Here is a 72,089-nt window from a genome sequence, read left to right as displayed (position 1 = left end):
GAGGAAGTTGCGGGCTAACCTTAGCCTGGTCCGCGCTTTCTTGGACCGATTCTGGGATACGACTTCCACGTTTCACCTGCCTTTCGGTGAGGTGAGAGTTACTCGGAGGATTATGGCAAGATTTCTCAGTGCCGTGTGGGACCGAGGAGATGGTGTGGCGGAGACTGCTATGAGGGGATTCGGCCGAGGCGAGGAGATTGATCGGTGGAATTTGTCGCCGAAGGCTGTTGCGATCTTGGGTTTGGTACCCCAGACCTACGTCCGAGACTACTTTGCGGGGAAGACCCGGCGGCAGTGACGATCGATGGGAGGGAGACTGCTCCTCCTCCTCCATGTGGCGGTGAGCGAGAGGGCTCGCCCGTGGCTTTGGTGGTTCCTGTCTTCGATTTACCTCGGAGACAAGGGCGAGAGGCTATCGACGAAGCTTCTTCCCTTTCTTTTTTCGACTGAGTTCCCTAGGACGCCGGACCGGGTCACTGCTGGTTTTTCGGTCCTCATCCGCTTCATGAGGGCCATGGTTCGTCCGGAGTTGATGGAGAAGGGGCTTCTCCTGGCGCCGTCGGACCGGACTACTCGTTGGAGGTATGAACCTTCCTTTAGACCAAGGTAAATTCCTTTCTTTATTAAATCGCGAAAGATCATCATTGATTATTCTGTTTCTACGGGCGTGAGTGTACTCTTACTTCCCGAGTCTCGCGCCCAGAGGACGGAGCCGCTGGAGAAGGCCTATCCGTGGTGAGGATTGGGTGATGTCTTGACGAAGAGCAAGCGCTCTTCGCACAATGTCTACCGGCGGGACGTGAACGCCCTTCACCGAGCGAACGTGAGTATCCCACTCGTATTCATTTATATTTCTTATCCTTTGCCTTCACTTGATCATAGGAATGATCTTTGCCTTATCTTGTCGCAGTGGGTGCCCGGACCTTGGGCGGAGTGACGCCGGAGCGCCTCCTTTTGTCGCCGAGGTCCTTCGACCTAGGAGCCCGAGCCTCATTCTTGTTGTGGACGTCGATGGGTCTTGTGTGTATCCGGGCGAGCGTTTGGCTCGTCAGTGCTCTCGGGACGCGTTGACGGTTCCCGTTTATCCTCCGAGGACGATGTTCGGGAGCCTCGAGGCCGAGAGGGAGGCGGACTGGGCTGGTGCCGATGGCGGCGACCTTCTTCTCCCGGCGAGGACTACTCGGCGTTCCTTTACGGGAGGTTGGCGTGCGGCCAGTAGTGGTGAGTATCTTTTACTTTTCCTTGATTTGATTTTGAGAATTACGACGAAAGATCGTCGATTAATGAGAATTATTTGTCCTTGCGGGAGGTCGAGGTGGCGGGCATCGAGCCCCCGCAGTACCCCGAGACTCTTGAGTACATCGACGCGACGGAGGACGACGATCTCCGAGCTGCGTGACTTTGACGTAGGCGTGACGGATCTTGGCCTAGACGATCGGCAAGATCGATTCGGAGGGTGAGCCTCCGGCTTATATACCTTTCGTGTAAGAACACATTTGATTGAACTTGTTCAATTTCATCGAGAATTTCTTTTGATAATGCAGGTCGCGCCATCCCGGTTCGTGGCACTATGGAGGGTGGCCAACCGGCTGCGAGCTCTTGCCATCGAGGCACTCGTCGGTGGTCGAGGTCGTCAGGTATGAACCTCATTTGATTTCTTTTGATTTTTTGATTTTCGATTTTGTTTGAATTGATTGACATGAGCCAATTTACTTGTTTATAGGTGGCCGTGAGTCGGAGCGAGAGTTGACCCGATCTCGGGAGGAGACAAAACTCGCTTGTTGAGGGAGCTCGAGTTTCGGATGCCGAGATTGCTCTCTTACGGCGAGGGTTCTTTGAGTTGGAGGGTGCCCAGATAGTTTTGTGTAGTTTTGTACATTTGGACATTGATTTTGAACATTTTTGGACTTTGTTTGGGGCGCAAGCCCCCGTTATGGACTTTGGACTTTGTTCGGGCGCAAGCCCCGATTGCTTGTACATTTGTATATACGATGGCCCGAGTGCCTTTCTTTCTTTGGGTTGTGTTGCTTGTATCTGCAGTTAGTTCTTGAACAGGTTTGGTAGATAACGTTTACGCATCATGTTGCCGAAATTTACATAGAAATCACGCAAAACATACATTTTATACATATGGCCTTTGACCAGCGCAAAATGAGACTCGAAAGAGCATGAAAAATGCAAAAATTTTGTCGGAAATGACCGGACGGTAGGGAGGGTTATCCCCTAAAAAAAAAGAAAAAAGAGAAATCTGTAAGTGTAGAAATGAAATGTTGAAATGAAAACAAAAGGAAATTGTTTCCCAAAAGAAAATGAAATTTACTTCCTAAAAAAATAAAAAAATGAAATTCATTTCCTAAGAATAAAAAGTTTGAGTGTCATGAAATGGCGAAGGTGTCGATGTTGCCTCGAAATGCGTGCCCGCGAAAATAGGAAACTTGAAACATGGTAAACTGCTCGTATTTACCAAAATAAAATCCCGTAAGAATAGGAAATTATTCGTTATAGAATTAGGAAAGATCCAAACGGAAATCACAGAAGTGAGCTTGGGAAGAGGCGCGGCATGAGTGCGTCCCTTTGAAGAGGCGCGACGACGCGCGCTGTTCCCAAGTTGGTCCGTTCTGGCGGATTTTTGGAAACAGCAATTAGTATAAATAGAAGCGTCGACGAGGCGTTAATTCACACAATTCTTCCGTCTCTTCCTCGTCTATTCACATAAAACCCTCGAAATAAATCTTCAAGAGAAAATTGTCATCATGAATACTTTGGAGATCCGTCTGAAGGAATGGACCAACGAGTTTTCGAATGTGGAGAAGCACGACATGGGTGCTTATAACCTTGGGTCTTTATTGAGTTTGAAACTCATTAAGATTGTAAAACCGTTCTTGGATGCTTGCCTTGACTATTGGGACCCGAATTATCATGTTTTCGCGTTCCCGGGAGGTGACATTTGCCCATTTCTGAAGAAATAGTGCTATTGGTGGATGGGATCCCGAACATTTACCCGCCATTCCTTCCACTTCACAAGGGTATAAGAGCAAATTCGAGACTTGCTTGGGTGACCGGACTTGAGGTGGATCGCCTAGTTACCCCGAAAGGCGTGAGAATGTTGGATTTTGTAGACCGATTCATTAACGGGCCGACCCTACTGTTTCCCATGTTGCCGGGGAGGAGGGCATTTGGCTTTTGTTTGTTGCACGTGTATGTCTTCCAAGGACACGTTGATGAAGATTTGAGAGGTGATCCCCGTCTTTTGGGTCTTATTGAGCAAATGGAGTGCGGCAGAGCCCGCTTGTTTATGCTTAGGGGAGATCATATTGGGTTTGGATAATAGGAAATCCAACCGCGATCTGCCGTTCTTGGGAGTCCGTCATTTTGCGGTAAGAGACATCATTCCTTTTTTTTTTTTTTTTTTTTTTTTTTTTTTTTTTTTCGTTTTTTTTTTTCGTTTTTTTGTTGTTTGGTGTCTAATACCTGCTTTTGGTAGGTTTGGCTTATGGAACGCTCCACGATTTCTCGAGCCCCCAGTTCATGCACTTTCCTATCATTCCCGTATGATTGCGATGAGGACGCGGTTGTACATGGTGGACTTCACCCGGGTCTGTGACTATTGGAAGAACAAGTTGAAGAATGATGATGGCCCGTTGATTAGGTGGGTTGTACCGTGGTGGCACCTCAAGTCCGTCACTGGAGTGTCTTCTTTGGATCCCACTAGGTCCGTGCGCATTCCGGACCGGAGTTCATGGTATGCATCTTTCCGGAAAGATTGATGAGGCAAGTTGGGCTGACGGGCAGACGATCCCGAGGCTTGACACCGTCCCCGCGATCGCTATGGCGCTTACTACGAGACCCCGAAGAGAGTGGGCTATCAAATGGGCCCAAAGAAACATGTGGTTCTTGAGTTTCTCCGCCAATGCTTTGTGGGTGTCGGATTCCTATCGGAGGTGGAGAAAGGCTGCGACTTCGGAAGAGCGCGAGAGACTAAGGAAACGCGAACTGTTGACTACAAGGTGCGCGAGGAGAAAAGAGAAGGAGAAGCATCGACGGTGAGGGAGAAGAAGAAGCCGGTTTTGGTCATTCACCCTTCAAGAAATCAAAGACTACTCCTGTTGCGGAAATGGTGGTTGGCAAGAACGGAAGAGTCAGGCCTCGGGAAAGACCGTTGGTGATTAGGTCTGAAGTGGTGCAAGAGCGCCCGACTCGAGGTCGTGACAAGAAATATGACAAGAGTGACAAGGGCAAGGGGAAGATGGAGGAATAGCCCGAGTCCTTATTTATTATTTGATTATTATTATTATTATTATTGTTGTCATAAAAAAGGAGGGATTTTTAGAATCCTAGCCTATTCTATTTTTATTATGTAACGTACTATTATTATTAGAAAGCGAATGGAATAAAAAAGGTTGAATGGTTATGAAACCGTTGTGATTTTCTTTTATTATTCTTGTCGAATTTCAAATGCAACGCAAATGTCCTTCTATTTACATTTTAGGTATAATGGGTTGAATCCTGTGAAGGATTGCCTACGTATTCACTTAAAAAAGCGAAATCAAACCCTTGCGCGTAGTTCGAGTAAATGTAAAAGAATAATTGTTCGAAGCAAGAGCTTGTAATGAACATAGAAACTAAGCATGAGCTTTTGCTTGTTCTCAAGGTGCGAATTTAGTTTATTTGATGATATGAGGATGACAAATTTGTCAAAATGCAAGAGCATAGTGACACTTAGCTTATTTCAATTTGGGCCAGGGGCCGTTTATTTAGTGCCACAAGAGCGACACATGGGTTTACGCGAGGCGCGTGTGTGGTCCTATTCTAGGCATAGTATCGTTTCAGTTGGTCAAGGTTTGTGGGGTTTGAAAACTCATTCCCATCTAGGTCTGTGATTCTAACCGCACCCCAGGAGTATGGATTTGACTAGATATGGTCCGCCCAATTAGGTTTGAGTTTTCCCCTTGGGTCGACAATTAAAAGAGCTATAACCGATTTGAGTACTAAGTCTCCTTCTTTGATGTTTCTTGGCCTAACCCTTTTGTTGAAAGCTCGTTTGATACGTGCTTGATATGTTTGGACATTATGTAAGGCGCGTAGCCTTCGTTCATCCAGGAGGATGAGTTCTTCATATCTATCCTTCTTCCAATCGGCCTCAGGGATTTGGCTTTCGAGTAGAATACGCAAGGATGGTATTTCTAGTTCGATCGGTTGTCGGCCTCCATGCCGTAGGTCAAATAGAAAGGAGTAGCCCCGTGGGCGTCCTAATCGATGTACGGTACCCCCATAGGGCAAAAGGTATCTTGCTTGGCCAATCTCTGTAGTTGTCAGTCATTTTCTTGAGAATTGTGACAACATTCTTGTTTGCCGCCTCTACCGCGCCGTTAGTCCGTGGTCTATAGGGCGAAGAGTGGTGATGCTTAATCTTATATTTGGCTAGCAATTGCTCGGTTTCAACTTGGAAGTGTGACCCATTATCACTAATGATCTCATGTGGGCAACCATATCGATAGATGATGTTGTTTTGTATGAATTTTGCCACATTTTTAGCCGTAAGACCGTGTAGGAAGTCAGCTTCTACCCATTTGGTGAAATAGTCAATCGCCACTAGAATGAAACAGTGACCTCCTGTTCCGGCTGGGGTTATCTTTCCGATTATGTCAATTCCCCATGCGGAAAATGGCCAAGGAGATGTCATCGTGTATAGCAATGAAGGAGGGACATGTTGTACATTCCCGAAGATTTGGCAATTGTGGCAATGTCTCACGTATTTGATGCAATCGGATTCCATTGTGGTCCAATAATACCCTAAACGTGTGATTTTCTTTGCCATCATAGGCCCACTCATGTGGGGACCGCATTCTCCGTCGTGGACTTCTTCCATCACCTTTCGTGGCTGTGAATGATCAAGGCAACGTAGGACTACACCAAGAGGTGTTCTTTTGTATAATTCTCCTTGCATCGGGATGTATTGGGAAGCTAATAGGCGTATAGCACGTTGTCCCCTTTTGTCCATATCCGGTGGATAGGTACCATTAAGCTTGAAATTCAGATTGCTTGGAACCGGGGTTCTGTGCGATTTCCTCTTCATTGGTGATTTGGTGGACATAAGCCGGTTCTGACCGTCGTTCGATACACAAGGGCATGTCTATCATGTGATCGGCATATTTATCAAGGATGCAAGTTTAAGAGCGTCGCAAATTGATTTTCCTCCCGAGGTAGGTGTAAGTAGGTTACGTGATCAAAGAATTGAGCCACTTGGTCTATCCTAGCCTGATAGGGTGCGAGGCTTTCACTTCGGATTTCCAAGATCCTGTAACTTGGTTGATGATTAGTGATGAGTCCCCATGTACTCGGAGGTTTTTGATGCCTAAGCTTACTGCCGCTTGTAGCCCAATGAGACAAGCTTCATACTCTGCAGCGTTGTTTGTCACCTCGAAGTCGAGTTTGACAGAAATCGGTGTATGCTCACCTTCAGGAGAAATGAGCAACACTCCTATTCCGAATCCTCTTAAATTTGATGCTCCATCAAAGTATAGATCCCAGGGGTCTACATCTGTTTGAATTATATCCTCGTCGGGAAATGACCAAGTATCTATGGTTTGTGCGTCATTGATGGGATTTTCTGCGAAGAATTCGGCGACGGCGCGACCTTTTATGACTTTTAGTGGCACATATTTGAGGTCGAATTCTGAGAGCATCAGAGTCCACCTTGCAAGACGTCCGTTGAGGACGGGTTTCTCGAAGAGGTATTTGACTGGATCCATTTTGGAATATATTTTGACGGAGTAGCTAAGCATGTAGTGACGTAGCTTCTTCGTTGCCCACACAAGAGCGAGGCATGTCTTTTCGAGTTGCGAGTATTTGCACTCATATTCCAGGAACTTCTTACTTAGATAGTAAATAGCTCTTTCTTCGCTTCCTACGTTTGAGCCAACATGGCACCCATGGCGGTTTCAAGTTCTCGTGAGATATAAACCAAGAGGTTGATCTTGTTGTGGCGGTATGAGCACTGGTGGTTTAGCCAATATCTCCTTGATTCGGTCAAACGCCTTTTGACAATCGTCATCCCACATGGTGTGGTCTGTTTTCTTGAGTTTCTTGAAGATAGGCTCGCAAATCATTGTAAGTTTCGATATGAATCGACTTATGTCTGTACTTTTCCCCCCAGGAATCCTCTGACTTCTTTTTCTGTTTGAGGTTGTGGCATTTCGATAGAGCTTTGATTTTGGAAGGATCTATTTCTATACCTCTTTGACTGACGACGTATCCCGGGAGTTTCCCGGATGTTACCCCAAATGTGCATTTACGGGGTTGAGTCTCATGTTGTACTTTCGTAGCCTTGCGAAGAATTTGCGAAGGTTTGCAATATGTCCCTCTCTTTCCTTGGACTTGACGATCATGTCATCTACATATACCTCAACTTCTTTGTGCATCATGTCATGTAGGAGTGTAGTTGCGGTGCGTTGGTATGTAGCTCCGGCGTTGATCAACCCGAATGGCATTCTTCAGATAGCAATATGTTCCCCATTGGGTGACGAATGCGGTCTTGTGCATATCTTCCATGGCCATCTTGATTTGGTTATAACCCGCATATCCATCCATGAAGGATAGTAATGCGTGGTCCGCAGATGTGTCCACCAATATGTCAATGTGAGGTAGAGGAAAGTCATCTTTTGGACTCGCTTTGTTTAAGTCCCTAAAGTCAACACAAACACGGATTCTCCCATCCTTTTTGGGCACGGGTACTATGTTAGCTACCCAGTCCGAATACTCGGAAACTTTGATGAACCCGGCTTTGAATTGTTTATCAACTTCTTCCTTAATCTTTAGAGCCCATTCTTTCTCATTCGTCGAAGCTTCTTTCACGAGTTTGAAACCCGGCTTAATCGGAATCCTATGTTCGGCGATATCCCTGTCGATCCCTGGCATGTCCTTGTAGGACCAAGCGAAAACGTCTTTGAATTCATTTAGGAGGTCTATGAAATCGGCCCTTTCGGTGGAGCTCAAGGTAGTCCCTATCCTAAGTTCTTTGGGTTCTAGTTCGGTTCCTACGTTGATGGGTTCGGTATCTTCTATTACTGGTCCCCCTTCCCCTTCTTGTAATATTTCTTTGGCTACGTAGGGAGGTATTTCGGTCAAGTCTGGGTCTTGGTCATCCTCAGTATCATCATAAACAGAATTGCACTCGAAAGAACACAGAGAGTAAGCAGAACCTGATTTATTCATATTAAGATTTGAGTAAAGTTGAAACAAAGAAGCCAACTGATCCATGGTCAGTGGTGGCAAAGGAACAGTAGTTGGGGCATTTCCCGAACTACCGTGACTACTCGAGGCTAAGCTAAGAGAAACGAAGGGAGTGGGGATGACAACAGGAGTAGACTCTCTAATGACTTCTCTGAGACTCCGACTCGACTCCGACTCCGACTCGACTCGAACTCATCGTCTTCTGGTTCTCCTTTGAACATCTCTCCTTCTCCAATAGTGAGCTTGAAGAGTCTTCCTTGGTTGTTGGTCCATTTGATAGATTTCCTCCATCCTTTCTCGCTTTGCTTTGTGTCGATTTACGTGATCAACACGGTGGGGTTGAAGCGATCGTCCTGAAGTATCATAGTAATGATCTCATCTGCGCGGCCCTAATGAATCGATCTTCTCCAAACAATAGGCTCACGACTTGTTCGTCGAAGCAAGGTGCTTGACGGGTTTTGACGGTAGGAACTGTTTCGGGAGGAATGAAGTAGCAATCGTGAAAGATCTCGATTCCGGCTAACTTCCTCTCAAGGTAATGCCAAGGTTCGGAAAATCCGTGAAAGAGTTCTGAACTTCCTTCTTGAACGAAGTACCCATTTAGAGTGGGGAGATATGGTCTCATTTGGACTCCCACGTGCTTGCGATTTTGGACTTGAGCGAGCATTTCGAGAACTTCCTCTTTTGTGGGTTTGTACCCTAGTCCAAGTGGTATCCTTGTCGAGTTGCCTTCCTTGTATGGTGCAAAGGTATTTTTCCGAGTTGGGTTCAAAGGCATTCCAGGGAAGTATCCCTGAGATTTGAGTATGTGGTTGACCACCAAGTTGGAGTAGGGATTATAGTATAAGGGTGCCAACTCACTTTCTATGACATTCACACTTTGGAAGCCCCCAAGTTCGTATATGGGATCCGCAAGGACTCGATTGTTTGATTGTTTCTCGATTATTGCCTTGATGGGTGACGAAGTGATCGTCACAACTTTGCCATTTAGTGGGATCTTGATCTTTTGATGAAGGGTGGATGTTACCGCTTTGGAAGCATGAATCCAAGGCCTTCCCAGAAGTATGTTGAATGAAGCTTTGATGTCCACTATTTGGAAGTTAACTTTTCGCTCGATTGGTCCCGTGGCTATGGTTAGGCTAGCAAGTCCAACCACTTTTCGTCGTGTACCGTCATATGCACGTACACCTTGATTGGTGGGAGTCCAATCCGACTCTTTCATGCCTAGCTTGTATTCCGTTTTGAGGGGTATGACGTTGACCGCGGAGCCATCATCTACCAAAGTCATTGGCACATTCTTCTTTAGACAAATGACAGTGATGTATAGAGCAAGGTTGTGACTAGCGCCAAAAGGTGGCAAGTCTTCATCTGAGAAAGTAATAGGATTACTTAGCTTCGGTGATTCTTGGAAGACCAAGTTGACTACATCTTGGAGTGAGTTATGTGCTACATTCAATTTGGCCAAAGCTTGCAGTAAAGCTTGGCGATGCGGAAATGAGCTTGCCACTAGTTGCCAGACTGAAAGATCAGCCTTGGTCTTCTGTAATTGCTTGAGCAAATGATCAGTGGGGTCATCTTCGTTGTCATTTGGTGTGATGACGTTGGTTGGACCGTTTTGAGTAGTGCTTTGATATGGGCGACCCGAACGAGTTGGGTGATCCACATCTTGGTCTTCACCATTTTGGACTATTTCCTTGACTAAGGAGTTTTCAATGAGGTATTCGTCTTCATCATCATCGGCCCAAACCCCATTGACTGCAGCTAGTTCCTTCATTCTCATGATGTCACTTTCTAGTCGTATGATTTGATCGACTAGTTTATCAACCACGGTGACTACTTCTTGCATAGTGGCATTTTGAGAGAAGATCAATGGTACGCGTTCTTTAGGTATTGCGTTGGGATTACGCAAGGTCGTTACCATGTTTTCTAGTTCCCACACTTGTCTATCTACATTCCTTGCCCATGTGATGAAGTCGGAAATGGTAGGGGAGATAGTGGAGTAGAGCCTTTCTTTCTCAATTGCATGAATTTCATTTTCGGTGGGAGAAATGAGGTGTGAGAAATCCAAGGTAGATTCATCACTTGTAATCACTAGAACTCCAAGAGGATTCTGAGTGTTGTTGGGCTTACCTCCTGGTGGAATTGGAAGTCGACCATCTTCAATCATGTCTTGAAGCACGTGTTTCAACTTGTAGCATTTTTCTGTGTCGTGCCCTTTGGCCCTATGGTATTCACAGTAGGAATTTTCATCCCAGAATTTGGACCTCCTTTCGGGTTCGGGAGTAGGTCCAATGGGTTGGAGTTTACCTTGTTTCATTAGCCTTTTTAGAGCGTTGGAGTACGTATCCCCAAGGTTTGTGAATTTCCTTGGTGGAGTAGTTTTATTGGATGGCTCGAGAAGGTTGACTTCGTCGGTCTTGCTAGTAGAGCCGTATGAACGACTTGTGGACCCTTGATATCCTCTACCTACCGTTTTGGACAAGAGTCCTTTACGGATGTCATCTTCAATTCGCGTCCCTAGTACAGTTAAGTCCTTGAAAGTCTTGATGTTTTGATATCTCAAATGGTTGGCATATATGGGCTTGAGATTATCCACGAACTTTTCCACAAGAGTAGCCTCATCCGGGCGTTCAACTAGTTGAGTACTAGTCTTCCTCCACCTACTTAGGAAGTCGGTGAATCCTTCTTTGTCATTTTGGGTAAGAACCTCTAGAGTACGCATGTTGACTTGGATCTCGGCATTATCCGCGTATTGTTTCGAGAACTCGATTGCGGCGTCTTCCCAAATAGCGACCTTTTTGTGATCTAAAGCGTAGAACCATTGCTTGAATGGTGTCAAGAGATGAAGGAAAGATCCTTAAGAACATCTCGGGTTTGATGCCTTTGATAGACATGTAATCCTTGAAGGCGCGGATGTGGTTCAAAGGGTTCTCATGTCCTTTAAACTTAGGGATATCCGTCATGCTAAAGTTAGTTGGCAATTTGGAATTGACGGCTTCATATTTGCGATTGTTTTCCCTATAAATGTCATCCCCCTTAAGGTACATCAATTGCTCCTCTAGGTATTGGAGTCTCTTCTCTACTGCGATTGTTCCTATGATAGGATTCTCATCTTTAGACTCGTCATCGGAAAAACGTAGTACTTCACCTTTAAGGGGAGGCAACCTTCCCTCTACATCAAAGATACGGCCTTCGATAAGTTCAAGGCGGTCATAGGTTTGTTCTTGAGTGATTTGCATTTGGGCTAGCGCGACTAGGATTCGATCATTACTCTCTTGAATTTGCTGGAGGTTTGTTTCATCGCTTGATCCGGGCATCTTGGAAACTGGATAAGAGATCGGCGACAAATCAAAACACGATCGACCATTCTATCACACTTGCTAAAAGAGGAAAAGTTTTGACTCGCGAAGTGGGTGTGTGCCACTTCATGAGTGGATTTTGAAGAAAGACAAGGTCTTTGAAAATGTGTGTCCTAGTCAACCGTAGTGTAGTTGTAGGAGTGGACTCGAAGTGAGGTTTGAAATGGGCTTGTGGCCCGAATTTTGACACGACAATCGGACGGAGTTTTGACCGGATTTTGCGCTAATTGAAGGCCCTATTTCGAAATTCTTGTTTGAAAATAAGGATTTTGATTTTTTTGAAAATTCGTCATGGTTTTGTTTAGAAGTGGTGATCACGTAGGGTTTACACATTTATACAGGCATTATAACGGGATGCTGAGTGCATTTAGAAGGGTTTTGGTTTAAAGGGTAGGTTGCCATACCGAACCATCAAACCCGAAGTCTGTGGAGAGGCTCGTGCCAAACAAGAGTAAGGCCGATTCCTAGTCCATTTCCTCAAGTAGTGAAGGCCCTTGATACAAACAAGAGTAAGCATCATGGTATGGATGACGTCAATCGCTATCCATCCTTAGGCCCAAATAAGAATTAGAACCGTTTAGACGGGACGATTGGTCGAATGGGTTGGGTTGGGCCTAGGAAGGCCGAATAAACGATCTAGGAAGACCGAGTCATGAAAACCGACAATTGTCTTGTACAAACTTATTCCCTAACCTTGTTCAAGTTTCACCCTTGCTACACGTAAGTGTATTATCCCAGAGTCGCCAAACCGTGGACAGCGGGCCGCCACGGGCGCGCTTGGTGAAGGTCGAAAAACAAGCGTTTGCATTTTGTATGGAGTCGCCACCAATTTTTATGGGAAATTGGAACCGTTCAATACCTCGTGTCATGTCAAGACACAAAGTAGTGACATGAACACTAAGCAATCGTTACCCTTAGCATTCTATGTCTAGAATGACTCTCGTGGATGCCAATGAACACGGGTGCTCACGGAGATCTGGAGTAAGGGGTGAGGGTACGTATTAGGAAGCTCTTTTGATCGAACACCTAATCCCGCCCGCCTCGATAGCGGCCTCTACTAATGATTAGGGAAGTTATTCGTACTTGATATATCGTCGGTTATATGCATGCAATGCAACATCCAAGTTTTAATCCTAGCATGTGAGAATTAACTAAGTCGGTTGACACGTAATTAGCATACAATTGGGTCGAAGTTGGAATTTAATGTTGATTTACATGTGGAAACATACAAGTAATAAAAGAAATACAATAATCATAAATTACAATAATGAAAATTACATTAATTACAACGGATAGGCGATTTATGTCGAAAATACCTTTAAAACGGATAGATTGAGAAAAAGAATAAAAGAATAAAAAGAAATAAATTACGAAACAGAATTAGCGTGATATTACGGATAATAGCTAGTTAATACGTGGACTAATTAAACTAGGTCAAGGCGAAAACGGAGTTCGGGACAAATCATCCTCGAACAGGCGCAAGCAGAGATCGCCCTCGGAAGAGGCGCAGCGATTCTTTGCGTCTTTCCAAGGGTGAGTTCTTTAATGGCTGGAAGCGAATCGCAAATCGTTAATTTTAATTGGTAATTTTATGGATCGATTAAATTATTTACTCGGATGAAAGTGATTAATACTTTTATTACATGTCAATGATGGTCATGAAAGCGATAAACATGGATGAGACGGATGCAAACGGATTATTTACATGAAATTATGATGGAAACATTAATGAGTTCTCTGTTGAAATAAGTCAATTAGGCTAAATACGACGGATATACAACGAATATGCGAATAAGCAGATGAAAATTATATCAATGACGAATTCCAGAAACTCAATATGAACAAATTGAATCTCTAAAACCCGGGTTTGAATTTAATGACGAAAACCCGCAAATATGAATTATAAGGGATTTAAGTCGGATTTATGATGAATTGAACATGCTAATGAATGATGAATTATATGATACGATATACATGTGAATATTAAACTATTGTGATGAAGAATTAAAGAAAATAAACGAAACAAATAACAAACACACGAATTACGAGGATTTAAGAAGAAGAAAAGAAGCGAGGAATCGCGGCCTCTCACGAAGAGGCGCAGCAGAAATCTGCGCTCCTTCGAAGAGGCGCGGCCCGATTCTTTGCGTCTTTTCTCGACGTCTGTCAACTGGAAATCCGCAAAAACAGAGTCTTAAAGCACGATTTTGGAAATCAGTTTTAATGGTGTTTTCGACATAAATCTTACAACGATGATACGATAAATAAAATACAATAAATAAAAGAGGATTATACACCCTCAGACGTACATGTTGACGAAACGAGATGAACTAAGATATCGACTAGCGAATGCTCGACGCGAATGCAAAGAGAATGCCCTCGTAAGAGGAAAACGATTGATTAATTTAAGTTGATTGAGTGTAGTTGGTCAAATTGGTCGGTCATGCAACGGAGAAGCTGGTACCCGGAAGGATCCGAGCTTACGTGGTCGGAAGTCCAAGCACGTAGGCGCCAATTAGTAAGAACAAAGTCTAGAATGCAAAGAGAGAAGAGAAGGGCGGACACTCGCGTGAGAAATATGAGGAACGAAGGCTCCTATTTATACTAATCACACGGAGGAATAGGGTTTCGGAGACTCTTTGGAAGTGAATCTCGGAAAGATATGAAAAAGATACGTAAGACATGCAAAGAAGGGCACGGGAAGAGGCGCAGTAGCCCATGTGCTCTTGGAAGAGGCGCAGACTGCTTTATTCTATTCCCGTGAGGTTTCCTCTGTCAAGAAAGATTTCCGCGTTTGAGTTATGGTAGGACGGAAATAATTCGATTATCTTATGAATATTACGGGATATTATTTGCCAAAAGATAGAATTTATGAAATATGGAATTGAAATATCCGGAACATTCCAGAACATTACGACTCGGATTTAACGATTATCGAAAAATGGAGACGGTTTTTGACCCGGCCTCCGAATGTACTCTAATTACTGCCAAAACGACCGTATCGGGACGTAGATGACAACTAAGAGGTTGACATTTAATATTTGAGCAATCACTTGACGACAATCTTACGAACTGTCACAAATCGTTCCGCGAATCAAACATGCGGCCCAATCATCACCGGGTGGTTTGCGGGAGGTGCAGAAATGAGGTATCTACACAGCCTGGGGCCTTACTTACACAATATCACCCAGAGACAAGTCTACAGCACCAGCCTGGGACTTAATCACAATAACAGATAACCAAATACAAATGTTATGCCAATGTATGCAATAACGATAATAATCCACATAATATAATCCACGATAATAATCCAGCCAAAGGCTATAATACAACAAATCACACATGCTAAATTAACATAAGTACAATAAAGCAATCAGTTGAGTAGTTATCCTACATGTAAGGTTATGTTCCTTCTGGCTTATTTTCATTTCGATTCGATTCGATTTAGTTCACTTCATTCGATTCGATTCGATTCGATTATTTCACCCACTAGTTAGTTGAGACATTTCATTTATACTTATCTTAAACTTATAGATTTTATTAATATTTTAATATTTATTTATTATTATTATTATATTAAAAATTTTATATCAATATTATTAAAATTTTTATTAATTAATTAATCATCACAATTATTATTATTATTATTATAATGAATATTGTGATTACTACAATCAATAATATCGATATTAATATAAATAATACAATTACTAATACTTTTATTAATATGAATATGAATATTAATTAACTATAAAATTATTAATAACATTGCTACTATTAATTTTAATAAACTAATATTATTATTAAAAATATTACGTTTATTATAAATAAGGTTTTTTTTTCAAATACGAACTTTATTTTTTCACATACATTTTTCTTAAACATTCCATTTAGTACCCTTTTTTACCTAAAACCCAACCAAATGAACTCTTAAATCATCATTTTTCCTAGAAGTTATTCTAATTGCTCAAATGACTTAAAATATTGATTCTAATTTAACAATTAATAAAGTATTTTACCTTTTTATCAATTATTAATATTATTTGTTGATTTTTAATTAATCATTCAAAATTTGTTTGTTTGTTAAAGATAAAATGAGGATTTGTTAACTTTTATTTATTTAATTAATTAAATTAGGATTGATGGTGGTTCTTGGTGGCTACCTAATCACTCAAATTAGTATGATACTTACACGAGCCAGGCTTTGAACAACAATTTGGCAAATTGGTGCTCCATTATTCCATCTAATTAGGATAGAATGTGGTTTGTAGTGGCTACCTAAACACTCAAATTAGTATAATTATTAGTATATATATTATTATTAGTAGTAATCTTCTTCTTCTTCTTCTTCTTATAATAATAGTAGTAGTAGTAGTAGTAGTAGTAGTAGTAGTAGTAGTAGTAGTAGTAGTAGTAGTAGTAGTAGTAGTAGTAGTAGTAGTAGTAGTAGTATAATAATAATAATAGTAATAATATTAATGTAATATTAATAAATATAATAAGAATAAGAATAATATTATTTTTTTTTTTTTTTTTTTTAAAAAAGCGTAAACTTTTATTAACCAATCAAAAGTTTACAAGAAATTAGTGGGCAGCCGAGATACAATCTGGGCTCCCACCCCCTTAGCAATAGCAAAGCTAAGTCTAGTAAAAATGTAAGCGGCCGCGCGAGCCCCTGCATCCTGAGAAACAGAGAATTTCTGGATTCGCTTGAGCAAAGCCACAACATCTGTATCCAGCTCTCCCAACGAAAAGAAAGAGAAGGGTGGAAAACCATAACCAGCCGTCATGCACAAATCCCGGTACTTGGCAAACTTTCGCTGAGTAGCATCAACAACAACCCGACCCGGCACAAAATCGGACAACCCAGTCTGAGACAAGGGGAAAGACCCCGTCAGATCGACACACACATCACGCCCCCTGTCCCATGAATAAAGAAGCAGATCCGTCGGACGAAGGGACCTACCATGTCCATCGACCAAACCTATATCAACCTCCCTACCAGCGGAGATCCCCGGCCTGTAGCAGATGTCCAATAAGGTGTCGCGAACAAGGTTATTATTATTATTATTATTATTATTATTATTATTATTATTATTATTATTATTATTACTATTATTATTATTATTATTATTATTATTATTATTATTTTATTTTTTATTTTTTATTTTTTTTAAATGGAAGGATGCGCGCAGCTTTCATTAAAAGAAAAATAAAAGTTTACATGAAATTGGTGGGGAGTCGAGAGACAATCTTGGCTCCCACGCCCTTAGCAATAGCAAAGCTAAGTCTAGTAAAAATGTAAGCGGCCACCCGAGCCCCCGCATCCTGAGATACCGAGAATTTCTGGATCCGCTTGAGCAAGGCAACATCATCCGAACCCAGCTCCCCAAGTGATGAGAAAGAGAAGGAAGAAACCATAACCCACCGCGCACAAATCCCGTACTTAGCACGATTCGCTGAGTAGCATCAAAGAAACAACCCGGCGAGACACAAAATCCGTCATCCCAGTCTGAGTCAAAGGATAAGATCCTGTCAAGTCAACGCACACATCATGCCCTCTGTCCCAAGAATAAAGCAGCAAATCCGGAGGACGAAGAGAACCGACATGCCCGTCAACCAAACCGATATCAACCTCCTTTCCCGCAGAAATACCAGATCTATAGCAGATGTCGAAAAGAGTGTCACGGACGAGATTATGCCGATGTTTAACTCCCAGAGTACCAGTACAAGAAACAACGTGGTCTCCAAAAACATCATCAGCAAAAACCCGAGAGCAAGCAGGACAGGGCCGAGATACCGTGAATAACGGAACACCCAGACGATACCCAAGCACACTATGGTAAGTCCTCCCGTTCATAGTCTGACCCAACCCCGAGATAGGAACCGCACGCAACCAATCAGAGGACTGGGAAAACTGCTGAGATTGCCACAAAGCAAGCTGGCGTGGTGTCAAAGAGAAAACAGACTCTGAGGCAGCAGCAACCGTCGCGAAATAAATGTCCGCCAATTTCTTCGTAAGTTTGGGGGCGAATTTCACGAGGGTTACCTAAGATACCGAGCACGTAGTCGCAGATAAAAGTCGCGCGGCATTGTCAAAAGCGGGGCCAGCGGCTACAATACCGGAAGGTCCGAGAAGCTTAGCCCGCAAATTAGCGGGCATCGCAAACGGACGCAATAAAAGCATAATGTAAAACATCTTCCGCCGCATAGACACCAAGACCACCAAGATGAAAAGGGAAAGTAGCAAGGCGCCACTGCCAATCCCCAAAACCCGGGCCAGTCGCGGTGACAATACGTTCAAGTGGAATGAAGAGCGAAGATCAAAAGGAAGATGGACCGACCCAAAAACACCTGGGAGCAAGTACGAAGGAGAAATAGAGCTTAGAAATACCAAAAGACAAGCTCGAAGTAGAAGCAACTCACATTGCGGGTCCTCAATCCTCGCAACCAAGTCCATTAGCTCAATGGTCTTAGTTACTCTCCTCGCCACAATCTCACCGCCAAAATCGGGACAATCTCGACAGGTCCACCCAAAACTGTAACACCACGCAAGGGCCGAGCAATAGAAGGGGGGAAAACCCCATGAAGCCGACTCTGAGGATCCTCAACGGGCCAAAAGACCTCCGTCTTGGAGACATTAAGGTGCAGTCCAAAACAGGGGTCATCCGCCATAATCAAATCCAAGACCTTCCCCACCTCCAAAGTATCCCCCACAATGGTGCCATCATCCAAGTACCACGCCTGCATAAAGATGTCAAAAGTGTCCCGGATTTTGCATACTAAGGGATGCAAAACCAAAGCGAAAAGCAACGGCCCCAAAGGATCACCCTGCTGGACACCCTGACAAGACCACAAGCAATGCTCCCCATAAAAATGACGGGCAGGCCTGGAATAACAAAACTCCAACCAACGGGAAAGAACCTGGGAATGATGGCGGACTTCCTGAAGCATGGTCATACGATCAACAAGGTTGAAAGCATTCTGAAAATCAACCACTAACATGGAAAGTCCCACCTCAGCACCCCGAGCCTCAATGAGCCGATTCAAGGCATGTAAGATAGCCTCTCCTCTACCGGACACACCCACCCCAAACTGAAGCCCAGCAAAATAAGAAGACAAATAAGGACCAACCATAAAAGTACCAACCTTAGAGACAAGCCGTCTCCAGACAGTGCCAACAGCAATAGGACGGACCCCACCACCTGGTTTAACAAGCGGCGTGAGAGGAGCGCTAGCAATGTACTCACCCAAAGCAAGAGGACACCGGCCCTCAAGAAAAAGATTAACCACCCTAGTAATATAAGTGATCAAATCATCATAGATAGCCACGGCAGCGCCACTCAAACAGTCCATAATGTGCTGGGCACGAAAACCATCTCTCCCACAAGAAGTACCACGTGGGAAGCTCCGAATCATATCCAAAACCAATGACGCAGAGGCAACCAGAGGATGATGATCCCCAGACAAAGGAGGCAATGAAGGAGGTGGGGCGACATGATGCTTCTCACGCAAGGCCACAAGAGTGGCATCGGAGTAGGGGGCGACCCCAGAGGAAGAAAGCACCCGAACAGCAGCAGTATAGTGACCATCACAAATCTTCCGCCGACATTGACGGAGGTTAAGCTCACTCAAATCCAGATCCTCCTCCACATTAAACAAAGAAGGACCCTCATCAAAACACTCCAATGCAACAAATGCAAAACACCCCCGAAGTACCCCCAAGCAAGGATAGCCACAGCAATACTCTCCTCCCGACGCTGGCGCCGAATAGCAGTCCTACACTCAACATTACTCCGAGGAGCGAAAGTCTTAAGCAGACACAATGGTAAAACAAGCAAACGAATCCAGCGGGAGAGATCACTAGGGGAACCGGCCACATTATTATTATTATTATTATTATTATTATTATTATTATTATTATTATTATTATTATTATTATTATTATTATTATTATTATTATTATTATTATTATTATTATTACTACTACTATTACAATTATTATTATTACTATTATTATTATTCTTATTACTATTATTGTTGTTGTTGTTGTTGTTGTTGTTATTGTTGTTATTGTTATTATTATTATTATTGTTGTTGTTGTTGTTGTTGTTGTTGTTGTTGTTGTTGTTGTTGTTGTTGTTGTTGTTGTTGTTGTTGTTGTTGTTGTTGTTGTTGTTATTGTTGTTGTTGTTATTACTATTATTATTATTACTATTATTATTATTACTATTAGTATTACTATTATTATTATTTTTATGGAAGGATGCGCGCAACTTTCATAAATAAGAAAATAAAAGTTTACATGAAATTGGTGGGGAGCCGAGAGAGAATCTGGGCTCCCACACCCTTAGAAACAGCAAAGCTAAGTCTAGTAAAAATGTAAGCAGCTACCCGAGCCCCCGCATCCTGAGATACCGAGAATTTTTGGATCCACTTGAGCAAGGCAACAGCATCCGACCCCAGCTCCCAAGTGAAGAGAAAGAGAAGGGAAGGAAACCATAACCAGCTGCCGCACACAAATCCCCATACTTAGCACACTTACGCTGACCAGCATCAGCGACAACCCAGCCGGGCACAAAATCCATCATCCCAGTCTGAGTCAAAGGAGAAGACCTTGTCAAGTCAACGCACACAGTTCAGCTCCAATCAGTTCAGAGTACAAAATCCATTATTATTATTATTATTATTATTATTATTATTATTATTATTATTATTATTTTGGTTCAGTTCAGCTCCAATCAGATTAGTTCAGTTCAACTACATTCAGTTTAGTTCAACTCTAAAAAGCCAGAAAAACAGGGTCTAACACCCCCACTTACCAAGGAGCCTTCACTAGACCTTCCCTAGTAAGTAAGGGTGTTACCGCCTCGGCTACCCAAGGTGAGTATATCAAATAAACAATAACAGAACGTTTATTAAATATTTCTTATAGTTTATACAAACATAACAACAGGAAAACAACTCTGATACAACTGAAGGAACTACTAAGCATAAGTGACAGCGACAACTAGCTAGATAGCGTGATAACTCGATCTTCTCCATATCCCGCAGCAGCATATCAAGCAACACTTTCTAAACCAACTTCTCACCATCCCCGAATGGATCACCACAGTTTTGAAAATAATAAACGGGGTCAGTCAACCGCATAATGGAAGTAAAGCTTTCACGTTAGCACAATCCAAACAATGGTAATCAAAAAATCCTCGAACACCAACAACAACGATGACCGATCACACCCCGAAGGGTTTAGCACTGCCAGATTCCCATCGCATCGAGATACCCAAACAGCCAGTAGGTTTCATTGTGCGACCTATCAAAGATATAAAAGCAAAGTGATGGTTAAAATCAGCAAATTTTACCATCGGGTATTGCGCCACCGAAGGAATGATTGGTACTGAACTAGCGTCCCTTTGCTCGGCTGCGGCAGCAGCCCGAATCTTCTTCTTGGGCGGTGCTCGTGTTTTCGGCATACTGCAAGGATATAAACTTTCAACAAGAATTTTCAAAGTCACAAGGGTACCAAAGGATGAAATTTTCAGATTTGACTCGGTTTTAAGACGAAGTTTAAGACGGATTTTTCTTGTTCAAAATACCAAAATCTCTGATACTACATTTTTCCAAGTCATGTTACTCGGCCGAATATGGCTTACTCGGCCGAGTAATTTATCGTGTGTTTCTGGTCAGGCTACTGTACAGGAATACTCGGCCGAGTATGGTAATACTTGACCGAGTAAGGGATACTCGGCCGAGTATTCTCAATACTCGACTGAGTATCCGGTTTGACGGGAATTATTTCCACAGTTTGATTAAAGACGATTAAAGTTATAAATTAAGATTTACTGTTTCACTTTTCAATTTTATCAAAACCTAAAACATTCTACGTAACTCTAATCAACTTTAATCTCTTCCAAGATCGCTGATTGTTCGTGAGTCCTTGTTCCTTTCTTTCTTGCGTTGATTTCGTTGGTAAGTCACTAGTCTTATCACTTAGTCAGTTGTCTTTTTAGGGTTTTACCCTAGTATTAGTAATTGGGGAAAAGGGATGTTTTGCATGTTGTGATTGGATTGATTGTTGTTAGGTGGAGAATTCGTAGAAGAGCAGTTCTAGCTTCCTTGTTGACTCGTATCAGATTTGTGCTAAGGTAGGGTTTCCCTACTCAGTTGATTGCGTAATTGATTTAAGTTTGATGATTGTGATTTAGTTGATGTGATAAATATTGTTGTTGATTGTATTCTGGAGTATTGGAGTGGTGATGGGTTGATTATGATTGTGAGGTGTGTTCTCGGCTGAGTGGAGTCACTTGCGGGAGTGGCTTCACGCCCTTGATTTGCCCCTTGTGGAACCCGCCACAAGAGGGGATGTGCACATTAAGGAACATGGGTTATTGCTCGTTGCGATGAGCGGGGCTTAGGTGGGCAAGGCTGCGGTCCCCCACTGGCGGTGAGGATTATCTGTCGCGGCAGTAATCTGGCAGAACTACACACTTAAGTGTGTAGTCAATTATGTGATGTGATTGAGAATTGGAGATTGATAGTGGAACAGTTGTTTTATCTTTGTTGTATTTTGTCTTACTTTAATTATGCAGTGAACTGACCCCGTTGTTATTTTGTAAACCTGTGGTGATCCATTCAAGGATGGTGAGCATATTGTGACAGGTGATGGTTGTCTTTAGCTACGGGGACGAGATGGGATGTCATCACTTCGACTCTAGCTTCCGTTGTTACGAGTTTAGCTGTTTTGATTTCAGTTGTTTTGAGATTAGTAGACATTTCTTTTGGTTTGGTTTTGAAACAATGTAATCGTTAACTTTATATACTTCAATAAATGTTTTGGAATGGTTACTTTTAATATACTAGCCTCGGGCAACCGAGATGGTAACAGTCTCTCATGCTAGGGTGGTCCTTGGTAAGGCACCTTGGTGTGTAGGGGTGTTACAAAATCGGCCACCAACAACACAGGATTACTACTGACTGAACATTTATGAACACCCTATGATGAATAAAATTGATAAATGTTCAAAAGATTTTGGGGGCAAAACTTCGGTCCAAATATGAAGATTTTGGGGTTGAAATCGACTATTTCAACTCTATAAACAAGTTATGCAATCGATTTGAACACTTTTTAAGCATTTACAACAAAATTATAGAGCTTAGGGATCGAATTTCAGTTTTAGAACTACCAAACACTTTCAATTAGAAAAAGGAAGCATTGTGACACATTACCTGGAGTTGGAAGGAAGGATCGATTGAAGAATTTGACAAGCAAAGAGGAGAAATTACTAGCACCAAAAGCACTTAGGTTTGCCTAGAGAGAGATTATGAGAGAGTTTGAGGGGGAAATTATGAGGTAGGATTAGAAATAAGAGAAGGAATTAATGTTTTAAAACCGGTCATAGTACTCGCGGAACCCGTTTGAAGAAAGCGAACTCGGTGGAGTTCTGAACCTACTCGGTCGAGTTAGTCTAACTCTGTCGAGTTACTTGGGCACTCGGTCGAGTAGCTATTTGGGAGATTCTGACTTGTCTCTGCCTGATAGGTACTCGGTCGAGTTGTCCTTTTACTCGATTGAACGCGTCCAACTCGTTCGAGTACAGAACTGTACTCGGTCGAGTACTACTTGTACTCGGTCGAGTGCCAAAGAAGTATGTTCAGAGCATCTTTGGTTAGAACGTTGTCGGTACTGCAACACAAAAAGGCAGTGTTCGGAGTCTAATATGCACTTAGAACTTGTCACGCTTAGTTTATCGATTATTTAGGCATTAATACATCTCAATCCCATTCAACTTATACTAACAGTAACCACATCCTTTTAACACAACTTACGCATTCAGCAGACAAAACATATATACGTCATACAATTCAGATTGCATAAACTAACAATTACGTCGTTTAAACCATACCACATACCATTGACTTATAACCTTGACCTTCCTCATCCTCACCGTAACGCTCATCAGACACATTAGTGCTACACCCATGACACATAAACACACAAGATCATTCACATATGCATACGCACATCGCACTTTCGTACTCCAGCCATAGCACCACAAGCTCATACCCAACAAGAACCAAGATAACCACATACCACACAACAATCATACACGCAATCCCAAAACTTTTCCCACGCGTAGTTACTGGCTTAAGTATGTTAGGGCCAAGGTTCTGAGATGAGGACACCTTCTCACCCAAAACCGACATAAGAGGGCTCCCAACACACATACATCAGGTTCATTTTAATTTGACACCCTATGTTTATTTAGTTCATTGGTTCAAGTTTGAAAATCTTAGCTCTGATACCACTTTGTAACACGCCCACTTATCAAGGAGCCTTCACTAGACCTTCCCTAGTATGTAAGGGCGTTACCGCCTTGGTTGTCCGAGGTGAGTATATCAAATAAACAATAACAGAACGTTTATTAAATGTTTCTTATAGTTTAAACAAACATAACAAAAGGAAAACAACTCTGATACAACTGAAGGAACTACTAAGCATAAGTAACAGCGACAACTAGCTAGACAACATGATGACTCGATCTCCTCCATATCCCGCAGCAACATATCAAGCAACACCTGCTAAACCAACTGCTCATCATCTCCGAATGGATCACCACAGTTTTGAAAACAATAAATGAGGTCAGTCAACCACATAATGGAAGTAAAGCTTTCTCGTTAGCACAATCAAAACAATGGTAATCAAACAATCCTCCAACACCAACAACAACGATGACCGATCACACCCCGAAGGGTGTAGCCCTGCCAGGTTCCCATCGCAACGAGAAACCCAAACCGCCAGTGGGGACCGCAGCCATACCACCTAAGCCCCGCTCATCGCAACGAGGGAACCCAGATCCTTAATGTGCACATTCCCATTGTGACAGGAGTCACAAGAGGCACACATGGGTATTGAACCTTTTCCCGACATAGTTCCACAACAATCCACCAACCATCAATATAATCCAATCAACTTCCATCAATTCCAATCAAAGATAACAAACCAACAATTAATCACAAACCCTACCTTTCCGTAAAACCATAGAACGCATCCATCACCACATCATGCAAGACTCTATATCGTATCCTACAAAAACAATCATATCCTATCACTAAGCTATTCAAAAACTACTACAGAAAGGATAATCAATCACAAACTCACCTTGAAGAACAATCGATGTCGGTGATGGCGAAAAACCCGACTCAATAACCTCATGCATAGACTGCCTACCTCCCCGGGTTAGATCGTGGTAAGACGGTAGATGGCGGATTAGATGGGTAGTGAGAGATGAGAGGTTAGAGAGAGGGTGTATTAGATTTTGGAAGTGACGAGATAACAAAATGAAATGTTATAAGACACGACCTCCGCGTGATATAAACTATCACGCCGCCAAACAAGTACTCGGTCGAGTAAGCCCCTACTCGACTGAATACATCGCACTCGATCGAGTTACTCTTACTCGGCCGAGTAACTACTACTAGATCGAGTTTCTGGTCTGGTCTTCTACTATACGTATTTCCCTTATTTCATATCCCTCTAAGGTCCCCCAAAGTCAAGGGTCGGTCAACAAGGCCCTAAAACGGCGGGTATTACAGTCTCCCCCCCTTAAAAGGAAATTCGTCCCCGAAGTTCGTCCCATACGCCCCAAACACGACGTCACGAACTACTTCTACAATCACGAAGTTATCGCCACATAAAACCACCACCATATGCAGACATACTTTCAAAATTCCAATTCACTCCAAACTCGAGATCACCGCGTTTTCAACGTACTAACTCCAAAAGAACAATAAAAGACCGGAATTCAAACTTGAAAATGTACTAACTCGGAAAGCAACATTCTCCCAAATTCAGACTTGAATGCATGCAATTACCAACTTAAAGCAAAAATTTAAAGTATTAAAAACAATTATGTTTTGTGATATTATCCACCCCTCATAAAGGAACTTTGTCCCCGAAGTTCACTCCCAAAACAAATTGAAAACATGAACGACATGGTAGTATAGAACAATATGGTAAGCAATTAAATAGACACACGATAGGAATTTAGTTACGAGGAATACACCAAATGCAACCAACAAAATTAGAAGGCTTCAAGTAATTTGGCATGAACACCAACGACCTTATCACGACCTGCATCACATGCCAAGACTATCGTCCGTGCCATTTCTATGCAAAACATATTGACTATACCACGACATAGACCACGCATTAAGACCGTTGCAACTCCATAAAACAAAACCCAGCCTGGGTGCTCGGTCGAGTGCAGTAATTACTCGGCCGAGTAGAATCTACTCGGTCGAGTTGCCGGTATTCAATCGACTTCTCAGGCGGCAGACAGTAATCAACCGATTTCCAAGCATAGAATTTCAATGTACCTGTAAACCGACATTACTAAGCATCGATATATAAGGAAACGTTCACCTCAACATAGCGTAACCTACAATAATTCTCTATCATTTGGCCCATTAGGCTCAAACTATCTTATGTCAATTCGGCCCATTTTGGCATTGTTTAAATTCGGCCCTTTGGCATTTCTCGTTTGGTTTGTTAATTAAGACATATTATCGTAAACTTCGTTGGATGTTGATTACTTTCTAGTTCTATAATATGTGTTTGCATTTATTTTCTTTCCTCTATTTATATTATTCAGGTTATTTTATATCTTGTTCTCGTGTTTTCGATGATGTCAAGAGGGGGAAGAAACGACCTTGATTTATAGTATTTGCCTAAGTTTTCTCCTTTTCAAGACCTTTAATCTCTTAAGGTTCTTAGATGCTATACTTTTGAATATATTTGTCTTGCTTTGCATTTGACCCTTCTACAACATTATAGTATTACATTGAGGGGAACTTTCTTTAGACACAAATCATAGGTGGCTTGTCATCATCAAAAAGGGAGAATTTGTTGGACGATATAGTTATATGTTCTATTGAGTTTTGATAATGGCAAGTATGTTGCACTTATATATTTGGTACTTGTAATGGTTTGTTGAAATATTACAATAGCTCAAAACATTGAATTTATCTAAAGAAAGAAGAGGCAAAGTTATAGTAACTTGAGCTATAACTTTGGAAGAACAAAGCTTGTTGATTATATCAAAGACAAAAAAAAAATACAAGTTTTGAAGCTCAAGATGAAAAGCTTATACTCAATATACAAAGATGACCAACTCCTGAAGATCTCTAGGAAGATTAGATAGTATAGGTCGTCATTTGGTAATGGTATCTTTAGATGTGATTTTTGAGAAGTAAAGTTATAGCTATTTCAACTATAACTTTACTAACCAATTCCAAGGTTATAGTCATTTTAACTATAACTTTGGATGACTTATGAAGAACATGACTTTAAAGCTTAAAATATTTTGAAATGTTTTTATTAACTAAAGTATTTATTATGATTATATCTTATACTTATTGTGACAACCCGAGTTTACTCAAGTTAATGTGAGTTAGCATAGATTTTACTAGTTATGCATATGAGTTATATTGTGCTAATTATATGTGATGTTAGGTGTCATTAGTTGTAGTTGGCGCGAACTTCGGGGACGAAGTTCTTTTTAAGGAGGGAGACTGTAATACTCCGTATTTTAGTTGGAGTACTCGGTCGAGTGCTTGGTTGGTACTCGATCGAGTGTGTGTTACTCGGCCAAGTGCACTTGATCGAGTAAACCAGTTCAGCGAGTTTAACGGTTTCTATTATGTTTTGACCAAGGGTTTTGTTGGTATATGGGATGGATAAGAAACTTCGGGACGAAATTTGTTTTTAGGGAGATGTAATGTGATACTATGTTTTGTTATGTGGTTATTTTGATTTCTATTATTAAATTACTACTTCAAACAATGCGGTAACATGTTTATTATATTGAATGATAGCTTCCGTGTGTGGTCGAATTATAGTTGCAAATGTTGTTTATATGTTTTATTATGAATTGTATTTGTTTGAGTGTGGAGGAAGGATCGTGATGTCGCGTGGGTTGTGTGGTTTTATACGAGTTAGGTTACGGGGACGTAACCTTCTTTTTAGGGGGGATAAAATGTGACAACCTGAGTTTACTCAAGTTTATGTGAGTTAGCATAGATTTTACTAGTTATGCATATGAGTTATATTATGAGTATGAGTTATATTGTGCTAATTATATGTGATGTTAGGTGTCGTTGGTTGTAGTTGGCGCGAACTTCAGGACGAAGTTCTTTTTAAGGAGGAAAGACAGTAATACTCCGTATTTTAGTTGGAGTACTTGGTCGAGTGCTTGGTTAGTACTCGGTCGAGTGTGTGTTAGTCGGCCGAGTGCACTTGATCGAGTAAACCGGTTCAGCGAGTTTAACGGTTTCTATTATGTTTTGACCAAGGGTTTTGTTTATAACGCTTAAGTCATTTCTAATTTCATTTTAGCATCTCTAAAAACTTTTATAAACCTATAGAGAGGAAGAGGAAGAAGAGTTTGTCGAGTATTTCTTTTGATTGGAGATTTCTCACCTATTTCAACTTAATTCAATTCCCATGTTTGTAAGTCAATTTCATTCAATTGTTTATACTTTTTTAAAGTCTTCTTCTTCGACAAGTTTGAAAAGAGAGTCCTATTTATTTGAAGTCTATTTTATGCATATCAAATTTCGTAGACTAATTCCTTATGGTTTGTTCTAGGTGATTTATTCATGAACCTATCATTGAAAAGTTTGCAAATCTGATTTGGTTGTGGAAAATGATTTGAAACCCTAATTTATATGTCGATTCAGTTTTGGGTATTTTTTATACATCATATTTTTAGAGTCTAGATGATAATAGGATTTTGAATTAACGAAAAATGATGTTTTAAGCTCGTTTTATAAATCGATATTTTTTATGCGACGGATTCTGTCAACTTTTGGAAATCAGTCTGAAAACCCTTGATAAGTTTGGAATTTGAGAAAACTTCGTTAGATAAGAGTTGTATGTAAGATTTATGGGGTTCCAATTCAATTGGCCTTGTATCGATTCTATTTTTCTGGAATTAATTATGCATTTTATACCGAGTCTGTCATGTACTGGAAAATCAGGAAAAGTCGTGTTTGCTTTGTAAGTTGATATTCCTAATAAGTTATGATGAGTCTAGGTTATGTTCATGATTAATTAATTGAGCATGTGGTAATTATACATAATTATGTTATGTAGGTGATGGATATGTGAAGGATCATAATTGATTGCTTGTGATCGGAGTAATGCTAAAAGGTAGGGTTTCTCTACTCAGTTGATTGCATAATTAATTTAAGATGTGATACTTGTGATTGAATTGGCATGATTAGTATTGTTGTTGAATTGTATTCTTGATTGTTGGAATTGTGGTGGATTGACTATGTTGGTGAGGTGCGTCCTCGGCTAAGTGGAGTCACTTGCGGGAGTGACTTCACGCCCTTGGTTCGCCTCTTGTGGAACCCAGCACAAGAGGGGATGTGAATGGATATAGTTTGTTGCTCATTGCGATGAGCGGGGCTTAGGTGGGCAAGGCTGCGGTCCCCCACTGGCGGTGTGTAGTCAGATATGAGACATGAGGCACGATTAGAAGTGGAGGGTGGTTGTACAATCGTTGTCGTGACTGTTTCTTGTGTATTGCTTATCTTAATTATTCAGTTGACTGACCCCGTTGTGTTTTGTAAAACTGTGGTGATCCATTCGGGGATGGTGAACAGATTGTGACAGGTGATGATTATATTAGCTGCGGGGACGAGGATGAGATGTCCTCACTTTGAGTCTAGCTTCTGCTGTCATGAGTTTAGATAGTTTGTTTTGGTTGTATTGAGATTTATACTTTTACTTTGGTTTTCAGTTGAGACGATGTAATCACTAAACTTTATACTTTAATAATTGTTCTTGAATGGTTACCACTAATGGAAAAAACCTCTATTGCGTCAGTCGTAGAGGGTCTTTTGCGTCGGTTTTGGACTGACGTATACCGAGGGGTCGTATTTGATATGCGTCAGTTGTGAAACCGACGCAAATAGGTAGTATTTGCGTCAGTTGTGTTTTAAAAACTGACGCAAATAGATAGTATTTTCGTCAGTTCCTACAATAGAATGGACGCAAAAAGTTGTTACAACTAACGCAAATAGTTATTATTTGCGTCAGTTCTACACATAACCGATGCATTTGCTTTATTTTTTGCGTCTGTTTTGTCAAAAACTGATGCAATTGATATTTTCTTTTAGCGCCAACTAATTTAACTATTTGCGTTATTTCTTTCCATAAATGATGCATTTGCTCTACTTTTCGCGTCATTTGAAATTAGAACTGATGCATTTGACATTTCATTTTCACTTTAATTCCTCATCTGCGTCATTTCATTCAAGAACCAACGCAATTGATTGATTAATGCTTTTTTTTTATATATATATAAATTTAGTACCGAAATTTCGGCACCACCACCCCATAAAATTTCGGCACCATTTGCTCTACTTTTCGCGTCATTTGAAATTAGAACTGATGCATTTGACATTTCATTTTCGCTTTAATTCCTCATCTGCGTCATTTCATTCAAGAACCAACGCAATTGATTGATTAATGCTTATATATATATATATATATATATATATATATATATATATATATATATATATATATATATATCTATTACCGAAATTTCGGCACCACCACCCCATAAAATTGACAATCCGAATACCAACTACAACAAGAAATCCAACCAACCAACCACTAATACATCACATTTAAAACAAGATTACATCTCATTCGCCCCAACGACGTTCCAAATACAATCTAATGTATAAATAATCCCACAAACGTTTTAGTTACTAAGCTAATCTATATTAAATGTTCTCTAAACATCTACTAGCTCAAACTTCTCTAGCCAAATTCATATCGTTGATTGACCTGAAATAGCTCGCATTAATCCATTTGCTTCACCTTGAGAGAGCATCGTTGGTCGTTTCACAGTAAAAATATAATTGATGAAATCATTGAACTGTGATCACCAGATGTGGGCATTAGATATTATCCAAGCAAGTTGACGAGTGGGCCAATCAAATCAGCTTCAATGACAGCCTAAACATTAACCAATATTGGCCAGGAAGATATTCAATTAACGAATCAAAAATCAAGCATACATATGGACTTAATTATGCAAGCAATAAACGTTTAGTTCGTTATGAAATAAGTTAACAATAAAATGAAATTCGGTATATAAGGGTGAAAACCGGACAAGGCTCTATTCTTGACATGCTCATAAAGTGTTGACAATAAACCAGGGGTTTGAAATGTATTACCTGAATCTATGCTCTATTACCAGCCGTAATATTTGATATGGTCCAGCAAGCCTCTTTCTTAATGCTCTTCTTGTGATTATGACTCGAGGTTTAAAAGGCATGGCAGTGAGCCGTTGTTGATTATGAACTGAAAAATCACGGAAAAACATTTCTTAATAAAAGTTTGTATTCTAATAAAAACACCTCCTTTACAAATTACACACTCCATATATTATTCCCAACAACAATATACAAGACAGAAGTCGCAGAACAAAAACAAATCATCCACTCGGCAATCGTTTTGGCAACTATATACAAACAATATTTAATTGTTCAGTTCAACCATCACTCAAAAGGTAAATGTTTACAGAGTATTGCTAATAACAATGGTAGTTAAGAGGTTTAAACCCCTTAACTAAATGTGTTTCTCATGTCGCAAAGTTACGCAGAACTCTAACATTATGGGAAATTAATACATGAACACTCAACTATAATGCAAACTATACTAATTTATGGGAATGTATAAATTTGACAGTCATTTTTCGATGCAATCCAGCATCAGAAGAGTCCTCCATTTATCATAGTCAGGATCATGAAATGAAGTCTCAATTGTTAGTTACTTTTCGATGCAGTCCAGCAACAGAGAATACAAAAAGTCCATTCATTTCCGTCAGTGGTTAGCATAATAATTAACTAACTAAAAAGGAGTGATTGGTTATTCTGTGATACCTGCTCACAGACATCATCATTTGGAGAAGCAAGGAGATTCGCGAAAATGGGAACAGCTCCATGATCAATCACGACCTTGGTGTTTTCTGAGGTCCCTGATGCAATGTTTGTAAGCGCCCAAGCAGCCTCAAACTGTGAGAGAAGTTGCAACAATTCACTTAATAAGCAATAAGAATGGAATATTTTATTTTCATGTAGCAGATCGAGTGCCAAAAATTTCAATTAATATCAAATAACTCTCTAAGGCCTCAACTTTGTTTACAGACTTAGGACTCTTATACTGCCAGAGATTTTAAAACCAACTGAAGGAAAAAAGCAAAAGCATATCAAAAGAGCTACCAAGCTTACCATCATCACAAGGAGCAAAGAGAATGCGACCGCCATACAAGTTACTTTTATCAGAAGTAAAACCTGCAAACACAACTGAATTAAAGGTTAATCAACAGCCAAAGTAAAACTTGCTAACACAACTGAATTTAAAATTTAACCAACAACCGATTAAATCCATACACAACAACCGCACCCAAACCCCAAATCATCTGATGAACAAAGCATAAATAATGGGAATAGTAAACAGTGTCGAAATAATCGGTCAAGTTATATAAATCCCTAATAAAAGATGCAGGCACAAGGCCCTTCATAGAGGATGTATTGTGGAACCTGTAGATTGCTGCTAAGGTTCAGGGTGCATGGCAATGTGGAGAATCTCTGAGCAGCAAAAGTGCTCCGTGACTTCCTAGGCTATAACCAGTATTCCAGTAACAACTCAAAATGGTTCTCTCTGTATGTAGTAACTAATATAGCATGAAAAACATTCAGCTTTTTTTTGATACTGTGCCTCGCTGGAAATTTTTGATTTGATTACACCACAACATTGTCTATGATATGGACAAAACGATAAAGTGGTAATTTATGTCAAAGGGCTTAAAGACTTGATATTCGGCTACAGTTTTTCCGGTTTTGTTAATCTAGTTTGGTAGCATATATCTGACGATTGTGGACATGGCTATTTTGTGCATAGCTTCATAATTTTTGGCAGAAATGACACATAACATGGCTTATGTCATGTAAGATTAATGTCAACTGTCAAGTGTACTGGCTCATATTTTGTGAAATAGCTTCATTCAGTCTTTGTTGTCTCACTTGTCATCAAAAAATTATGCGCCCTGGCATGTCATATACTCATCCAAATTTCCGAGCCAATTACATTATCTTTAAAAAATGAATTAACAAATTAGAATATAGTGAAGGGATGTTGAATCTGGAGTACAGACTTTAATCTTGTTTAGGAACAAAAAAATTAACAAATTAGAAATTAGAATATAGTAACTGTATGCTAAAAAGGAAGAGAATGAAGAACAATAGAGCAACCCTAGATGGGAATCCAATAAAAAAAAATGACAAGACTGTAGATACCAAAATAAATTTTAACTTTTTACTTAACACCAAATCAAAAACGTCAGCCTATCGTTTTCATATTTTATACAAAAGCCCCAATTTACTCAATAACACCAAATCAACGTCAGACTATCGTTTTCATATTATTAGGGTTTGAGTACAAAACCCTAGATCTAATTAAAAAAGAGAGAGAATGAAGAAAGAAACCTATGGAATGTTGAGGATGAAAGGAAGGTGAATCAATGGCGGAGAGTAGAGAAGAAGATACGGAGGATAATGGAGGTCGGTCATGGTAACAAAATCCAAGCATTTGGATAAAAATGACACCATTACATCTGAGGACAAAAAAATATCGTATCAGATCTATAGCTTGATTGAATCAATCAAACAAAAAAACAAAACCTTAACCCCCAATTCTTATCATGTTAACAAAATAATGCAAGAAATTATAATTAATCCCAAATTAGAAGATCTTACTTGAAACTGAAATGCGGCCATCTTTATCGTCATCGCCACTTTGCCTTTTACACCAATCGAACCAATTGCGAATGAAGTGACTGTTGGTTTAATAACTTTACCGTATTGTTCTTGACTTCTATGTGCAGTCGTGTGGTGGTGATGAAGATGTGAGGGAGGGAGTAGTTGGTGTAGGGAGGCAGTCGTGTGGTTGTGACGGAGACGAATTAGGGCGAAGCCATGAGAGGCGAGGGAAGGACAGGTTGGTGTGGGAAGTCTGATTGTTCTCAGTGTATAATATGAGGTTTTAATTGTTGGTTTTTTTAATTAATATCATTTGCATCGGTTTTAGGAACAACGGATGCAAAAACGTGATATCAAATAAGTCGGTTACTAACATAACTGACGTATTTTATCAAATACATCGGTTCTGCTGAAAACCGACGCATTATATATGTCAGTTTCTTCCAAGAATCGACGCAAAAAGCTTGACTATAGGGCGAAAATGGATTCCCGCTAAAACTAAGTACTTTTTGCGTCGGTTTTTGTAGAACCGACATAAATCAACTGACGCAATAGGTGTTTTTTCTACTAGTCCTTTTGATATACTTACCTCGGGGAACCGAGATGATTGCAGCTTCACATGCTAGGGTGGTCCTTGGTAAGGCACCTTGGTATGTGGGGGTGTTACACTTATTTTGGTGGATAATTTGTCATTTCTCTGTTGATTAGTAATACAACTTATAGGTTGTCATGTTATCTAGGATTTATGCAATTGTTCATGATAAACCCTAAAAAGAAATCATCTAGGGTTTCGTGTAAGAGGGACGACTACTTTGGTCGTGATCCTCTTCTCATTTTTCCCTTTGCACAAGTTAGGGTTTAGAATATCTTATTTGATAATAATTTGTTAGAGATTTCATATCTCCTTTTATTATCTAGTGAGATATCTTTTCCATACAAAAAGGAATATATATTGTTATAAATATTTAAGAAAGATTTCATATCTTCTTTATTATTTATCAAGATATTATATCTTTAAGATAAGATAATATCTTAGAGAAGAATTAAACTTAATTCTTTTCTTAGAAGACATGATAACACACCGTCCTAGGGTTCCGCTATTTAGAACCCTAGTTTTCGTCTTCAATAAATATTACCTTTACTCTTTTATTTAATAAGGGTTAAGACTTTTCACGCAAAAACACTTTTAAGCAAATCACGCGAAAAGAGTAAAAATTGTTTTTTAATTGCAAACGCTTTTAAATGTGTTCTTACTTTATTTTATTTGAAAAAGTCGAGTTCTTCATTTGTCAATTACGTATATCGATATCATTATTGGACAATAGTTCTTTATATTGTTTCTTACCCGTTCAATTGTGTGAACACTAGAGAACAATCAAGTACTTTCTTATTAACGTAAGTTAGACAAAAACCGGGTATTTAACGGTACTCAATTGAGTTACAAGTAGAGTTAGTTGTACGAGTGGGTTAGTAATTTTGTAATCCGTAGAAAGGTACTAAAATTATTAATCGAGAATAGTGGACGTAGGCTTCGACGTGTGAAGCTGAACCACTTCAAATATCGTGTGTCCTTTGCATATTTCTTTATTTCGTTATTTACGTTTTACATTGTTAATTAGTTAGTCAAGGTTAATTCATAAACTTCGAGTAATTAATTAACACATCTCGCTCATATGGACAAATCGAAAAAGTGGGCTAAGTTTTTATACTCAATTCACCCCCCCCCCCCCCCTCCCTCCCCCATGTAGACTCTTCAGATATCTGTCACAACATTTAAAAAATCACTCTCCACAATTACTCGTCTTTCCCCACGGTGCACAACCTCTTGTAACCCGACTAAGAGTGCCATTGCTTCAGCTTCCTTTGCCTTCATCGACCGTATTTCTTGCACTACCGTACACCACTCAATCATACCTTCAGCATTGCGATAAACCGCCCCCCATCCCACACAAATCCCTTCCAAGATACCAACATCAACATTGATTTTAAGTACACCTGCACTTGGTTGAATCCACCGCTGGTCTATCATATCGTCACTCATATGGGTGCCTTATTACCCCCCCCCATCATCATTCTCGGCCTCCCTCATTTCATTCAAGATCTCCCTCACTCGTTTAACCACCCGATCCGCCCTCCACTCTCCATCCTCAAATATAGCCTTATTACAACGCTCCCAAATTGCCCAACAACCTGTCATGAATTCCGCACACTCCCAGAAATCCAACTCCCTCATAATCGTCTCTACCCATTCCCGTACCCGTCCTCCTCCACCATTCGGTACCACCTCCACTCCTAACTCCTCCCATCTAGGACAAGCGTCATCAACATCTTGCACTCGTCTCGCTATCTTTCGCTTAGTCGTAAGAGCATAATTATAAAATTGCCAAAAGAAAACTTTTATTCGTGGGATAACCGGAACCTTCCAAATCTTATTCCACAACCATTTATCCGCTCCCAAGCTCGATTGGCCAGCCACCTCTGCACCGTCCTCCATCAATAAATGATATGTTGTTCGAATAGAGTATTCTCCTGCTTTATCTGGATCCCGGCACCAAGAATCCGCATGTTGATTATTATTTAAACGATTATTAAGTACCCCTTATTGCTCAAAGGGAAGTAGCGTGGATCTAATAAGATCTTCATTCCACGTGCGTTGAAACTCGTTAATAAGATCACTCACCCTCATATCAGCATCATGCGCTCCCCTTGGAGAAATAATTTTCCGAGTTTGTGTGCCGGAATCCATGGATCATCCCAAACCCGAGTATCCCTTCCATCCCCAATTCTTCTTCTAATCCCCAAGTGCATCACCTCACGGGACTCCCAAATACTCCTCCACGTAAAACTCGGTTTCCCACCTAAATTAGCCGCCATGAAATCCGAATTAGGAAAGTACTTAGTCTTCAAAAGACGAAGCATAAGACTGTATGTATTAGTCAAGAGCCGCCACCTCTGCTTCCCTAAAAGAGCGAGATTAAATTTTCCAAAATTACGAAATCCGAGCCCTCCTCTATCCTTGGACCTGCACAATTTATGCCAGGCTACCCAAGGGATCTTCCTCTTACCATTCTCCACTCCCTACCACAAACTCGACACCAATGACCGCATTTTGTCGCAAAAGGTAACCTGGAGCATCAACACACTCATGGCATAAGTGGGAATTGATTGGGCAATTGCCTTTATTAATGTTCCTTTCCCCACCTTACTGAGTAAAAGCCCTCGCCAGCCTTGCAATTTTTTACTCAATTTATCCCATACTATTGACGTTATCACCTTCTTCGAATAACTCACAATAATTGGTAAACCCACATACCTCTCTTGAACCTCCACGGCCCGCACACCTAAACATCCAATAACCGCTTGTCTTCGAGTTAGCTTAGTACCCCTACTAAATGAAACATTAGTTTTCTCGAATTTATCATCTGACATGATGCCTGCTCATACCGTCGTAAAATCTCCTTAACTATACCAGCTTCTGTAACATTAGCTTTAACAAAGAAAATGCTATCATATGCAAATAATAAATGTGAAATGCTAGGGGCCGTCGGGCCACTTTAATACCATGTATCGATCCAATTTTCGCTGCTCTTATCATAAAACTCGAGAGAACCTCTGCACATAAAGTAAATAGGTAAGGCGATAAAGGGTCACCTTATCCCAGACCTTGTTCAGGAACAAATGCCTCGTTCGGTTTCCCATTAATGAGAACCGAGTACTGGACAGATCGAACGCAACACATAACCTTCCCTATCCAGCCACTATGAAAGCCCATTTTAATTAGAACTTGCTCCATAAATACCCATTCCACTCGATTATAAGCTTTTGACATATCCAACTTTAGTGCCATATGACCACCACCACCTCTCGAATTCTTCATATGGTGAAATAGCTCAAATGCAATAAGAATAATATCAGTAATAAGTTGGCCTGGCGTGAAAGCACTCTGATTTTCAGACATAATATCCCCTAGAAACTTTTTCAAATGATTTGCTAGTACCTTAGATACCAACTTGTATAGAACATAGCACATTGCAAAAACTAATTGGTCTAAGATCAGTCATTTTGTCCGGAGCTTTATTTTAGATATTAGAACAATTTGAGTTTGGTTTAACGCACCTGACATAGGGCCACCTGCAAGAATATTAACCACCGTCTGTATCACTGCCGGCCTAACAATATGTCAATAATTTTGAAAAAAAAAGCATCCATACCATCAGGCCCAGGCGATTTGAGCGGATGCATTTGACTTAACGCCTCTACAACCTCCTCCCCACTATAAGCGGCCCCAAAAATTGCATTTATCTCCCCCGTGACACGTCCAGCCACCCCTCCCAACTCGGCATCAAACTGAACCGGCTTATTTGAGGTAAATAACTTCTCAAAATACGTCACTGCACAACGGGCTATAGCTTCCTGATCCTCGTTCACACCACCCACCTTATCAACCAGTCTAGGCATATAATTCTTCTTTTTTCGTTGCCCCGCCTTGCGATGCAAAAACTTTTTATTTCGATCACCTTCTTTCAACCAAAGAGCTCTTGACCGTTGTCGCCAAAATGCTTCTTCTTGTTTTAGCAAATGTTCTATATCTTTAACTATCCTTCATCATTCTGCCACAAGATGTCGCGCCCTACCTGTAATACTATGGATTTCTATGTCTTTGGGTACTCTATCGAGTGGGGCTTACTCTGTCGAGTAAGTGAGTTTTGGTTATGAATCAGTAGTCTGTCTGATGGGTACTCGATCGAGTATGTGTGGCACTCAATCAAGTAGGGGGCACTCGATCGAGTAAGTAACTTACTCGATCGAGTAAGTTACTTTTTACGGGTTAATTGTCGGGGTTTGATACCAACGCGAGAAGATTATATAAACATATTTCGTCATTTCTTTTTCATTCTTACTTCATTCTAAACTTTTCACAAGAGAACACAAGTTACGTAGCCTTCCCTTCTCACATTGCTATCAAATCCTAAGAGCTAGAGTCGTCGGATCGTTGAGTTCTTTACGTCGTTGAGACCGTCGCATTGTGGGTAAGATCCTTGTACAATTTTTATGCCATTTCATTGAGTTTGGTTGAAACCCTAATTGGGTATTTTGGGGGGTTTTGGGTGTATGATGTGTATTAGATAGTGATTGTATGATTGTGTGATTATAGGAGGTGATTGCGTTGAAGAACGGTTTTGATTAGCTGATTGTGACGATCTTGGTGATTTGCTTATTCCAGGTAAGGTTTCCCTACTCGGTTATTGTTTCCATTGTATTGTTGATGGTTGATCATTGTTGTTGATTTATATCATCTCGGAATTGGTAATTGGTAATTGTTATGGTATAATGTGGTTGGTTGTATAATTGTCTGTGGTTTGCGAGGTGCTCCTCGGCTGAGTGGAGTCACTTGCAGGAGTGACTTCACGCCCTTGATTCGCCCTCTATGGAACCCGTTATAGAGGGGATGAGCACATTAAGGAACATGGGATATCGCTCGGATGAGATGAGCGGGGCTTAGGTGGGAATGGCTGTGGTCCCCCACTGCCGATGTGGAATACTTATTGAGATGATGGTGTGTGGAGTTATGATGGAGATTGGGTGATTGTTGTATTATTTCTATTGTATTATTTTTGGGTAATCAGTAACTGACCCCGTTTAAATGTTTTGAAAACTGTGGCGATCCATTCGGGGGTGGTGAGCAGTTATTGAACAGGCATGAGATGGACGCGCATGGGATAGCTGGGGTGAGTTGCCACGAGATATCTAGAAGTCTTCCACTGTGTCTTAAATATTTGTTTACTTTATTTGAGTTAGCTTTTTAGAACAGTTGTATTTCTTTGTGACTGTTTTGGTTCGAACATGTATCGCTTTAAATGTATTTAATAAATTACATTTTGTTATTGTCTATTTGATATACATTGCCTTGGGTAACCGGGATGGTAGCATTCTCATGCCTTAAGTGGTCCTGATAAGGCACTTGGAGTATGGGGGTGTTACAAAGTGGTATCAGAGCGGCGATTTTGGAACCTGTAACTAATGAACCCAATGAATCTTGGTAGTCAAATTAATATGAACTCGGGTAGGTGTTGTTAGGAGCTAATGCAAAGGCTTGGGAGACGTCCTAAAGTCGCGAACTCGCCCTACAACTTTAAACCGGTAACTATGGGGTGTCATGGGATCGCTATGTATTTACTAATGTTTATATGAGTATGATGGATGGATGATATGTGATTGAATGGAGGATGTGGTGGAAAAATATGAAGTAATTACTGCATAAGAATGTGATTTATGATTAAGAGCATGTTATGTGATGAAAGAGAGAATTTATAATGTGGCTATACTAATAACATGTGATTCGGGGATGTGATATGATTATACATGATTTTGTTTGCGTAAAGTTATATATATAATAAAGTTATATATTTGCTTACTGTTGTTTCATATGCACATGTTGGATGAAGAATGTGGTTGGAATGGATGAATTGATCGGAAAAGATGGAGTGGCAATTGCATGAGAATATGAATTTCGTGATTAAGAATATGTTTAGGTGACGAAGTGGAGTTGTAATATTGTTGTATTAGTAACATGGGAATAGGATTTGTAATGTACAAGTATGTTTTGTTTTACGAAAAGTTATAAAGTTAAGGTATGCGGTTAGTACATGATTGATAAGTTGAATGTTATATGAGCATGATAGATGTTATTGTTTCACTTCTGGTAGATAGTAACATGTGGTTAGGGATAATGGTTTTACAAGTATCGAGTCTCTTTTGTTCACTTTGTTGATATTTAATTTGTTTGAAAGGGAAAATCAAATAGTTACGTTGTTCAATTATAGAGGAGTTGTCTTTAAACTGATATAACTTGAGCTGTATATATGATTTTTATGTAATTCCAATTGGAGGTGATAGCTTGTTCTGTTACGATTATAACGATAGGTCACATGCCCAAAGTGACCAAGAAATGAGTGAAATATGACCGTTTTACGAAAATTAGACAGTTCTGAGAAATGCATAGGGTACTCGATCGAGTGGCCCTTACTCGATCCAGTGCACCTCTTGTTACTCGATCGAGTACCCCTTACTCGATCGAGTAGCCCTAACTTGGTCGAGTAGCCCTAGTAATTTATTATACGTGCTTCTGACCTTTACCTACTTGATCGAGTAGGCTGTACTCGATCTAGTGACCCTTGTTTTGGGTCATATGCCTATCTTTTGACTTCGTCGCATATCATGTTTAATTGAAAGTTGCCCTTTTGCTTCTTTATGCATTGTTTTACATATGTGTTAGTCCTAATGCGTAAGTTACCCAATCTTATGATGAGGGGAGTGGCACCTTATAATGGGTATGAGTTTGTGTGGGATTTATCTGTATATATCCCTTTAAAATTAAGGTTTATAACGAATTATAAAGTCATGATTACGAGTCATAAAACTAAATTGCATAAACAAAAGCATAAAGGATTAAGAAATAACCTTCGGTCCTAGAAAAAATGGCCTAAGAACAATATCAAAGTTGATATTCGCATATCAGTTGCACCCAAGTATAATTTCCTTATTTTCGGTTATTCCAAAAATGTATAAAATGTGTTAAATATAAATTGTCATCTAGTGAGGATCGATCCCATAACCTCTTGGTTTAAGTACCCTTACTATTACCATTATGACACATTCATCTTGTTGATTAAATATAACTGATTACATTTAATTACGAATTAACATATTAATTCGTTCAAGCTTAACATTATATATACATTAATTAAATATAACTTATTATATTCAATTTACGAATTGACAGTTAATTCGTCTCAACTAATATTATTTAATCGACATTAAATAATTGTCTCATCAACACATTGACTAACTGTTTAGTCATATAAGGCATCAATGTGATTATATTTTCATACAATCACATTTCTCAAACACATCCTTTAGGTATGACCTTTAGGGACCAATTGATCACCGCCATCTGTATGATAATAATGTCAAACTTTCTAGCAAGCCAACCGTTATTAGGTAATCGTTAATCAACTGATTAAATATGAAGTATACCCTTGTGAACCTGTAAGAGATTTACAAATGTTATCACACTAATTTGTGGAGGACACAAGCTCCAACAAACTCCCACTTGTCCTCACAAGTGTATGTGCGATAACCGATTCTCATATCCTAAAATTTCTCCCACTCAATGTAAAACAATTTGCAAAATATGTACTCACAAAGGTCGTATTTTAGAAGCGATCTGTATCAAGAGTGGTTTCCCCGACTAGAGAGTAACTTAACTGATAAACGAATCATCATTCGAGCATAGCCATGCATTTCAGTTACAACTCCTCGAGTGGCCCTGAGAAATAAATATACCTGATAAAGGTTGGATATTTTCCTCAACTCGAATCCTGCCGATGTAAGCACGATGAAATGACCCGGAAAAAATCTACTTAGCCTCCGATTCACGGCAGACCGTGAGAAAGAAACCAAAGTCACCCAAAAACTGCCTTAATCTCAAGAGACAGTCGATAATCAAAAGAATCGACTCTAGGAACACAATGGATGTCTTATCCACGACCTGGCACCGAATGTTTTTAAACATTTAGGACTCCATTACGTTGTCACAAAAATTTGTCCTACGAGGTATCGTTATAATCTCGCATTTGTGATCGATCAGTCAACAGTTTGACTTATGGCTCGTTGAACCCACCATCAATCGACTGCACAATATAATAGCCAGAGTTATCAGCTCTTGTAGGCGATTACGGACCAAACAAAATATAATGTAATTCAGTTCACTTTGTGGCGTTCAAAGTTGTCAGTACAATCCACATGAAAAACAAAATATTATAATAAAACGATAAAGTTATAAATAGTATATGAAATAGATAATGTATCAAATTCATAATTAACTACTACAACTCAGGAACACGTTTAATTCCCATGGAAATAACGTGCCCTTCATGCTTATCAAAATTCAACGGTTTAGTGAGAGGGTCTGCGATGTTGTCATCCGTCGCAATCTTGTCAATCACTATCTCTTCTTGCTCCACGTAATCACGGATCAGGTGAGCTTTCTGATGTACATGTCTAGATTTGTTGCTAGACTTTGGCTCCTTAGCCTGGAAGATGGCACCTCTATTGTCACAATAGATGGTGATCGGGTCATTCGAACTAGGAACTATCGTAAGTCCTTGTAAGAATTGAAGCATCCATATCGCTTCCTTAGCTGCTTCTGAAGTGGCATAGTACTTGGATTCAGTGGTAGAATCTGCTACAACACTCTGTTTGGAACTCTTCCAGCTGACCGCAGCACCATTAGGAGTGAAGACGAATCCGGACTGAGATTTTGAATCATCTCGATCCGTTTGGAATCTAGCATCTGCGTAACCGATTGCGCATAGCTTAGTATCGCCTCCATAAGTCAATACCCTATCCTTAGTCCTCCGTAGGTACTTGAGGATATTTTTAACAACTATCCAGTGTGTTTCACCTGGATTATTTTGGTACCGACTCGTCATACTCAATGCATATGCCACGTCTGGACGTGTGCATATCATGGCATACATGATTGATCCTATTGCAGTTGCATAAGGAACACGACTCATGCGCTCAATCCCTTCAGCGTCGTGGGTGACGAGACTTGCTCAACCGCATCCCGGCGTCATTGGAAGGTTCCCCTTCTTGGAGTTGGTCATCTTGAACTTCTCAAGAATCTTATCCAAATAAGACTCCTGACTAAGTGATAACGTCCGTCGTGATCTATCTCGGTAGATACGGATTCCCAAAATGCGTTGTGCCTCACCCAGATCTTTCATCTGGAAATGGTTCTTCAACCATTCTTTAACCGATGATAAGAGAGGAATGTCATTCCCAATCAAGAGTATGTCATCGACATACAATATCAAGAATACAATCTTGCTCCCACTCGACTTGATATATAAGCATGGTTCTTCGACCGATCGAGTGAAACCATACTCTTTTATCACCTGGTCGAAACGATGATTCCAACTCCGAGAAGCTTGCTTAAGTCCATAAATGGAACGCTTAAGCTTGCATACTTTATTAGGATGTTCAGGATCTATGAAACCTTCGGGTTGCACCATGTACAACTCTTCCTCCAAATAACCGTTAAGAAGGCGGTTTTCACATCCATTTGCCAAATTTCATAATCATGAAAAGCGACAATCTCTAAGATTATCCGAATAGAACGTAGCATGACTACATGTGCAAAAATCTCATCATAATGCAATCCATGCACTTGAGTGAAACCTTTTGCCACTAGTCGTGCCTTATAGGTATCTGGTTCCGCGTCTACAGAAAACTTTATTTTGTAAAGCCATTTGCACTATAGAGGTTTTACCTTATTAGGTAAATCAACTAGATCCCATACGTCATTCTCATACATGGAGTCCATCTCGGATTGCATGGCTTCGAGCCATAGCTTTGAGTCGGAACAGGCCATAGCACCTTTATAGGTAGCGGGTTCATTACTCTCTAAGAGTAAAACGTCATTCTCCTCGACCATACAAATGTATCTGTCCGGAGGATGAGAGACTTTACCCGACCTCCTAGGTTCCTCTGGAATATTAACCGTGTCATCAGTTGGAGGAACAACTTCCTCCATCCGTTCCTCGGTTGTTGGTTCTGGAATCTCCGACAGCTCGAAGGTTCTATTACTTGTCTTGTTCTCGAGAAATTCTTTCTCTAAGAACGTCGCACTAGCAGCAACAAAAACTCGATGTTCGGTAGGCGAATAGAAGTTGTAACATACCGTTTCACCCGCTTAAGTTCATGAGTTCTGGTACTAGGAAATCTGTTTTGGTAACCACGGTGGTACTGGGAGGTTTGGTAGTTGAGCGAACTTCGGGACGAAGTTCATTTTTAAGGGGGGAAGACTGTAATACCCCGTATTTTATATAATATAATTAATTAAACGGATATTATTATATATAATTATTATATATATTATTTTACTAATTATGTCGGGATAATATTTGGGTCGAGTAATTGTTTGGTCGTATTGATATCGTAGGAGTGAGTTATTCGTAAGCTTGTTGAGACGGGTTAAGCTGAACGAGTCACAATAGTTAGTCCTTTTACCAACCACGCTGACCCATGACATTTACCCATTTACCCGGGCACGATTACCCATGACCCATTTACCATCTAACCTAAACTTTAACCTATCTACCCTAATCCTACACAACCTACTCCCTCAACCCGCCTCCCTCCTTCTTCAACACCTTTCTCAACCTTCACACAAATCGAGAGAGGGAGAGTGCGTGTGGGTGGTTGACGGCGCAGCAAGGGAGGTCCTACGGTGGTTGTCGACATCTGTGAGCGGCCCTGGTGGCAGTGGTGGCGGTAAGAAAGGTGAGTACAACCTTCCCTTCGTTTTTGTTTTCTGTCGAGCTGTTGGCGGTACATTGTGTGTCTTAGGGAGGCGATGAGGGTGGTTGGTGTCGGGGTATAGGTAATGGGTGGTGGGAGTCGCTTCTATTGGTGGTGGTTAGGCGGGTTTTGGGCGGTGGAAATGGCGGCGGGGTGTTGTCGGCGAGGGGGTAGTCAAGGGGTTTTGTGGGGTTGTTGTCTGCGTCCGGTGATGTTGGTGACCGTGGTCAGACTCGCCTGCCTGAGTCGACCACGGTGGTGGGAGTCAGTAGGGTCCAGGGCAGATGGGGGACCACGGTGGCAGTGGCGGCAGCCACTGTTGGTGGCGGCATCCGGCAGGGGTTGGGATAGTTGGGGGCCGGTTGAAACGGGTTACAAAGCATTGTTTCAAGTTCGTAATTTGAGTCGAGACGATAACCTTGTGTTAGTTGTAACGTGTTTATATTAGTGCATAAGTCGGGTTTAGTTAATTACAAATTAAAGTGTTAGTATGTTTATTAGTGAACAAATTAGTTGTCGTCGCTAAATTACTTTTACTAATGTTTGATTCGTTTTATCATATTATTCGTTTAATCCTTTAATTATCGTTTTGGTTTAAGTTCCGAGTTATTTAAAATAAAATAATAGTTAATAATAATTGATTAGTTAGGGACGGGTTTTGAGTCGGGTTTGTTAAAAGAGAAAAGTTACTATATCGGGAAGTTTTCATTTTAAGAAATTCTATTTTTAGTAACTTCTATTTTGGGAACGGGAATAGTTAAGTAATTGGTTATCATTTCATTATCTTTCAGAGGGCGAATTATTGTGGATTATCACCGAGCTTCCGACTTTTTGACTGCAGTTCTGAGGTAGGGAAATACACTTGACTTACCGGTGTTGTTAAACTGTGCTGAGTTGTTGTGTTACGTGTGACCGAGCTGTGATCAATGACTTGTGCGTGGTTGTAAATAATGTTATGATTCATATACTGGAGTGTGGTTGACTGAACTGTTCGTGTTGATTATGTTATTTCGTTATTTTGATAGCTGGCATGATTTCATTCATTGATATACATGTCATGTTGCATTGATTACTGTTGAGCATTGCATATGCATTGGAGTTGGAGGATGGTGTGGTGGTGACGATGATGAGATATGATGTGATGTTGTGATAAGGCCCAGTGGTTCTGCAGACTTGCCCTGGTGTCCTCCGTAAGAAGGGCGGATCGACTACGGTCGATATATATAGTCTACCGGGGATCGGTATGGTGGGCGTGCTTGGGGTTGTGTGTGATGAGTTGAGATGGAGATGGAGGTGACGGAGTATCATGCATATCATTTTTACTTGTTTTATTGTTTTCCTACTCAACCTCGTGGTTGACCCTGTATTCGTGAACACCTGTGATGAACCGTTTTATGGGGAGCAGACTTGACAGGTTTATGAGATAGGACGGGAGCTGGATGGGCGTGAGACACTGGATCAGATGACCTAGTGGCTAGTTCATCATCTAGAAGACTTCACCTTTATTTACGTCAGTTCTTGTAATTTAATTTAGAAGGAGAATTTGTAATAGTTAAGTTAAGATGTTAAATAAATTGCCTTGGAGTTTAATTTGTTATTCACTACCTCGGGAAACCGAGATGGTAACAGTTCGGTTTATTAGGGAATGTCTTGCCAAAGGCTCCTTCATAAACCGGGGTGTTACAAAGTGGTATCAGAGCGAACGATCCTCAGGCCTAAACCAATGAACCCAATGAACGTAGGATGTGTCTAAATAAAATGAACCCACGGGAATAAACGATAGGAGCTCACAAAGTGCGGTTAAGAAGGCGCCCTTAATGCGTGCTCTTTTGCCCTCTCGCTTTTGAACCGTGCAACCCAAGAGAAAACGAGTGAATGGGGTAGTTAGAAGGAAAACCTTGGATATAAGCGAGTTGATGTATACCTTGAGACCTAGTGCTGAAATTATGATATTTATCTGGATGGATAATCAATGAAGCGTTGGATTGTGGTAATCGTGAGCATGAGAATAATTGCGAATTTATGATATTTATCAGGATGGATGTGAATGACGTGTTGATAGTGCTATTATGTCTGGTAATATGTGGTTATGTGATCCCAAAGCCATGCTAGTATAGTATCGTGATAGTAATGAGAGACACCATTGAATTGCTTGTTTCTAGTCGTAGCAATCGTGATTAGATGTAAGGGGTAGGTCGGGAGGCGAAGGGACTTCTATGGGATAGATGTTTACGTAAATACAAAAGCGTGAGATTTAAGTTAGGATGAGTTAGTATCGATAGTATGGTTGTAAGAGCTTGGAACATGGAAAATGAATGATTTAGTGTTGAAATCCGTTTTGTTTGATTTTACTCTGTAATTGATCTTGCTGTCATTTCCTTCCTGTTAATTTTCTACGGATGAAAATTTTATGAGGAATAGCCTCGTGAGTTAGTGTTCTTTTGGCATTGGTTTCATGCTTATAGGGTATACAGATTAAGAGTAATAAATGTTTTAGTGGGCTGTGGTTGGGAAGTTCCTGTGCAGTGATGTGTTGACCGACAATTTTGTAAAAATCCTCATTTAATTTGTGTAAATGATTTTTGCATAATTTCAACTCCATCGACTAGAGGTTTCGCATACGTTTTCAAATTGATAAGCCACGAAAATTCTTGATGTCCCTATATTAAAAGGGTAAGCTTTGCGAATTGACCCAAGTTTCGGACCAATTGCTGTCACATACTTGTTTGGACCAACTGAGTTGTAAGATTCTTTAAAAATTGAATTCTTGAGCTTTCGACCTCATTCTTTTTATCACAAATTATTAACTCTCTGTATGTTATGAAAAGTAATATAACTTAAGTTTTCGTTGGACGGCTGTTTATTCGTGATTTTGAAAGTTACAACGTGAATCATGACCTGTAAAATGTACGTTCTATGTTAAGTTTTCATACAGTTGTTTGATTAATTAATGAGCCTTAGTAATGTGAATTATAATGTTTTACATGATGATAGTAGCACGCATGTTCAGTAGTTATATATCTTAACAAGTGATACAATTAAAACTTAGTTGATAACATTGTTGGCATGATAGCATGAGTAAAATTTGGATAGCTTAATTTGATTCTTAATCGAGGGTGAAATGTTGTACGAGTCCAGTTGTTTGCATATTTTGTGGCATGTTGTAATACCTCTGTTGTTCATCATATTCGTATAGTGGTCGGGTATACATAAACATAAAACCATATTATCATATCTGGGTAAATTTGGTGGCGTTAAATGTCCTGATGTACTCGCATGAATATTTACTATAATGATGTTAAATATTTTACACAGGAACGGTATGTTTCCACAGGAACGGTAGTAATGGTTATGTCTAAATGTTCCCACATGTAGGATGTCATCTAAGTCCTAAGGTCCTTTATGTGAGTCTGTGTGCCTATAGTTATACTTATTGCCTTCATTGTATTAAATTATTTCAGTCGAACCTAAAACCTATAACATGATAATAAACAGTGTTGTTATTCTTGTTATTGAATATGTTCGTTATTACAATGTCGTAAAGCACTAAAGTGATTCTTGCAAATGCACGGGTATGATATAAAGGAAACTGTTTGATATAACACGACAATTGGCATATTTATATTCTCGTGTCGTTACTATCAATTATATTAACATGAAGATTGTTATGATAACTATGTTGACAATTATAATAGGATAACCCTTTGATGATTCACATGATATACATTGGTTTAAATGATAGTCGTTATAGTTACATTTAATTGAGTCTACGGGTTGCCTAAGTATTTAAGTCGTGCAAATCAGTGAAGTTTCCAAGTTGCTAATCTCTTACTATAGCTAGAATTCTACAAAGTATACGATGGTGAATGTATGTTTAAACTATTTATGCGATATCGGTTGTTTTGCTAAAAATGAGTGGTACTAAGTTGCTGGACACAATTGAACGATATGGTTGCTATGATGTCAAACACATGTGTGATATGGAAGTAGTGTTGTGTTGGCATGGATCATATGTTGTTACTTTTATTAGCGAATATGTTTCAGAATTTATATCAAACAAGTTGGCCAATTCGTGTTGTATGTCTGATGAGTAAAAAGGTTTTGATTACGTGATATGTTTTCTATGGTTTCGAGGTGTTTAAGTAATGCTCATGTACCGCATATTTTAATACTCCCGGTGATTTATTAGTAGCAGATTGTTCAATTATTCGGAATTGGTATCAGTTTTGACTTGGGAGTGGAATTTGGTGGGGTCAATGTAGATTGTATGCTGGTTTACGTGTATTCTTGCAGTTGATATTTCTAAAATGATTGTTCTCTGGTAGATGATGCGAATTGTGATGATCTTGAGTTGACCAAAACCCTGGTATTACAACAGTTACCCTGAAAACTTGTTATATATCTTTCGCACACTTAAACCTCGGGGATGAATCCCTTGTCTTAACACCCTTGTGTCTAAATTTGTTAACCTTCCATTTTGTAGGATGGATCCCTACAATGTACACCCGCAAGACTGTTACATGTCACTTGATGCTGACTTTAATGAGCATTGTGAGAGACTTTGCACTGCCATGGACATGTATGGCCATAATGGGCACCCTGAGTATTTAACTAATACTCGATTAAGAGCGTATACCCTTATCGATTCTATTCCCGACTCGGCATACTAAAGGACAAAGAAACGATTTTATATGAGAGAGTTGACCACCCATTGCATGAGGCTATTCCGTGACCCCACCATCACGGGCGGGGCCAAATACCCGCCCGAGCATACCTTTGACTTCATAACAAAGACTGAGACACGAATTTTACGCTAATGTACACGATGCCGAAAGTACGATCAACCACCCATGCCCGACTTCGGGGAAGAGGTGAACCAGAAAGGGAATGACATAGAAGTCACCGAAAAACGAGAGGAAGCGCGACCTAAGGACCGTTAGGTTAGGGCTAGTAACACCATGATCGGTCTGTTGTGAAACCGTGTAAACCTTTGGTTCCTTCTCGTTGTTCTTTTAGTTCGATGTTGTGTTTTAAGTCAAGCATGAACTAAGTAATAAGTGATACTTGTTGACAATCGCTTAATTTCATAATAAAACCTTGTTTTCAACTTTAATGTTACTTGCGCAATCTTTTGGTCATGTGTTCTTTTCGATTACATGTTGTTGATGTGTTTTGTTACATTGGAATATGAAAGTTGAGAAGAGGTTACGAGGACGTAACCATGTTTTTAGTTGGGTAGGATTGTAAAATCTTAAGGTTTATGTTCCACTTGTGTATAGATTGTGGTGTTGATCAAGTTATAGATCGTAGTTTGTCCAAGCGATGTTTCACCGATGTTTCGTTGCGTGGTACCCATACAAATGAGCTCTCTATGTTGTGTAATTAAACTGCTGCTGTTATGGCGCTCCGATAGTTGCACGAGTTCATGAGTGGTGATAGAATTGCATGAAGTAAGTTCCGGGACGTAACTTTCTTTTTAGGAGGGTAGAATGTAACATACCGTTTCACCCGCTTAAGTTCATGAGTTCTGTACTAGGAAATCTGTTTTGGTAACCACGGTGGTACCGGGAGGTTTGGTAGTTGAGCGAACTTCGGACGAAGTTCATTTTTAAGGGGGAAGACTGTAATACCCCGTATTTTATATAATATAATTAATTAAACGGATATTATTATATATAATTATTATATATATTATTTTACTAATTATGTCGGGATAATATTTGGGTCGAGTAATTGTTTGGTCGTATTGATATCGTAGGAGTGAGTTATTCGTAAGCTTGTTGAGACGGGTTAAGCTGAACGAGTCACAATAGTTAGTCCTTTTACCAACCACGCTGACCCATGACATTTACCCATTTACCCGGGCACGATTACCCATGACCCATTTACCATCTAACCTAAACTTTAACCTATCTACCCTAATCCTACACAACCTACTCCCTCAACCCGCCTCCCTCCTTCTTCAACACCTTTCTCAACCTTCACACAAATCGAGAGAGGAGAGTGCGTGTGGGTGGTTGACGATTTTCGCAGCAAGGGAGGTCCTACGGTGGTTGTCGACATCTGTGAGCGGCCCTGGTGGCAGTGGTGGCGGTAAGAAAGGTGAGTACAACCTTCCCTTCTGTTTTTGTTTTCCTGTCGGGCTGTTGGCGGCTGTTGTGTGTCTTAGGGAGGCGATGAGGGTGGTTGGTGTCGGGGTATAGGTAATGGGTGGTGGGAGTCGCTTCTATTGGTGGTGGTTAGGCGGGTTTTGGGCGGTGGAAATGGCGGCAGGGGTGTTGTCGACAGGGGTAGTCAAGGGGTTTTGTGGGGTTGTTGTCTGCGTCCGGTGATGTTGGTGACCGTGGTCGGACTCGCTTTCGAGTCGACCACGGTGGTGGGAGCCGATGGGGTCCGGGCGGATGGGGGACCACGGTGGCAGTGGCGGCAGCCACTGTTGGTGGCGGCATCCGGTCAGGGGTTGGGATAGTTGGGGGCCGGTTGAAACGGGTTACAAAGCATTGTTTCAAGTTCGTAATTTGAGTCGAGACGATAACCTTGTGTTAGTTGTAACGTGTTTATATTAGTGCATAAGTCGGGTTTAGTTAATTACAAATTAAAGTGTTAGTATGTTTATTAGTGAACAAATTAGTTGTCGTCGCTAAATTACTTTTACTAATGTTTGATTCGTTTTATCATATTATTCGTTTAATCCTTTAATTATCGTTTTGGTTTAAGTACCGAGTTATTTAAAATAAAATAATAGTTAATAATAATTGATTAGTTAGGGACGGGTTTTGAGTCGGGTTTGTTAAAAGAGAAAAGTTACTATATCGGGAAGTTTCCATTTTAAGAAATTCTATTTTTAGTAACTTCTATTTTGGGAACGGGAATAGTTAAGTAATTGGTTATCATTTCATTATCTTTCGTAGGGCGAATTATTGTGGATTATCACCGAGCTTCCGACTTTTGACTGCGATTACGAGGTAGGGAAATACACTTGACTTACCTGGTGTTGTTAAACTCATTGAGTTGTTGTGTTACGTGTGACCGAGCTGTGATCGATGACTTGTGCGTGGTTGTAAATTATGTTATGATTCATATACTGGAGTGTGGTTGACTGAACTGTTCGTGTTGATTATGTTATTTCGTTATTTTGATAGCTGGCATGATTTCATTCATTGATATACATGTCATGTTGCATTGATTACTGTTGAGCATTGCATATGCATTGGAGTTGGAGGATGGTGTGGTGGTGACGATGATGAGATATGATGTGATGTTGTGATAAGGCCCAGGCCGGTTCTGCAGACTTGCCCTGGTGTCCTCCGCTGCGAGGGGCGGATCGACTACGGTCGATATATATAGTCTACCGGGATCGGTATGGTCAAGGCGTCTTGGTTGTGTGTGATGAGTTGAGATGGAGATGGAGGTGACGGAGTATCATGCATATCATTTTTACTGTTTTATTGTTTTCCCTACTCAACCTCGTGGTTGACCCTGTGTATTCGTGAACACCTGTGATGAACCGTTTTATGGGGAGCAGACTTGACAGGTTTATGAGATAGGACGGGAGCTGGATGGGCGTGAGACATCGGATCGATGACCTAGTGGCTAGTTCATCATCTAGAAGACTTCACCTTTATTTACGTCAGTTCTTGTAATTTAATTTAGAAGGAGAATTTGTAATAGTTAAGTTAAGATGTTAAATAAATTGCCTTGGAGTTTAATTTGTTATTCACTACCTCGGGAAACCGGGATGGTAACAGTTCGGTTTATTAGGGAATGTCTTGCCAAAGGCTCCTTCATAAACCGGGGTGTTACAGAAGTAATGACCAAATGTTCCTTTTGGATAACTTATAAAGTATGTTTTGACCGATCGCGGGCCGAGCTTATCCTCGTGTCTCCACTTGACATAAGCCTCGCAGCCCAAACCCGAATAAAGGACAAGTTAGGTACCGTTCCCTTCCACATTTCATATGGAGTCTTGTCGACAGCTTTAGTCGGACTTCGGTTAAGTATAAGAGCAGCTTACAAAAGAGCAAAACCCCATAATGAATCAGGTACTACCGTGTGACTCATCATGGATCGAACCATGTCAAGTAATGTTCGATTTCTCCGTTCGGACACACCATTTAATTGAGGTGTTCCAGGTGGAGTTAACTGTAAAACGATTCCACAGTCTTTAAGGTGTTGATCAAACTCATTTGAAAGATATTCGCCGCCCCGATCTGAACGGAGTGCTTTAACCTTTCTACCCAGTTGGTTCTCAACCTTATTCTGGTATTCCTTGAATTTCTCAAAGGACTCACTTTTATGCTTCATTAAGTAGACATATCCGTATCTACTCAAATCGTCCGTGAAAGTGATAAAATATCTATAGCCATCTCTAGCGGTAATTGACATAGGTCCACAAACATCAGTATGTATGAGTCCTAATAGGTCACTAGCGCGCATTCCAACACCTTTGAAAGAAATTCGAGTCATTTTTCCAATGAGACATGATTCACACGTGCCATATGTAGAAAATTCGAATGCGGGAATAGTCCCATTATCGACGAGTTTCTTCATGTGTTTCTCATTTATGTCTCCCATTCGATAGTGCCATAGATAGGTTTGATCTTTGTCACCAACCTTTAATTTCTTATTATTCACGTGTAATACTTCCGTGGTTTGATCTAAGATGTGAATTCCATTCATGGAAACTGCTTTGTCATATATCATTTCATTGAAAGAGAAAATACAGCTATTATCCTTTATTAAAAATGAAAATCCGTCTTTATCAAGTACGGAAACTGAAATAATGTTCTTAGACAAACTAGGTACATAGTAACAGTTATTTAAAAATAACTCAAAACCACTAGGGAGTTGGATTACATATATTCCCTTCGAGACAAAGAAGAACTCTAGCTCCATTCCCGATCACTGGTCCACATCACCCTTTCCGAGAGGTGTGATGTTTCTTAGGCCCTGCAAATGATTACACAGATGAGAACCACAACCAGTATCAAGTACCCAAGTTCCGAAACTTGCATGGTTAATCTCAATCATATGAATATAAGATGACATACCAACAGGAACGACGCGACCTGCTTTAATGTCCTCACGATACACGGGACAGTTCCTCCTCCAATGTCCATTCTTGTGACAATGGTGGCACTCAATGTCACCGCCCTTGCTCTTTGCCTTGCCCTGTGAGCCACTAGTCTCACCAGGCCCACTCTTACCATTTCCTGGCTTCTTGAATTTCGGCTTACCTACAGTTAGGTCAATGAGAATGCTCTCACTGATTTTGCAATCAAGTGCCACCAACTTCTCGACATTCTCAATCATGTTAAGAATGTGTGGGCTAACCGGTTGGCCCTTTTGGAGTTTCGTATCAAAGAAGCGACAGGTATGCTCATAAGTAACGATTCTCGGTGCTTTTGAGAACTCGTTAGTGAGCGTGGTGAAAATCTTGTTCTCACCTTGGGCAATGAAGCGTCTCTGCAAATTGGTTTCCATTGCAAAGATGAGTACGTTCTGTATCGCACCCGCTTCCATAACGAAATCACTATAAGCAAGTGACTCGTTAACTCCCGCATTGGGGCCTGGGTTTACCGGTATTGGCTCAGTTAAGTACTTGAGCTTACCGTCAGCAATGGCAGATTCCGTAGTGCCGCCTCCCGATCCCGCAAAGTTGGACCCATCATTTTTCAGATCGCGTGTACTTGATTCATGTTGTCCATAAAAACTTTCACCAGACTCGCGTCCAAGTGTGGCACTAGGCATTGGGATTTTGTTATTTCCAGCCATTTGTTGTAACAGTAATGTAAACGTGTTCTACACTGCGAAAAGAAGAATAAATAATAAGCATGTGCATCGATTTTAATTTAAGTCTAATGATCTAATGTCATAACGCGAAGACTCAAGCATTTATACAATTGACCATCCTCAAGAATTATATAAATGATCCCAAGACTCAATTATCTGTAAATTGATAAACCAACCTTTTGGCTAATTCTATCATTAGAATTCTTGGTCGATAAATTTACTCAGAAATTCTATCTTTAGTCCATCATAATCACGAGAAACTCTTCGGACTATGATGTTGAGGTAAACTAAGTCAACACAAACTACTTATCCAACGTAGAAGGGGTCATATTATGCCTACCGACGAAGAAGGGATTCATAGTTGTTTGCCCTTATAAAGACTAATCTCAATTTCCGTTTTAGTGGAAGATCCCATCAACTTTATTTTAATTCATTTAAGTGAACTAATATCTAGCATGCGAGAATGAATAAACTAAGGTAATGGCTTAAAAACATGTGACATCTGTATGTCTATGAAAACTAACATACAACCTATATGTGTCAATTTTCATGCATTTTAGTAGTAGGTGGTTTGGTTTTAGGCGGAAAATGATGCATAAACTATCATGTGAATGAAAAGCAATAGGAATGAAAAACGTAAAAGCAATAATAAAGTCCTAGTGTGGCCTATCCTATCAAAATGAACATTAAATACAAGTTTGGAATCCATCCTTGGACCCGAGAAGCTTGTCTCGATGTTCCATCTTGATCCATGTAGCGGGAGTGAGCTCCAATCTCCATCTTTAGTCTTCTTCGAAAATTACAATAAATAAATTTACATAATAAACCTATTTATTACATTCTAATTTCAAACCCAAAAACTAAAGAAAAAAGGAGATCTCATAATTACATAAAAATTATGTTTCCTTCATTACGAAAACATAATTAACTAAGGCCACACTAAGTATTACAAATTACAACCGTTTGCAAAAATGCGTAAATAAATTCATTCAACGATTCATTCAACAAAAGAAAAGCATCAACTAAAAAAAAAATATGCAAGACATAATTCTTTAATTATGAAGGTTAATTTTATCCAAACCACCTATTTAATTGATCAAATTAAGTGAAAATTCCTCAATTAATCACATTAATTTTAATCTTAATTCATATTAAACTTGTAGTATGAATCAAATCCATCAATATTTTAAACTGGTTTAAAATAATTAGGTATCTATGAATTATGAACCGCTTCACAATTATTTGTCATACATTGCAAATTTAATGTATAATCATAATTGGCCATAAAAACAAAATAAAAACCCTTTTTTTTTCTTTTTGAGGCTCGGCAAAACAGAAAAAAACAGGAAATTTTTTTTTTTTATAAACAATGCTCTCGGCAAAAAAAAACAAAACAGTCCGGTTTTTTTTTCTTTTTGCGGTTTTTCTGTAAAAACCAAACAAAACAATTTTTTTTTTTTATAATCTGGCTACTGTGAACAGTAACCGAAACACACAAAAAAAAAATTTTCACGGCTCAAATAAAACAAGAACCCTAATGCCTCTTTTATGTCTCTTTTCCGAACAAAAAATTCGATGAAGGAAATCATTTATAGTTGCTATTAGAACATGATTAGCATATGAATTAATAAAACATGATTAATCGTATATGCCAAAAACTATATAGAAATAACAAATTTCTATATCATCGACATGACGATTCCATTTACAATTTTAACTTAATCTTCATTAAATCAAAAAACTACCAATTTATCATATGTTTATATTAACTGATTAAACAACAATATGAAAAATCGAAATGGAAATAATCATCAAAAACAAGAGCATAAACTCGGCAGAAAAAAAAACAAATCGGCAAAAAAAATTTAAACCGAAACCCTAATTTTTTTTCGAAACCCCTATATTGTTTACAAACAATTTTATGAAAATCATCAAAATTAAAATTCATGGCCTTGGCTCTGATACCACTTGTGGGATTTATCTGTATGCATCCCTTTAAAATTAAGGATTATAACGAATTATAAAGTGATGATTACGAGTCATAAAACTAAATTGCATAAACAAAAGCATAAAGGATTAAGAAATAACCTTCGATCCTAGCAAAAACGGCCTAAGAACAATATCAAAGTTGATATTCGCCTATCAGTTGCACCCAAGACGATATGAGATATGCCCTTGTTCTTTTGCTAGAATCGATCCCTCAAATTTTCTGTAAAATTAGGGTTTTGTGTTTTGTTGAGATGAGAGGCAAGAATGAGTTGAAAAATTAGGTTAGAAAATTAACCCCTCTCTCTTCCTCTTAAACCGTGTATGAGGGAAGAGGAATAGGGTTTTTTTTTTCTTCTTATTTTCGGCCCACATACCGAAATAATAAGGGGTATAATTTCCATATTTTCGGTTATTCCAAAAATGTATAAAATGTGTTAAATATAAATTGTCATCTAGTGAGGATCGATCCCATAACCTCTTGGTTTGAGTAGCCTTACTATTACCATTATGACACATTCATCTTGTTGATTAAATATAACCGATTACATTTAATTACGAATTAATATATTAATTCGTCCATGCTTAACATTATATATACATTAATTAAATATAACTTATTATATTCAATTTACGAATTGACAGTTAATTCGTCTCAACTAATATTATTTAATCGGCATTAAATAATCGTCTCATCAACACATTGACTAACTGTTTAGTCATATAAGGCATCAATGTGATTATATTTTCATACAATCACATTTCTCAAACACATCCTTTAGGTGTGACCTTTAGGGACCAGTTGATCACCGCCATCTATATGATAATAACGTCAAACTTTCTAGCAAATCAACCGTTATTAGGTAATCGTTAATCAACTGATTAAATACGAAGTATACCCTTGTGAACCTGTAAGAGATTTACAAATGTTATCACACTAATTTGTGGAAGACACAAGCTCCAACAGTTTGGTGGGGAGGACATGAGTTATATGTGGTTATGATGAATAGTGAAAAAAAAAAGAAAAAAAAAAGGATGATGGATGATGGATGAGCTTATCGAGACAGGGAAAATGTTTTGTGAGATGTGGTGAGTGATATAATCATGAGTTGGAGTAATGTAAAGGTAAGTGTATATGGACAATGGGTGATGTAAGTTAATGGAACGTGAGAATGAAAAGATTGAAATGAGGGATGCAAATGGTGGTAACTTGGGATGTTTAAGGATTATGAAGGTAGTTATAACTGGGTTGGTTAAGAATATATGTAATGGAAAGGTCGTTGTAGATAGATGGAAAAGAATGGTGTATAAAGAGCTTAGATTGAGTTATGTCGTGACGTGGATTTGTAGATAGTGAGTGAGTTTGGAAATTTGGTTTATTAAGAGGTGAACCTAGTGTGTGATTTCCTTGGGCAATTAACGGTATGAAATGAGTTTTGGTTTCTAGAGGCGAAAAAAAGTGCTTGTGTGGACGGGTTGGTGACAAGGGTGAGTGATAGCATGATGAGAGAAGATCCATGGTAAGAAAGAGTGAGATGGTACTGATATGAAATAAAGGGATTTGAGATTTGGAGCAATGAGAAGGTAACTGGAGCACTAAAGAGTTAAGTAGAAGGAATGAGGAGTTGAATTGTTAATTGATTTTGTCGAGTATAAAAACAAAAGAATGAGGGGAGTAAACTAGGAGAATGTTGACCGGAGTTATGTGATATAGAAGTAAGGAATCTTCGAGATGTATGATACTATTATAAGGATGCGAGTTAAAGGTTATATAGGAGTTTCAGGACAACATGTTAGTCATGAGTTTCGAAGAATTAAGAGGAGTAAAAGTTGGTAAAGTATTGACACGATGTGAGATTTTGGTGGTGAGTTGGGTGACGATGTAATTAATGACAGAATCGGGATGAATGTTCAGGTAATTTTTGTGGATGGACTTAATGTTTGATATTTGGGATGTCAACCGAAGATGGGAAAGAAACCGTGATATTTAGAGATGAGTGTAAGAGATTTGCTATACGAACAATGGTGGTATTGTGGTGTTGTCACTAGTGGTTAAGGGTGATGATAGATAAGAAAGATAATAATTCTAAAGAGGTTGATTTTGTAGAGGCTCGATTGATATGTACGGTTGTGAGAAATTATAAGATGTGGTCATAGGAGGCGGTTGCTAGTAGTGGAGTATTAGCGGTATGGTTATATTTGGCAGGAAGTGATGGTTATGCGAATGGGAGAATGTGTTATGAGGGGCATGCGATTTAAGCTCGGACGAGAGAGAACCTTTATCAAGTGGTAACTTACGTGATTAGGATTGACTAGTTGGATGTGATTACATAAAAGTATTCATGATATATGTTTATTCCGTGAAATGGTAGGGATGATATTCATAAGGTTCTTATCTGTTTATTCCGTTTAATATGTTGCGTTGTGATCTAGTAAAGCGGTTTTGAGTAAGTTTTCTTATCCAGGAAGTTATATGAGTCAGTGGTTATGTGGTTGTTGTGCCTCGGGTGGTGATCCGGGCACAATACTTCATGTTGTGATGCGGGTATTTTCGGCTGCGGTGTGGCTGTTGGTGACGGTGTTGCGATGCCGTTATCGGTTGTGGTGGAGTAGGTCGGATGATTACGTTTTCGAAAGAGTATACTAGTTATATATATTGGTGTTTTGTTTACTGTTGTTTCTTGTGAGTTTCATTTGGACATATAGACTGTTGTTTTGTTTATTGATGTTTTTTGCTAGTTTTGGCTTGGGAGTGAGGGTAGTGTATGATATGGAAGAGAGTTGCGCATGTGGTTGTGGTTGTCATGGTATAGTAATATTCTGTTGATGGGACACAGTTGTGAGAGGTGGTTAGAATACTTTTGATCTTGTATTATATGAGGCATTGGTGGACATAGTTGTGGCAAGAGTTTTGTGAAACATGTGTGCTGAGCTAGAAGCGGCAAGTGGTTCGTAATATTTATTGGGACAGTGAGTATACAGTGTTGGGAATTAATATCATGTTAAGTTATGAATGAGTTTTGCGGTAATGAAAGAAAGGAACTTGAGGATCTAGTATGAGTTTGGGTAATAAGTGTGGAGCGTGAGTTATGCTTTTGGAGATAGGTGCTTTACATAGAAGAGTATGTCGTTTAGAGGAGTATGTCGTTTTACAATAATGTGGAAGAATTGGAGTATTGGTTATGCTAAGGATTTTGTGGTATAGGTTAGGTGGTGTGCCGAATGAACTGAGGTATGAGAACTGTTTAAGTAAGAGAGCCTTGGAAATAGGAATGGTTATAGGTCTTGAAGTTATAGACGGTTATCGTTGACATGCAGTGGTGATAAGGATAATGAGAAGATATAGCTAAGGATCTAGTATTAGTGAGTTACGAGGACGTAACATTTATCTTAAGTAGAGTAGGATGCGGCAAAGAGAGTTCGATGGTTATACATGTTGTAGTAGATTTGGAAGTTTGAGTCTTGGTGGAGAATAAAGAATGGATTATTTTGTGGTTGATATTGTTAAAAGGTCATGGCCGTGCTTGTAGTAGTGATGATGTTTATGAGTTCGATAGTGTTGACAGTTGGATGATGATGTTATGAGTGGGAGTAAACTTCGGGGATGAAGTTCCTTTTTAAGAGTGGTAGAATGTAACATTCCGTTTGATGTTTATGAGTCTCTTGATATTGGATTTTCTAGTGGATAATATGTAGTGAGACCAAGCTAGCGACGTTGGTGGATGGTATTTGGAAGTATATGGAGTTAGTGTCGAGAGACTATAATGTGGTGGATACGATATCGTGAGCCATGTTGTGGATCTAGGCTTAGTTGGTGGAGTTGGTGTTAAGAGTTCATGTGATATCGTGAGCCATGTTGTGGAGCTAGGCATAGTTGGTCGAGTTGGTGTTAAGAGTTCATGTTTTATAGGTTGGGGTTTCGTTTTTAGTTCTTAGTTGCGTTGTTGTGTCTTGATCGAGTTAGTATGTTTGTTTTGAGTATGGGTTGAATTTCGGGGACGAAGTTCCTTTTAAGGAGGGAAGACTGTAATACTACGGTTTTCTATGTCTTTGGGTACTCTATCGAGTGGGGCTTACTCTATCGAGTAAGTGAGTTTTGGTTACGAATCAGTAGTCTGTCTGATGGGTACTCGATCGAGTATGTGTGGCACTCGATCGAGTAGGAGGCACTCGATCGAGTAAGTAACTTACTCGATTGAGTAAGTTACTTTTTACGGGTTAATTGCCGGGGTTTGATAGCAACGCGAGAAGATTATAAAAATATTTTTTGTCATTTCTTTTTCACTCTTACTTCATTCTAAACTTTTCACAAGAGAACACAAGTTACGTAGCCTTCCCTTCTCACATTGCTATCAAATCCTAAGGGCTAGAATCGTCGGATCGTTGAGTTCTTTACGCCGTTGAGACTGCCGCATTGTGGGTAAGATCCTTGTACAGTTTTTATGTCGTTTCATTGAGTTTGGTTGAAACCCTAATTAGGTATTTTGGGGGTTTTTAGGTGTATGATGTGTATTAGATAGTGATTGTATGATTGTGTGATTATAGGAGGTGGTTGCGTTGAAGAACGGTTTTGATTAGTTGATTGTGACGATCTTGGTGATTTGCTTATTCCAGGTAGGGTTTCCCTACTCAGTTATTAACTATAGCTCTATCTAACTGACAATGTCTATTATTCGTTCCATCCTGCCCATTATCATAGGTAAACTAATAACCTTCAAAAATTAAGTCTCAAAAGCCAATCTCATCGAGCATGTCCCTAAAATTATCCATCTGCCATTGCGCTCTATTACCCCCTTTCATCTCATTAGAAAACAAAATTTCATTAAAATCTCCAAAACATAACCAAGGTTCCTGCGACTTAGACGTAAGAATCTGTAACAGTTGCCAAGAAATATATCTATCCTAAACAGCAGGCCACCCGTGGAACCCTGTAACTCTTATAATCGAGCCCCCAAGATCAACATACATATCCATGTAATGCACTGATGCTGACCGAAGAGTACAAACTACCTCCCTACGCCAAAGAAATGCTATTCCACCTGATCTGCCCTCACTATCCACCGCCAGACACTCATATCCCTCAAACTGTTTCGAAATTTTAATCATATCATGACTATTCAATTTAGTTTTAGATAAGAACAAAATAGTCGAGGCCTCCAGTCGGATGAGGTTCCAAAGACCGCCTACTGCATCGGGGTTGCCCAGCCCCCTACAGTTAAGGCTCAAACAATTCATTGGGCCGGGCGGGGGTGAGCCAAGTCAACCTCCGCCTCAGATATATGCACATCCCTGTGAATTAGACCCTTCTTCGGATTAAGAATCATATCATCATCTCCATCCTCCCTACCCCGCTTAGAATTCTCATCGGAATTTCCAGCCCTCTCATTTTGATCTGTCTCCACCCTTTTTACCAATCGTCTCCATGTTCGACCCTCCTTTAGGATTAAATCCTTGGATGCAGTCCCAGCCTCACTTTCCTCCACACACCTCACTTTAGCCACGGTCTCCTCCACATCCATGCTATTTAAATCCCTTGAACCCGGAGGTATACATCTAGCCACCACAATCCTCCTATCCTCTCCCCCCCTTCTCTCATCTGGCATCACCACCATCACCTGCGACTTACCCCCCCCCCCCTCCCGTATTCCTCTCGAGCCCTCGTACATTAGCCTTCTTCGTCAATTTATTAGTTAGGGCAATAACTTGCAATCTCGTTATCATCTTCTCCACCTCATCATCCTCCTTCCTCTGATATTCATCTGCAGCCCCTCTTCTCCTATCTTCTACTTCCGGACAATCCTTCTCCATATATACTCGCACAATTCATCTCGGTGGAGACCTTAAATCATCTTCATAAACTAGCTCTTCTGAATCATTAGAACCGCCATCACAATCCTTCTCTCCATGGCCTAATACCCTGCAACCATAACAATCCGTTAGCAACCTCTCATGTTTCACTTTGAACGTCAAAACACGATCATTCGGCATACGTATTTCAACATATTTTTTCAAGGGCTTTCGAACATCATGAAGGACTCGAAAGCGCACTGCACTTTCAAGCTCCGGCAGTGGTGCCTCATCAACCTGAACAAAACCTCCCAGTTGAGCAACAATTCTCCTTAGGTTAGCAACATTCGATCGTCATTTGAGGGGGAGATCGTAAACATGCGCCCAGATTGGCAAATTATGCAAAATAGTATCCATCATCCTCCCTTCTAGAATTGGTTCATTGAGACACCATACAAATTTATCGAAGTGTCATGATTGTCCATCAAAAACTTTCAATTTATTCCTGTCCTCTGATGCGTGCCTTTTTGACGTATTTATTTACATATTCGGCACGAATTTTTATAAGTTTAATTGTTTATTTCACTCGTTTTTCCTCCCGTATTTGCTACTTTGGTGCATTTCGTGCTCCATGTAGGTTCGAGACTCACTTATACATTTATAAGCCAAATCCGTTTAACAATGGAATAAGAAAGGAGTTAGAAGAGTTTCAGACGAGTTTGACAAGGCGAGAATGGATTTTTGTTTACTTGGTATGCATGCTTGAGGAGATAATCAACTTCAATTTTGTGCCCAATGCTCATGTCGCCCGACTTAGAGGTTATGTCGTCCAACGTGTTTGCCAAGTAGAGCGACCAATACTCCATGTGGTCGACACAGCAGCAATCACAAAGCAGCGATCATAAAGAAGAGCAGCATGTGTCGGCCGACTTATGACTCGTTGTCGGTCGACCACCATGTATTTTTTGGTAGACACAGTGGAGAGCCAAAGCACGACATCAGCCCTATGTCTACCGACTTTAGATTTGTGTCGGTCGACTTTAGTCTATCTTTCGCTAGACTTCCTCCATATTGTCGACAAGCTATCTTATTTTATTTCTTTTATTTGGGCTTTACTATAAAAAGCATCAGGGTAATCCCAAAATTAGGTTACGCTATAGTTATTCAGTTAGACTTTTCTCTCAAGAACTTTTAGCAGTAAAAACTCCATTAGCTTTCTCTCTCTCTCTCTCTCTCTCTCTCTCTCTCTCTCTCTCTCTTACTGTTCACATATTCACCCATTTTATTTTTCTTCATCTCGCCCTCTCCATCTCCATCTTCCCCTCCCCCTCTCCATCTCCTTGACTGGTTCACTGCTTTATCTTTGTACCTCTCACCCTCTCCTTATCCCACTCCTCTACCACTCCTTTGCTTTTAGTATCTTTACTATTAACTTAATTGGTAATATGCAGAGGGCCCCTGGTTAAACAAAAGGTGATAAACTCAAGGGAAGACTTACCCCAGATCTTCCGACGCTGACATTAATACTTTAATGGCTGACTAAGTGGCAAAGTGACGAACATGACAACAACATACCTAAGATCAATACAGGTAATGGCGTCCTTCTGTTGAAGAATTTGTGTTTTCTATTTTGACTGTTTTTCGCCATGTAGACCAGTCTCATTCTTCACACCTATGCTCCTATATGGTCATCACTCCTCCTTAATCGGGGCTTCTCCTTTTATCTTTTCCATGAGGTGCGTAATTAGTCCTATTGCTTCTAGCTTTTCTTTATTTCTATTGTTTAGTGGCATGTGTAATATTCATCTTTCATTGCTTCAAATCATTAAAATGTTTAGATAAAGGAAGGAAACATGACGGGAAATAGAAAACATCATCACGATCAATCAACAAATAAAACTTCTATCTTAAGAACCCATCAACAAAACATTTAACAAAAAACTTCTATCGTGTTAACCCATCAACAATTCCGATAATTTTATATGTAGCCTCCACTTTAAAAATCTCTAATCTCTATCCTTAGCTAGAAAATATCATGACAATCAATCAACAAAACAAATAAAACATTAATCGAAGGGCAAGAGGAACTATATTTAGGAAATTGAAATAGAGATTAAAGAGTTACCGAAAGAACGCAAGAAGAGCAATAAAATGCCACAATCACAGTCAGTGATGTTCTATAGGCAGCTTTGTAACACAATTCAAAATAATAGTGTGTTTAGATCTGCATTCCGCCTTGCTATAACAATGCCTTTTATCGTTGTCAGGCGTCGTTTATTCTCAGGAACTTCCTACTCATACACATAAACATCCCCATAAGAACACACGAAGCACTTTCACATAGCTGATAAAGAATTCACCCGAGTTATGTAAACTGTAAAGAACACACGAAGCGCTTTCACATAGCACTATAGCAGAGCCCATTAGGGTTGTAACACAATTCAAAATAATAGTGTGTTTAGTCCTGCATTCCGCCTTGCTATAACAATGCCTTTTATCGTTGTCAGGCGTCGTTTATTCTCAGGAACTTCCTGCTCATACACATAAACATCCCCATAAGAACACACGAAGCACTTTCACATAGCTGATAAAGAATTCACCCGAGTTATGTAAACTGTAAAGAACACACGAAGCGCTTTCACATAGCACTATAGCAGAGCCCATTAGGGATCACCTAGGAGTCAGGAGCCCTCACTCGCCAGACTCGGAGGTCTCATCGCTTCGGTGAATCACATGAGCCCTAATTATAAAAGACAAGCCAGTGCCACTATCTTTAGCATTGAAATTAAACTGGCACCGTCTTGCATTATTTTGCAGTGCTTATGGATAAAGAAAAAAATTTAGTGAACGGAAGAAAAGGGTTCTGATTTCAATTGTTTGAATATGAGTTGGGTAACAATATGAAGGGAAGAGGATTTTAAAAAAGGGATTTGGAAATGAACTTGAAGATGAAAATGAAAAAATAAGAGGCCTGGATCACCTTTCATCAATTGATCTCCTCTTTTGCATTTTATTCACAAAAATCACATTCCCTGGTGAATTGAAAACTTTAAAATTTATAAATCCCAATGTATAAAATCATTTGCTTATTAACAGCTTAGAACCGAGATGTTTGGCAGCGCCCAACATTCAGAATACGGTAGATATGCACTGCTTGCTCTCATTCATGACTTTTGATATAAAATAGCAAATTTTAAAGTCAACTTACAAGTGCTTTTCTTGTAGCTGTATAAGAAATTCATGTTAATCCATCGCCCAGAAAACAAGAGAAACTGCTTTGTCCGACATATTGCCTGAAGTGAAATACAAAATCAAAGGAAGTAGACAAACAACATATAAAAAAAAGTCGCATGTGTTGTATAAAAGCTAAAAATATCAATGGAATGAATATGACAGCATAAGTGCCATCAGAAAGGGTGCATATTGAGAAATAAGACGACATAGCAGCGTGGTTAGTGGCCAGTATACCGCAAGCCTGAAATCGAAGAAGAGAAAGTTACATAAACATATAGGAGGAATGACAATACACAGCAACCAAGAAGTGTAACACTTAAGAGGGGGCATGCATTCAGTACGAATAAGATACATAATAGGTATGAATACCTACTTGAATTTGCCTTTTGCACCCCCACAAAAACCACAAATCATTATTTTCAAACAAGACAGTTATACGACTCGACTTGATAGACAACCAAGCATGTCTCACACTTTTCAAGAGAGGATAGACTGCTCAACAGCCCATCCTGAGTGCAAGTGTGGTATGGTCCGCCACTGCCAAGAAATCAATCTATACACAATATCGTGGACATATATACTTAAAATATGATGAAGCTACAAACAAAAAAGTTTTAAAGTTCAACAAACTGATCTCAAATATACATTCATAAAATTATAGCTCCGTAGTACGGAGTACTTAGCATCCGATTGACAAGATCCTGAATATGACATGGGAATGACAAGGATTACTTCTAAGTCCAAGGTGTTTTAAACTGGTGGAAACATTTCCTATGGTTTCAGGTAACTCTCCTGAAAAACTGTTCGACCTGAAATCTATGACTTGTAAATTGTGACGGTTAACTAATGAGCTAATATAGTAGATGTCACTTGTACCGAGTAGGGGTCTCCGGCAAGGGGATCCGTTGTCTCCATATCTTTTTATTCTCTGTGCTGTGGTTATGTCTAGCTTGCTTAGACGGGCGGTTGAGAACAACTCTATACATGGGATTCACATTGCGCCTATGGCTCCGGTTATTTCACACCTTTTATTTGCCGATGATAGCATATTTTTCGTCAAAGCGAATGAGGGAGAAGCGCTGCGAATTAAAGCAATCATTAATAGCTATGAGATGGCTTCGGGACAAATGGTTAATTTCGATAAGACAACGGTATCTTTTAGCAAAGGCACAAGTGCGAGGAGAAGGGAGCGTATTACGGAGGTTTTGGGGGTTCGGGCTGTTGATACTCAAGAGAAATACTTGGGCCTACCTACGGTGGTAGGGCATTCGAAGCAGGTGGTTACTAAAATTATCAGGGACAAGCTAAGTAAGAAGTTGCAAGGATGGCGAGGAATGTTACTCAGTAAGGCGGGTCGGGAGGTTCTGATAAAGGCAATCGCCCAATCTATCCCGACATATGCGATGAGTGTCTTCAAATTACCGGCTAATTTTTGCGATGAATTACGGTCTTTGGTCTCGAATTTCTGGTGGGGCTCGAAGGATGGGAAGAAGAAGATGGCTTGGGTCGCTTGGGACAGAATATGTCTTCCAAAAGCGAAAGGAGGGCTCGGGTTTAGAGATTTTAATAAATTCAACGCCGCTCTATTAGGCAAGCAAGCATGGAGATTAATGAATGAGGAGGAATCTCTGATGGTGCGCGTTTTAAAAGCGAAATACTTCCATGGGCAATCTTTTATGGAGTCAGAGTTAGGACCCAATCCAAGTTATACTTGGCGGAGTATTTGGGAAGCTAAGGAGGTGGTGAAGTTGGGAGCAAGGAAGCGGATAGGGGATGGGCTGGACACAAGAATATGGCTCGATCCGTGGATACCTGATACGAAATCACGACGAATCCTATCTCCCCGAGGGAATGCAGAAATCGACATGCGAGTGGCAGAGCTGCGAGAAGAAGGAACAACTCGATGGAACAAACAATTGGTAAGTACTCTGTTTTTACCTTTCGAAGTGGAAAGAATTCTTAGTATTCGGCTAAGTGATAGAGTGCACAAGGATGGATGGTGTTGGGACTTAACAAAGGATGGCAATTATTCGGTTAAGACAGCTTATCGAAAATTGGCCGAGGAGGTGGGAGATGATGGTGAGCAATCTGATTACGCCCGTGAAAAATGGCTCTGGAATAGGATTTGGAAGGTGCCGGTTCTTCCCCGTATCAAAGTTTTCTTTTGGCAGCTGTGTAACGATGCGATTGCCACAAAACGGAATATAGCAAGGCGGATTAATGGTGCGGATGATAGTTGCCCATTGTGTTGTTATGACGTGGAAACTTATTTCCACGTTGTAAGGGGATGTGGGTGGGTGGAAGGGGTTTCGGAGGGGTTGGGGTTGGAGATGATGGAGGTCACAGGGTTTGAGCGGGTGAGGGAGTGGGTGGAGGTAACTATGAGAGAAGCGGGGGAGAGGGAGTGGGTGAATTTGATGTGTGGATGTTGGGCCATTTGGGAAGCACGGAACAAAACGGTGTTTGAAGGTAGGAGGTGGTGCGCTGCTGGTGTTATTCGAAGAGTGAAGGAGCTTGTGGAGGAGATGAGGGAGGGAGGAAGAGTAGAGAGAGGGAAAGAGAGGCAGGTGGAAGAAGAAGAGAGGTGGCAGAGACCAAAACCGGGTTGGTACAAAATAAATGTTGATGCGGGTTGGTCTGAGGGTGCTGGGTTGGGTCTCGGAGCAGTGTGTCGAGATGAGACGGGGACAGTGCTGTGGGGGGCGGTGTGGCAGAAACGTGCTCAACGGGACATGGCAATGTTGGAGGCAGAGGCGGTGCTATTGGGGTTGAAGGAAGCTCGACGTGCAGGACTTTCGCGCATTATAGTCGAAAGTGACTGTCTAACAGTTGTGGAAGACTTAAAGAAGAGAAAGTGCGGCAGGAGTGATATTGGCTTGGTCTATGACGATATTTACGATTTATGTTTGTCTTTTTCAGATGTTGATTTTGTGTTTGCTAGACGGTCTTGTAATAGGGTAGCACACGAGCTTGTCCATGTGCGTCCTTGGGTAGCAGGCACTCGGTTTTGGCTGAGTGCTCTCCCACCATACATTAATGATGTTGCGACGTCGGATATTGGTAATTTAATATTATATAACCCTTGTGGTTTTATTTCAAAAAAAAAAATATAGTAGATGTCACCTGTAAGGTGATTATTACTAAGGCCTAAAAACTCCAGATTATGGAGGTTTCTGAAACCTTCGAGGAACCCTCCCTGTGAAATCATTACCACCCAGTTCAATTAAATTGCTTTGCTTAAATAATTTTAAAGCAGCCGGGATCCTTTTAACTATATTCCAAAATAAATATTCACAGCACAACACACACATCACAGGCAAAAAACAATTCACAAAGCAAGCCAAGTAATTTGGTATCAGTGAACATGAACCGTCATAAAGCACCACTATCGTATTTCGGCTTCGAAAAACTAACTGTGCAAAACTGCAAAGAGGCCAAGATTGTGCCGAGGTCACTGGTCCAACTGTATTGTCCGGATTAGAAACAGAACTTAAAAATAAAAAATCATAACGTAAATGACTTATTGCTGAATTTGGGGAGTTAAAATGTAGACAGCAAGAAATGATATGGATTTTAGACCTACAGAGAGCGTGTTTCCATAAATCTTGTCTGCATAGACTCTGGTGCCGGATGCCCACTGCTGTAGTTGAACTGAAAAGTTACAGATAAGGTTATAAAAGTTGAATCGGAAGCTAAAATAAGGTAATAGTTGAAAGCAAGACTGACACGTCGAAAGACAAGTGCGCAACTTTATGTTCTCAAGGAGTGGACTCTCCAGAAATAGAGCAAGTTTCTAAACGCAAGTAACATAAAATCCAATAACAAAACAAAAAACTGCAACAGTGTTTGGAAAACTAACAATTTTGTTTATCATCCATGTAGATTTCTACCATAATGGTACGCAAAAACAATTCACCCACCAGAGATTCCAAATGTCAAGCCTTAAAGAAGTATTAGTCACAACACTTTTAAATATGATTACACTCATTCCCTCATAAAATATGTATGCACCACAAGAGTCAAAACTCTCAATGGCCACTTCATACATCTTCACCAGTAAGTATATGTGCCTATTCATAATATTCACTCACAGTATCTTTCTGCTATTACCCATGTACTTTCTCTGTTCCACCCATTTTCTACATTATTTAAAACCCCTTGTATATTTTCACAATGTAATGAAATGGACCAGAGAGGAAGTAAGAAACGACTCTTCATACTTCCCAAGAACCTTGTATCATTACTAAGATGTTAAACAAGCAATCATACGAACTTCAGATGAAATTAATTCAAACTTCAAAAATGATGTGGCTAACAACTCTATGCTGTTCAAGGGTCACAAAATTAAATCTAAGACAGTCATCTCAATTCGTTCAGGATAAGGCAGCATACACCATGACTTCCTTACACCCTGAACTTGTAGATTCAAACTTCCGGGTAATTGTAGTAAGTCACCCTATATCACGGTATCCCGGTACAACTATCCATCAGTTTTTAAGGAGTAACCACTAGCAGAGAGGCATAAGATGACCTGTTTTACAAAGTGTCACTTTATTAGCTCAAAATGCAATTTAGATATGAGAGAGAAACACAACAAGTAGTATAAGAAACGGGAGAAAATCGTGTAAACAGCTCTGTCGCAGTTTAACAGCATCGTCTCAGTTTAGTTACCTTGATGCCCCAGTCATACTCAGGTCCACCAGGATTATGACTTGCACACTCATTATGAAGCCACCATTAGCCTGAAAATACATAAACAAACAAGCGGCTGAGTGATCTGAGAATACAATCTCAGAGATTACCAGTCAAGAAAAATACAAAATCTGCAACCACATAGACATATTTTAAGAAGGTGAAAGAAACAAACCTTCCTCTTCCGAATCACTGCAGATACTGCGGGTGTTGACAGAATACCGTCCCTGCAACCATAAAAATGTCATACTCTTGGGAAAAATAAAAAACAAATATGCTTTTAGCAACAAACTTAGGGTTTGCGAAAAATCGAAAAAACCGAGTTTTTGCGCCGCGTATTATATTGACGGCATGGGGAAAAGATTGAAATATGTTGGAGAGTAATCGTCGTTGCCTATCCACTTCGAATCATCGATGCAGATCAACGTCGCCTAGAATTACAATATTGCAAAAAAATGTTGGAATTCATATATAAATATAAATAAAAAAAGAGAGGGGATTTTAAAGGAGGTGAGAGGTGAGAGGTGAGATGTGAGAGATTCTGAATGAAGGATGTTTTCACTTATGAGAGTGAAGATAATTGTGGTGAGGATTGAGGGAGTGAGGAGTGAGTACCAAAACGCTGAGTTTTGGAAGAGAAATAAGCGGAAACGAAGGCAGAAATTGGAGAGAGAAGGGAGAAAATGTGTGGCTGTGAATATCGAGGGGGGAAAAAGACGGTCAAAGGGAGAAGACCAGAAAGTAAAGTCAAGGGAGTAGCCCGCTAGAAGTTGTTGTAATTCTCATGGGCAGGCAGTGCATTAAGGCCCAAATTGTAGAAAGCAGGGGAAGAGAAGGCCCAACAAATTCATAGGTATGAAACGACCAAGCGTGTGTCATTTAGGACTGTTCAAATGAACAGTGAAATAGCTTGGTGACTTTTGTTATATAGTATTATTATATTACTAAAGATTATCTATGATTTAACCGATTATTTTCAACTCACTTATCATATAAATCGCAATACTTTTGTATCAATCCAAATCTTTAAAATAAGTTATAAATTACAATGTCCTAACTCAAATCTATTAATTTCGTGTCCGATTTGTCTCCTCGTATCAAATCTAATCAACAATTTCCCCCTCTACTACACCTGGATAAGAAACAGGAAAGAGTGAAAAAAGCAGAAGAAAAATGAAAAACTCAACGGAAAAGGGCAAATTATACCATGCACCCAGGAGTATGGTGCATGGTACTCCCTTTTTTTAATTTTTTTCTTATAATAAATAAATCATAAATTTAATAAATTAGAAAATAATAAAAAATATATTATTATTCATAATTTTTATTCCTCTACAAATAGAGATCATATTTGATATGTTTTGTTATTTATTTTATTTTTTCTCACATATTCACATAACGTAATTGACATATTCATATTATATCACATAATTTTTTTCCTTTAATTATTTTGTATTATGCGGTTTTGGTATGAAATTAAACGTTCATGATTATTGTTCAATATATTTGAACCAATAAAATCATATTCACTAAACTATAAATGTCATATTCACTCAAGTGTAAGTGAATATAATAGAACTATGGGATGAATATCACACCACATAATACATATTCATCAAACTATACCGTCATATTCACAAAACTCAAGTGAATATGATAGTGTTCTATTGTGAATATCGCACTTTAACGCACATATTCATTAAACAATATTGTCATATTCACTAAACTTAAAATGAATATAATAGTGTCATATCGTGAATGTAACGCTACGTAACACTTAAATTGAATATGACCGTGATA

The 72,089-nt window shown here is 39.9% G+C and overlaps 2 long non-coding RNA genes across 7 annotated transcripts; both read right to left on the bottom strand.

Annotated features, from left to right (window-relative positions):
* Positions 1 to 30,262: 30,262 nt before the first annotated feature.
* LOC141634365 (uncharacterized) lies at positions 30,263 to 33,708 on the bottom strand. Of its 2 annotated transcripts, none has more exons than XR_012539092.1 (6): positions 33,429 to 33,708; positions 33,159 to 33,286; positions 31,902 to 31,976; positions 31,554 to 31,685; positions 30,846 to 30,972; positions 30,263 to 30,624 (listed from the first exon to the last, which is right to left on the bottom strand). It is a non-coding gene; the product is annotated as an uncharacterized LOC141634365 (long non-coding RNA). The 2 variants fall into 2 exon arrangements; XR_012539091.1 differs by having other exon boundaries at positions 31,902 to 31,964.
* Positions 33,709 to 64,792: 31,084 nt separating this feature from the next.
* LOC141626912 (uncharacterized) lies at positions 64,793 to 70,564 on the bottom strand. Of its 5 annotated transcripts, none has more exons than XR_012536480.1 (6): positions 70,465 to 70,564; positions 70,269 to 70,339; positions 69,177 to 69,248; positions 65,804 to 65,838; positions 65,572 to 65,656; positions 64,793 to 64,894 (listed from the first exon to the last, which is right to left on the bottom strand). It is a non-coding gene; the product is annotated as an uncharacterized LOC141626912 (long non-coding RNA). The 5 variants fall into 5 exon arrangements; XR_012536479.1 differs by having other exon boundaries at positions 69,181 to 69,248; XR_012536478.1 differs by having other exon boundaries at positions 65,572 to 65,838.
* Between the last annotated feature and the right edge of the window lie 1,525 nt (positions 70,565 to 72,089).

The sequence above is a fragment of the Silene latifolia genome, chromosome Y (genome assembly GCF_048544455.1).
Source record: "Silene latifolia isolate original U9 population chromosome Y, ASM4854445v1, whole genome shotgun sequence".
Classification (NCBI taxonomy): domain Eukaryota; kingdom Viridiplantae; phylum Streptophyta; class Magnoliopsida; order Caryophyllales; family Caryophyllaceae; genus Silene; species Silene latifolia.
Note: the sequence above shows the minus strand (reverse complement) of the source record. Positions and strands in the feature narration are given on the sequence as shown.